We start from the raw sequence: 72,089 nt of genomic DNA on the forward strand, positions 1-72,089 counted from the left end.
CAAAAAGAAAAGAAAGATGAAGAAGAAAGAGAAAGAAAAGTAGGAGGAAAAAGAGAAAGGAAAATAAAGAGAATATGCAACAGAGGGGAAACTTTGATTTAGCTGGATTATCTAAGTGCCAAGCTTCATTAACTTTAAACTCTTCATGTCAAAGTAATATGTTAGCAAGAAAATTAAATAAAATATTCTTTTGGAATCTGTCCATTTTAGTTTACTATCCAATATAACACTTTAAAAGTGTCACAATATATTATGCTTTACATGATATAATATACACATAATTACCAGCAAGTTCATACATATCTTTTGGGATTGACTAAACAATTCAATATTAAAGATCAAAGGAGAAAATGTTTTTTAAATAAAAGAATATTTCAGTAAATATTTGTTGAATTATTTCCCTTACTGGTACAGGGGACTGAACACTTGGGTCATTCTATTTTCTTCAACCCAAAGAAAATTAAACTTTTGTTCATGATAAAATGTGTATTTAAAACATTTATTAAATACACTATATTCATGTAGAACATTCCTTCCAACATTCTTTTTTGTAGATTTACCCTGTTGAATTATTTTTACTCACTTATGAAAACCACAAAGGATCGTTTGCAGAAGTAATACATTGATGTTGTTACTATTGTTGGCAATGGGAATGAAAATTACAGGGTTAAATTTCATTAATTAGCAATAATTATTTATTTCAAAATTGTTACAGCTGAAGCATGGATCTCCAGTTCTTTATTATTTAGAAGATACCTTCCCAATGCTGTTATTCACCATTGGGAAAGATATATATATATATATATATATATAGAGAGAGAGAGAGAGAGAGAGAGAGAGAGATGTATAATAATATTTAATGGAGATTATATATTTATGTGTGTGTGTATATACATATATATATAATTTTGATAATCTTTATAACAGTCACAAAATGTTTATCTCTAATTAAAAAGATAATCCAATTACCAGCATGCTATTGAAAAAAATAGCCTTGTAGTGTCTTAAACTCTAGTAAAATCTTTGATACTAAAGGTAACATAAGTCCTTTATCTGAAATAACATTGAACTCAAAAGGAACCACTTGTATGGACAGACTCTATCGTGTATTTAATCTAAAATGCTTTCTGGCTGGGGCACCTAGGTGGCTCAGTCAGTTAAGCCTCAGACTTCAGCTCAGGTCCTAATCTTGCAAATTAAGAATTCAAGCTCCACTTCAGTCTCTGTGCTGACAGCTCAGAGCCTGGAGCCTGCTTCAGATTCTCTGTCTCCCTCTCTCTCTGGCCCTCCCCTGCTCATGCTCCATCTCTGTCTCAAAAATAAATAAAAACATGTACAATAATAAGAAAATTAAAAAAAGTTAAAATGCTTTCCGACTAGAAAGAAAGAACAAATAAACAAAACTTAAACTTAATATAGAAATAACACAAAATCTAGCAGTACTGTGATATTAAAATTTGGTTGGGTTTTTGTTGTTGTTGTTGTTTATTTGTTTTGGTGGTTTTTTGTTCTTTTTTTTTTTTTTTTTTTTTTTTTTTCTCTTCTCATTGGGCCTCTCACTGGGCCAACTAAGGCTTTGTGCCTATTTTATTTCTAAGGGAAAAATTACTGCAATTACAGTACCTTAAATACCTTAATTAAAATATTTTAATTCTGAGGCACCTGAGTGGCTCAGTTGGGTAGGCTGCTGACTATTGATTTTGGCTCAGGTAGTGAGATCCAGTCCCATGTTGAGCTGAGTGTGGAGCCTGCTGAAGGTTGTGTTGAGTGAGTCCACACGACTACTCTCAGGTTTGATCATTCAGTAGAAGGATTCATAGAACTCAGAAGCTATCATAATACAGAAGTAATGCAATGCATTGCAGTTAAAGGATACAAATTCAAAATCAGCAAAGAGAAAGGGTTCAGGGAGGCACAGTCCAGGAAAAGCAGTCTCAAGCTTCCAGCTTGAGGAATCCTTCGAGGATGCACTTAATTCTCCCAGCAATACTGTGTAAGAACACATGCAAAGTGTTGCCAACCTGGGAGGGTACTGAGGTGGGTCAGTTGGTTGAGTGCCTTCAGCTCAAGTCATGATCTCACAGATGATGAGTTCAAGCCCCACATTGGGCTCTGCGCAGACAGTGCAGCTTCAGACACTCTGTCCCCCTCTCTCTCTGCCCTCCTCTGCTTATGCATGTGCTCTCTCTCTCTCTCTCTCTCTCAAAAATAAATAAACATTAAAAAACAATGTTGCCAACCTGGGGAGCTCACCCAAGCTTTGGTGTCACAGGGGCAGTGAGTGCCCAGGTGACTGACCTCAGCTACTCAGAATGCATCCTCGAATCTCCATGACAGGCAATCATGATCTATCACATTGTAGGGTATACTTATATCTTCATACAGCATGGCTACTTATCAGGCAGAGTATTCCAAGGCCTCAGAAGTTATTTCCTAGGAACTGACTGAAGGCCCTTCTTTGAAATATGAAGGGTATAAGCAACCAGTCCTGCTGAGTTAACACTTTTCTGACCAGTGAGCCAAACACTGACAAGGGAGATGGGTGTCATAGCTAGGCTAAACTAATCAGGGCCCGCTCCTGGACTTGAGGTATTTTCTTAAAACTGTATTTGTTTAACCAAGGGCAGAAGGATGGAGTGGGTATTAGGTCCCAGTTACGACAGGGAAATTTCCCCACTTGTTGGCACTGTATAGCCAAACATAAAAGTGAAAGGAGTAAAGAAACTGATTAGGAAAAAAAATGTCAGTGAATAAATATGCCAATGAATGGAAATAATATTTTCTTTTTTTGTTTAATTTTTTTTAACGTTTATTTATTTTTGAGACAGAGAGAGACAGAGCATGAACAGGGGAGGGGCAGAGAGAGAGGGAGACACAGAATGTGAAGAAGGCTCCAGGCTCTGAGCGGTCAGCACAGAGCCTGACGTGGGGCTTGAACTCATGGACCGTGAGATCATGACCTGAGTCGAAGTCGGCCACTTAACCGACTGAGCCACCCAGGCGCCCCTGGAAATAATATTTTCAAGTGTCTTAAATACAAATTAGCTACCTCCCTATTTGGAGAAGCTAAATGACTATTCATTAGAATATTATTTGCTCTTTTTCAAGATCGTGAAAATAGTAAATACATTATACGTAATTTTTAAAATATAGAATTACAGTATCAAAGCAAATCTAACTTTGAGTATATCAATAAATCATTAACTTACAATGTAGTCAATTAATGACTTTTTATGAATTACAAATGTTATACTAGCTGCTTTAACAGCAAAGTTTATAGAAGCATGCCTTGGAGATACTGTGGATGTGGCTCCAGGTAACCTCAATTAAGTAAATATCACAATATAAACATTAGGTTTACACTACACTGTACAAAAGTGTGTAATACCATTATGTCTAAAAAACAATGTACATACCTCAATTAAAACAAATTTAATGCTGGGGCACCTGGATGGCACAGTCGGTTATGCTTCTGACTCATGATTTTGGCTCAGGTAGTGAGATCTAACCAGCTTAAGACCATCTCTCTCCATCTCCTTTTGCCCCTCTCTCACATATGCACTCTCTTTTTTCTCTCTCTCAAAAAAACAAAAACAAAAACAAAACAAAAGACACCTTTAATGTTAAAAAATGCTAAACCTCATCTGAGCTTTTAGTGAGTTCCAATCTTTTTGCTGACAGAGGATCTTGCCTGCATGTTGATGGTTTCTGACTAATCAGAGTGGTGGTTGCTTAAGGTTGGAATGACTGTGGCAATTTCTTATAAGATAGCAATGACCAATTGACTTTTCCTTTCATGAATGATTTCTCTGTAGCATGTGATGCTGGTTAAACAGCATTTTGCCTACAGTCAAACTTCTTTCAAAATCGGTCAGTCTTAAATCCTGTCACTGCTCTATCGACTGAATTTATGTAATGGTCCAAATTCTTTGTCATTTCAACAGTCCTCACAGCATCTTCACCAGGATGCTCAAGAATCCACTTTTTTTTTTTTTCGCTCATCCATAAGAAGCAACTCCTTATTCGTTAATATTTTATCAGAGATTGCTACAACTCAGTCACAGCCTCAGGCTCTAATTCTGATTCTCTTGCCATTTCCACCACATCTGCAGTGACCTCCCCACTGCAGTCAAACTTTAAACTGTAAAAAAAAACCCAGTATCTACAAAGTGCAATAAACAAAGTGAAATACAATTTAACACAAGGTATGCCTGTATCCCAAAGCACCCCGGGGTTTAGGAAAATCACAGTTATTGAATCTCTTTTCATTAAATAATAGATGCAGGACCTTGGGTAGCTTACTTAATCTCTCCAGTTCTCAAATTTATCATCTCTAAAATGAGATGATGAATCATGCCCCTCCCCTGCTTATGTTCTGTCTCTCTCTGTCTCTCAAAAATGAATAAACATTAAAACATTTTAAAATCAGATGACGTTTCATACACTGCCAAATTTGTATAAGCAATAAACAAAGAAATAAATAAATAGGGATTTGCCAAATAATGTAGTACTTTTTCAAAATTGTGTTTAGAATGACTGCAATAGGTCTTAAGACATAACTATTACAGACCAAATGCTTAATGTCAAGTGTAGGTAAGGCTCAGAGGCCTCAGCCATTAAACTTTTAGGGGCTGCTATTCACCTACTTTTGTTTTCTTGGGGAAATATATATTTCTTTCTTTAATTGATTATACAAAATGTATGAATTATTTATTATGGCACAAGAAAGCCTTAGATTTGAGCTAAAATCCAAAATATCAAATCATTTTTATTTTTTAAAAGTTTTTTTTTAATGTTTATTTATTTTTGAGAGAGAGAGAGCGAGCAAGCAGGGCAGGGACAGAGAAAGAGAGGGACAGAAATTCCAAAGCAGGCTCCACGTGCTGAGAGCAGAGACCCTGATGCGGGGCTCAAACTCACTAACGGCGATATCATGACCTGAGCTGAAGTCAGGTGCGTAACCTACTGAGCCACCCAGGTGCCCCTCAGATCATTTTTAATATTGTCTCTAGGTGTTTTCTAACTGTAAGTCAGGCACATAAATGCCCAGCATGCTACTTAATAGCATTTAGATGTATTTCCTCCCTCAGGTTAGAGAAAGATTGTGGGCATTTTCTCCTCCAGACCTTTCCTCTTACCTGGGATTTGAGACCCATGTGCTTCCATCTCTTCCTTAATAATGTTTTTTTTTCCTTCCAATTTTGCCCCTTCTTACATGATTCTTCAATTATTTGCACACTACTACCTGCCTTCTTAAGCAAGCAAACATTCTTAAGACTCTATGTTAAAAAATCAGATGCCCTTCTCCAAGCTTTATCCTTGTCTAACAATATTAAACATCTATACTTCTCAATTCATAGAGACCTCAGGAAAAATATCCTGAAAGGATCAATCAGAAATAGAAAAACTTAAAAAGTAACAGAGAAAATAAAGGAAAGAGAGAGAGAGAGAGAGAGAGATAAAGGGAGAGAGAGAGAAACCAAGAAAAAGACTCAACTCTAGACAACAAACTGGTGGTTATAAGAGCGGGGGGGGGGGGGGGGGATGGGTGAAATAGGTGATGGGGATTTAGGAGGGCACTTGTCCTGATGAGCACCAGGTGAAGTGTGGAATTGATGAATCACTATATTGTACACTTGAAATTAATAGAATACCATAGGTTACTATATTATAATTAAAATAATATTAGAGAAGTAACAGAGAAAGAATAACATGAGGAATCTCTCCCTCCCCCACCTCCTGCAAAAGACACAAAGAATGCACAGAATGGTCAGCAATATTAAAGACCAAAGAAGGAACAAAACTACAAAAATGTCCAATAAATTTGACGAAGGAGGTTTTCTCTGATTTTAAATCATTTTTCAAATTTCACTGAAAAGCCAATTTTTCTTTTCATTCAATATATAATATTTAGCTTTCTTTGTTGTTACATATTTCTCATTTTAAAGTAATGGCAAGGGGCCCCTGGGTGGCTCAGTGAGTTGAGCATCAGACTCTTGATTTCGGCTCAGCTCATGATCTCACAGCTTGTGGGTTTGAGCCCTGCGTTAGGTTCCATGCTGACAGTGTGGATCCTGCTTGGGAGTCTCTCTCTCTCCATCCTTTCCCTGTCCCTTCCCTTCTCACACTCACTCTCTACCTCTAAATAAATAAATAAATAAAACTTATAAAACGAATGTCAAAGTAATGGCAAAATATAACATACTATTCATATCAAAAAATAGAAAATGGCAATTGAGTATTTTATGTAGTTAAGTTTTAGGTGTTTAGTAAGATTAGAACTAAATAATCATTTATTGGACATATATAGAGGTCTTTATATCTCTCTGATGCCTAACAGCTTTTGTTCACATTTTCTTTTTTTTTTCTTTTTTTTTTAAACGTTTATTTATTTTTGAGACAGAGAGAGACAGAGCATGAACGGGGGAGGGTCAGAGAGAGAGGGAGACACAGAATGGGAAACAGGCTCCAGGCTCTGAGCTGTCAGCACAGAGCCCTACGCGGGGCTCGAACTCACTAACTGTGAGATCATGACCTGAGCTGAAGTCGGAAGCTCAACCGACTGAGCCACCCAGGCGCCCCTGTTCACATTTTCCATACAAAGTGAAACCTGAAATAAAAGCAGTAACGATTCAGTGGTAGGTTTTAACGACATTAATATTTACACAGTAGAACCTGTATATGTAAAATATCTCTAAGGGAATTTATTTTATCTATAATACATATGTTGCTCACAAATTTTCAAATTCACTGAGCATATGTCACCATTTCCCCCTATTTTTTTTTCAGTCTAAATGAGTTATTCTTTTGAGTTTCTTTATTCAGTCAATTTCAGTGTTCTAACTCTCTACGCAACTTGTCCCCTGGGTTTTTCCACATCCTCCTCACTTCCTGATGTGTAAGGACAGAGAAATACAACTACTTCCTCTTCAAGGAGAGGACCTAGCCTCTCTCTACAAGATGCCACTGGCCACCAGTTGTATTGGGCCTCGTTAAGCTGGTGTGTCGGTGGGGCACCTGGATGGCTTAATCAGTTAAGCATCTGACTTCGGGTCAGGTCATGATCTCTCAGTTGGTGTGTGAGTTTGAGCCCCGCATTGGGCACTGTGCTGACAGCTCAGAGACTGGAGCCTGCTTCGGATTCTGTGTCTCCCCCTCTCTCTGCCCCTCCCATGCTCATGCTCTGTCTCTCTCTGACTCTCAATAATAAATAAACATTAAAAAATTAAAAAAAAATTAAAGTTGGTGTGTGGGTCACTGAAACACAGCTGGAGTGTTTGCAGTAAAAGAAGCTTTCAATCTATTCTCAGCGCTGGGTGATTGCTCCCAGGAGCTGAGATCTATGTCCTTCCTGCCTTGGCACAACTAGTTTCTCACTGGCCTGCGGAGCCCGTCATGTCTGGCTGCAGTTACTGAGACCGGTGACTTCAAGATCCTTCCTGAGGGACTAGATTCAAAAATATTTTAGCTCTTAATGGTGGGCCTTCCCTGGTATGTCAACAGTCAAGTCAGCTATCTTTTATGAGCTCCCTGACAGCACATGGCACCTACTTGTAGTCTTTTGGCCACTAATGAGTAAGAGAAACAAAGGAGAACCGTTCTGAGCTGAGCAGACACTTCCCTCTGCTCTTTCTGCTCTCCTCTCCTTGCACCACATTGTGGGAAATAGGAAAATCGTGCATGTATTTCTGTAGTCCTTTGCTATCTCCCTATCTCAATACCTAAACCATTCCTAGGTAGGGTGCACTAGGTCCCTCTAGGGTCACTTTCCTCTAGGTCAATTCTCTTTACACTGCAGTCTCCAGCCCTGCCATCTGGGAGCACTCCCCTCTTCCTTCCTAGACAAGAAGGCGGTGTTAGCATACACCAAGATCTTTCTACTTGGTGTATCTATACTCAGACACTAAAATATTGGTGCTGGTAAGTAAAAAAAAAAAAAAATTCTTATTCAATAAAAGCAGATCTTCAATCTTCCTGCCACAAAATTATTTCAGGATTTGTTATACTTAATTATTTCAACCACTGCAAATCTATATTCTATGTAAGGTTTGAGATTAGGTTGACTTTTAAGTGATTACATATGGATTGTCAGTTTTTCCAGCAACATATATTAACTGACCCCTTCTTTGCTTTCTGAAAGCAAAACTAACAGCTATACTGAATATTATCTTTTCATGCATACTAAAATCTCTTTCTGGATGCCTTATTCTACTTCACCCATTTATATTTTTCCTAAATCAAGACCATATTGATTACATTACAAATTCTTCATCACTTATTGTGAAATTTGGTAAGTCAAGCCTGGCTCAGTGGTCTTTCATTAATAATGTTCTTGGATATGCTGATATATTTATTACTCCTATTAACTTCCAGATCACTTTATACAATTCCCAAAAAAAAACAAATTATTTAAAGTCTAAAGGAAATATGTGAAAAAAATAAGTTAAAGTAATTTTATTTTCTATGACTATAAATTTTATCTAAGAATATCATATACCATTCCACTTGCTTATTTGCTATTTTGAGACTTTTTAACTATTATACTACATTGTTCTTAAAGCTCAATCATTAGGCAGATCATTTTTCCTCAAAACTGCATCTAGTAGCCTGCCTTGTAGTGCTATTGATGGATACTTGCATGTGTCAAGTGGCTGGGCTTCAGGATGCCCAGAAAGCTGATAAAACACATCCACCACTCCTACTTACTATTGTGAACAATGAGGATCAGCTGCACAGATGTGTTGCTGTTGTTGTGGCGGTGGTTTTCTCTTACAAACCACAATTTTCTGGAAAAGTGCTATTTGTAGGGCACCTGCGTGGCTCAGTTGGTTAAGCGTCGGACTTCTGCTCAGGTCATGACCTCAGCATTAATGGGCTCGAACCCCGCGTCGGGCTCTGTGCTGACAGTTCAGGGCCTGGAGCCTGCTTCAGATTCTGTGTCTCCCTCTGTGTCTCTTTCTCTCTTTCAAAAATAAATTTTAAAAAGTGCTATTTTTACTCAAAAATATATGATAGACATCTTTCATCTGTAAAGAAGGTTAAATTAAGAATTCTGAGGTAATCCCAAACTATACTTCACTGAGTAAAGGGAAAAAAGGAATTCCCTTGGGAGAATATTTTTTTGAGCAGTTGCCTCAAACAGAATTTTCTCTCCAAGGGGCTTTGAAATTCAAGAGCTGACACTGGCAAACAGACCTATTTTACTCAATTCAAGGCAAAATATTCAAAAAGAACTGATTGATTCAAAATTTGATCATACTGACTCATTGACCAAAAAGACGCATGATCCACAGTGATTATTTCTAGTCATTTATTTTTAATAATTTGCAATCTTGTGCACATGGGGGTGTTTTGTCATTTTATTGCAACTTGAAGCATTTTTATTCTTTTGTCTAAATCTTGGAGAAATTTTTGCAATTTCTGAGATGGTTTTGAAAACTTACATATGATTCTTAGCATCTTAGTTCAATTTTCTATGTCTAAACATGTCAGTGAATGGGATTGAGACTGCACATGATTTCTTCTAAACCTTTAGTCTTAAAGGAGAAATTGTTTTACATCATAGAAATATAACTACATTGAGTGGTAGAAAATATATGTAAAATGCCACTGGAAATCCTGCTTTTATAGAATTAAAAATGCAAATAAAATGTGAAAACAATTAAAGAGGCAATACAGCCACTACTGATCGAATGCAACATATCTTTACAGTAAAAATACTTCACAAAATGTAAAAATTCTTTCAAATTGATTTTAAATTTTTTAATCATCTATTTTCATGAAAACAAATATATTTGGACAATTTCAAAGCAATCATTGGTGGCTTTCTGCTTTCAGACAATTCACTAAGAGGCAGAACAAAAATTTAAATGTATGAAAACAGGTAAAACAAAAATAATTGACTAAAAATTAAAATAGGAAAGTATCTGAAAAAGAGACCAAAAAACAAAACAAAACATTGAAATGTTATAAACTCATCCCTAAGATGCAGACACTCACACATATGCAAACAATTAACAACTTAAAATACATTTGTAATTTCAACCAAATTATTTTTGACCCTCCAGTGACTGCACATAAATATTTTAACTGACTTTGTTATTTTCTGGCAGTAATCATGTCTTCACCATATCCATACAAATGACTCAGTTCAAATGCTCATAGGATAAGTTTTCCATCTTTTCATATGTGACTGTAAGACAAAAATGAAAACTATCTTTATTAATGGTATCTGACTTATACCTTTAATGACATCTTAGTCATAAGTAGATTAAATTTAAGTCTTTGAAAATTTACCATGCCTAAAAATCCCAATAAGCAGGCTTATTGTATAAGCATTCTTTATTTCTATGCTCTGAGATCATGCTGCTATAGAAACTCCCATTATCTATTTGTGCCTTTTATTCTTTCTGGCTTCTGATTGCTGGCAATACATTATAGAACATAGACAAGACAAACAATGGAACTATGACCAGAATTGTCATTAAGAGACATACTACAATTCCCAGAACATTCCCTTGCAAAAGTTATAAAGTGTTGAATTTTAGGGAAAATGAAATGTTTCCTTAAAATATTAGAGAGCTTTAGGAAATATAGTCTACATTAAGTATTAATATTATTTTGAAATCTTTCTAATTAAATGGAATGTAAGTACTCAGAGTTCATCAGTAATAAATAATAATGATAAAAAAGTAATAGGCAATAAATATCATCTCTTCAAAAATATATTATTTTGAATAACTCAAGTATAAAAAATAAACTTCACCTATTCTTTTGACAAAATCACCCAACTCATTCAAATTTTTTCACTCAAGGTAGAAAATATATAGAAAGGCAAACCTCCCCCGTAACGACCCCTTTATTCAACAAGGTGACTGATGTTTTGAAATAATCTACAGCCTGGAGACTATGGAAAGCTTAAGGGAAATTGGATGGACTAGGGCCAGTGAATCTTAGACTAGTGTTCCCATGGTAGTGATAAAGTATGTCTGTTTCCCTCCTAAATTCCAGGGTGTTTCCCTATCCATCTATTACCATACTCAACTCTCAGGTGTTTACAAGTCTTCAATCTATTGGGAAAAGAAATATCTTTTAAAAGGCACTATAGCACTGTGACTTTCTTCTGGTGTCAAAGAGGAGATTTCAACAGAGAAAAGTCTCTTTTAAGAAATGAAAACTGAAATTATGAAAGTTGTAAAATATGACAGTATCACAGGGTAAATCTAAAGTTCCATGTTGAAAATGTTTTCCTGGGAGATTTACACTGTAGACTTCTATTGCTGTCAAAAATAGTTCTCGCAACAAAAAAGGAAGAAATCATTTTAGATTTAGTTTAATTTTTTTTCTTTGTGATCCAGAGCCCCACTGATGGTGAAATATTTTTGCTTAAAGAAAACAACATGTGAATATTTGTGTAAAATTTTTCCAGAGCTTAAGTTAGCCTTTTCATTTATCATGTATCAAGACTGTCGGACAGCTTTCAGAAACTCCGTAATTCTGAACTAGTTCTACATACAAACTCTAATCTACTTCTGGTTAGGATGGAACTTTCCCATTAATGTGTTAATTATATGAAGAAAGCCGCTAATCCTATAATGGTTTCAGAGAGTTAATGTGCTTGGGAAAATAAATAATTTACTCATGTTTCATTAAGATGCATAAGTATTGGCAAAAGTCAAGCCATATGTACTTTCTAGTCCAGAGTTTCTCAACCTTGTCACTATTGACATTTTACACCATGTAATTCTTTGCTGTGAGAGGGTATTCTATGCATTATAGAATAATGTATAGTATACTCAGACTGCATCCATTAGGCAATCATCAATAGGCCTACCTCTTCCAGTCCTAACAATTAAAAATGTCTATAGACATTGCCAAATGTCTCCTAGGGTATGGGAACAAAAATAATCCCTGGTTAAGAATCAATCTTTTAGTTCGTCTAAACTTGTAATACAATCTGAGATGAAATTAGAATAACAATTTAAGGACAAATAATGTTTGAAGATAAACATGAAAATGTATGGCCTCTAAAAAATATGCTTCTAAAATATATATTGTCAAATTTTAGTTTTGTTTTATTTAAGAGACATGCACTAACAGCAATGACAGCTCTACCAAACTTTTTCATTATTAGAAATGTCACCAGACAACTCAGTAGAGCTACAAGAAAATTATCCAGGCATTATTAAACATGAGCCTTTATTGTAAATACTGAGCAATTTCAAAATTTGCATTACCTTAGGGAAAGGAAGGTAGGGTTCTTAGGGAGTTTTATCATGAGGATGTATTAGCTCTTTCAGGAATAGTCTTGATTGGTTCTCAGAAGGAGAAAGTGCTCTTCCAGTTTAGCAGCCACTGATAGGAAATTTGGTTTTATAAAAAAGGGTAGGGAAAACAACTAGGCGAAGTCAAGTTCTTTATGTCCATAATGAGCATTTTCATCCTTCAAGGTCTTTTCCAAAATCATCTTTGAAGTCTGGCAATGGTTGTTTTTGAACAGAAGGATTTGGGACTTTTGCTCTTCACTTATAAGATTTATATAGGTCTTCCTATGCTGCTGTCAAAGAAAAATTATGATAGATAAAGTTAAACAAGCAAGGAAGACTTTATTGAAACTACTGCAATAGAGAAGAGAGACTAAATTCAACAATGCTAAAACAAAAGATAGGTGAGTTTTTAAACCCGGGGTGAGCTAATATAAAGTACTTGAGAAACATTAAAGGGGAGGTTGACCAATGAAATGTGAACATATTGGGTTATTTCTGAGTTGGCAAATGCTTTTCTCTGTGATTAAGCCATAGGTTCCTATCCTGTGACAGAAACTGGAAGATAGGAATGCTATGACCTTTGACGTTTACATTTAAAAGAGATGATTTTTCAGGTCCTTGAGAAATTCAATCCTGGGTTATAAAACTGGGGAAAAGATTTATATCTATTTAAAAGGGGCAGAGAAATAATTAACAATTACAAGTTTTCTCAAAGTAAAAGCTCTAAGAAAAAGGAAGTTAATGACCTATAGTCAGGAACAAATCCGTCTTTGGTTAAGCTGATGGAATTATTAAGGCTGCTTGGCCAATGCTCTAAAAGTGTAATGGATTCACACTTCCAAATGAAGTTCAATATTTTTACTTCCTTACTTTCTTTGTAGGGATGGTAGAACCCAGGAAAGGAAACCAAAACTGTGTTTATATTTGTGTTTCACAGTAGAGCCTTATAAAAAGACTTTAGGGGGGCGCCTGGGTGGCGCAGTCGGTTAAGCGTCCGACTTCAGCCAGGTCACGATCTCGCGGTCCGTGAGTTCGAGCCCCGCGTCAGGCTCTGAGCCATCAGCCCAATTCTGTGTCTCCCTCTCTCTCTGCCCCTCCCCCGTTTATTCTCTGTCTCTCTCTGTCCCAAAAATAAATAAACGTAAAAAAAAAAAAAAGACTTTAGGCACAATAGCATGGTATTGCTCCACTGCAAAAACTTGAGAGGGGAAAGTTTATTTTCTAAACTTCAAGTTTTTCCTAAATGCCATAAAAGGATAAATTATCAAAATGCCACGAGAGCATTTCATCTCATATTAGGATTTAAAAGTCCTTCCTTTCTGGGGGAGTGGAATTTCAGGCAGCAGTTTAATTGGGATAAAACTGGAAAGAAGATCCTTCCCTCTGAATGAATTCTCCGTGACCATCCCCTGCTCTTTTCTGCAAAAATTGGGAAAGTATGATTGCCTTCAGGAGAATTCCAATGAGAAAAAACTTTCTTCCCATTAACAACTCTGGAAGAAGAGAAACTTGAAAAATACTCATTGCCAACATACAGTGATTGCTAAAGATGTAAAATGGCTTGTATGGATGGAGAGAAGGCCCAGGATAATGCTTTCTGGTTCTCATAACCTGGTTATGGTCTGCATAAAATTAAAGTGTTTTTTATGCCTCACTGGAAAAAAAAAGGCTTAGGAAAACTGCATAGTGTACATAAAATCCTTGAGTTTTGACATGAAGGCCCAAAACATGGAGATCTCAAAACCAGGGGCATTTGAGGTAGTTACATACAGCAGGAATGGAGATCTACACACACCCAAAGGCTGGGTTGGATTCATTACATTCCTGATGGATATCAACAAGGATTTGTAGAAGAGTATAGGGCTACGGGAAACTTCCAATGACAATTTTAAAGCTTCTCCTAAAGCTAGGAGCCATCTAGGAAGTAGGAAAACACATATGAATAGAAAAAAATACGTAAATTGGTATTTTTTAAATTGTAACATAGAAAATGAGGATCCGAGATGGCGGAACAGCATGGAAGTTTTTTGTATGTCTCACATCCATGAAATACAGCCAGACCAACACCAAACCATCCTACACACCTAGAAAACTGACTGGAGGATTAATGCAACAATCTGCACAACCTGAACCACAGAATTCAGCAGGTACACAGCACTGAGAGGTGAACTTGGGGAGCGAGAAGGTGCAGGAAGGGAGGTGCTTTTGTCAGCAGAGAGAGGACGGAGACTGGCGGGGGCAAGGAGAATACAGGAAAAGCACCCCTCCCCAAAAGCAGCTGGAGAGAAAATGGAAAAGTGGAAACAGCCACAGGGACTAAACTAAAAAGGGAGAAAGGAGAGGGTTTAAATTCCATTAACACTGTAAACAAGAGCAGAGCATTCTGCAACTCCGCAGCTTGATACCTGGCTGTGCTCTAGTGGTAAGGGCGAATCCCCAGGAACAGAGTAGGGTCCAGGAGGTTCTCGGGCCACATGGGGAAAAGTGGTTCCACTGCTGGGAGGACATTTGGTAGAGACTGTTGAAGCCACCTGGTCCCAGCAGACCCCAGAAGGCGGCCACATTCGCTGGTGCTGGGGCAAGGTCATAAAGGCTGAAGCTTAGTGCCAGATGTGTGTTGTAATTTTCCACAATCCCTGAAACGCTGCTGCTACACTATCTTGCAAACCTTTTCTGGGGCGTTCTAGCACCTGGACACAGTCTCAGGGAACCAGCAGCAGCAGGGTCCAGCAAGTGTTCCTGGGTGCAAGCAATATTCAGCCATTGCTCATTTGGCCATTGCTCAGTGAGACCCTCCCGCAGAGGAGCAGAACAGGTCAAAGCCACAGTCCTTCAGAAGTAAGGGACCAGGGAAAACAGCTGCACCTAGGACAAACTCAGGAGAGAGATACTGCCTGGGGCCTGGTCACGGAATGTGAAAAAGTGGGGAGTGGATGAGAGCTGAAGACAGAGGACAGGTGCATGATTGCTGATCCAGGAGAAGACTGGGGAGCTGGGTGGCGCCATTTTCACTGCTTCCATGCATGTGCATACCCACCCACTAGCACTGCAACGATTCACCCCAGTAGGCTAGCAGCACCATCTAGTGGAGAACGGAGCCTTTACCCTGAGCCTCGCCCAACTGGGCCAACTTCTCTTTCAAGAACTCAAGTTTCACTGCTGGCTTAGTTTATGGATATAAAGTGCTACATAGACTGACTTCTAGAGGAAAACAAAGTAATTTCAGTCCTACTTCAATCTGTTAGTAAGTCCATCTATTCAATTTTCTTTCTTCCTTTTTTCTTTTTTCTCTTTTGCACTTCCTTTCTTTTTCTTCAATACAGAAAGACAAAAAACTCATTTTTAGTAAAAATGATTTTCTTTAATTTTTATTCCTGTATTTTTTACTTTTATGTAAATTTTTTCAAATTCTATTTACTTCCATATTTTATTTTAGTCTACTACAGTGTATTCACTTTTTCAAATTTACAATTTCCTTTTTTACTTTATTTTTTAATATTTTTTCTCTTTTTCATTTCTTTCCTTTTTCTGTATTTCTGTATTTCTTGAATACATAAAAAGAAAAGATTAATATTTATTTTTTATTTTATTAATTTTCTTTTATTTTTTTCTACTTTATTAGTTACTTTTGTGTATATATTTTGCAAATTCTATTTACTCACATCATCTCCTTTTAGTCTATTTCAGTGTATTCATTTTTCAAATTCTTAAGCGATTTCCTTTCTCCCCCCCTTTTTTTCTCCAATCTGTCAAACTACTTTCAACACCCAGACCAAAACTTAGAATCTAGCATCATTTATTCAATTTGTGTCTGGGTGTGTGTTCCATTTTTTAATTTTAATATATTTTGATTTTAATTTTTTTAATTTTAATTTTTCTACCTCATCAATTCCTTTTCTCCAAGGAATTGACCCCAAAAGAAAGAGCGCGAAGAAATGACAGCCAGGGATTTAACCAAAACAGATACAAGCAAGATGTCTGAACCAGAATTTAGAATCATGATAATAAGAATACTAGCTGGAGTTGAAAATAGATTAGAATCCCTTTTGGAGAGACAAAAGAAGTAAAAAATAGCCAGAATAAAGTTAAAAATGCTATAACTGAGCTGCAATCACAGATGGAAGCAATGGTGGCAAGGATGGATGAGGCAGAACAGAGAATCAGCAATATAGAGGACAAACTTACAGAGAATAATGAAGCAGAAAAAAAGAGGGAAGACAAATGAGCAGGATTAAAGAATTAGAGACATCAGTGACTAATTAAAAAGGAACAACATCAGAATCATAGGGGTCCCAGAAGAGGAAGAGAGAGAAATAGGGGTAGAAGGGTTATGTGAGCAAACCATAGTGAAAAACTTTCTTAACTTGGGGAAAGGCACAGACATCAGAATCCAGGAAGCACAGAGGACCCCCATTAGATTCAACAAAAACCGACCATCAACAAGGCATACTATAGTCAAATTCACAAAATACTCAGGCAAGGAGAGAATCATGAAAGTAGCAAGGGGAAAAAAAATCCCTAACATACAATGGAAGACAGATCAGGTTTTCAGCAGACCTATTCACAGAAACTTGGCAGGCCAGAAAGGAGTGGTGGGATATATCCAATGTACTGAAAGAGAAAAATATGCAGCCAAGAATTCTTTATCCAGCAAGGCTGTCTTCAAAATAGAAGGAGAGATAAAAAGTTTCCCAGACAAACAATAATTAAAGGAGTTTGTGACCACTAAACCAGCCCTGCAAGAAATTTGAAGGGGGACTCTCTGAGGGGAGAAAAGATGAAATATATACATACATATATATATATATATATATATATATATATATAGGGAGAGAGAGAGAGAGAGATACCAAAAGCAACAAAGATTAGAAAGGACGAGAGAACACCACCAGAAACTCCAACTCTACAAGCATCAAATAAAGTCATATCTATCAATACTCAGTCTAAATGTCAATGGACTCAATGCTTCGATCAAAAGACATAGGGTAACAGAATGGATAAGAAAACAAGATCCATCTATATGCTGTTTACAAGAGACCCACTTTAGACCTAAAGACACCTTCAGATTGAAAATAAGGGGATGGAGAACTATCTATCACGCTAATGGTCAACAAAAGAAAGCCGGAGTAGCCATACTTATATCAGACAATCTAGACTTTAAAATAAAGACTGTATCAAGAGATGCAGAAGGGGTCATAATCATAATGGTCATTATATGTCATAATCAAGGGGTCTATCCACCAACAAGACTTAAAAATTGTAAACATTTATGTGCCAAATGTGGCAACACCCATATATATAAATCAATCAAAAACATAAAGAAACTCATCGATAGTAATACCATAATAGTAGAAGACTTCAATATCCACTCACAGCAATGGACAGATCATCTAATCAAAAAATCAACAAGAAAACGATGGCTATGAATGACACACTGAGCCAGATGGACTTAACAGATATATTCAGAATATTTCATCCTAAAGCAGCAGAATATACATTCTTCTTCACTGAACATGGAATGTTCTCCAGAATAGACCATATACTGGGGCACAAATCACCCCTAAGTAAGTACAAAAAGATCGAGATCATACCATGCATATTTTCAGACCACAACACTATGAATGTTGAAATCAGCCACCAGAAAAAGTTTGGAAAGGTACCAAATACCTGGAGACTGAAGAACTTCCTACTAAAGAATGAATGGACTAACCAAGCAGGTAAAGAGGAAATTAAAAAGTATATGAAGGTCAATGAAAATGATAACACCACAACCCAAAAACTCTGGGACGCAGCAAAGGCGGTCATAAAAGGAAAGTATAGAAAACCAGGCTTTCCTAATAAGGAAGAAAGATCTCAGATACACAGCCTAACCTTACACCTTAAGGAGCTGGAAAAAGAACAGCAAATAAAGCCCAAAACCAACATAAGACAGGAAATAATAAAGATTAGAGAAGAAATTAATGGTATTTAAACCAAAAAACCAAAACCAAAAACAAAAAAACAATAGAACAGATCAGTGAAACCAGAAGCTGGTTCTTTGAAAGAATTAACAAAGGTGATAAACCACTAGCCAGTTTGATCAAAAAGAAAAAGGAAAGGGCCCAAATAAATAAAGTCAAGAATGAAGGAGGAGAGGTCGCAACCAACACAGCAGAAATAAAAACAATAATAAGAGAATATTATTAGCAATTATATGCCAATAAAATGGGCAATCTGGAAGAAATGGACAAATTCCTAGAAACATATATACTACCAAAACTGAAACAGGAAGAAATAGAAAATTTGAATAGACCCATAACCAGTAAGGAAATCAAATTAGGAATCAAAAATCTGCTGAAAAACAGGAGTCCAGGGCCAGATGGCTTTCCAGGGGAAATCTACCAAACATTTAAGGAAGAGTTAACACCTATTCTCTTAAAACTGTTCCAAAAAGTGGAAATGGAAGGAAACTCCCAAACTCTTTCTTGAAGCCAACATTACCTGGATTGCAAAACCTGACAGAGACTCCATTAAAAAGGAGAACTATAGACCAATTTCCCTGATGAAAATGGATGCAAAAGTCCTAAACAAGATATTAGCCAATTGCTCCAACAATACATTAAAAAAATTATTCACCGCAACCAAGTGGGATTTATACCTGGGATGCAGGGCTGGTTCAATATCTGCAAAACAATTAATGTGATTCATCACATCATTAAAAGAAAGGACAAGAACCATATGATCCTCTCAGTAGATGCGGAGAAATCATTTGACAAAATACAGCATCCTTTCTTGATAAAAACCCTCAAGAAGGTAGGGATAGAAGGAGTATACCTTGAGATCATAAAAGCCATATATGGATGACTCAATGCTAATAACATCCTCAATGGGAAAAAACTGAGAGCTTTCCCCCTAAAGTCAGGAACAAGACAGGGATGTCCACTCTCACCACTGTTATTCAACATAGTATTGGAAGTCTTAGCCTCTGCAATCAGACAACACAAAGAAATAAAAGGCATCCAAATTGGCCAGGAGGAGGTCAAACTTTCACTCTTCGCAGATGACATGATACTCTATATAGAAAACCCAAAGATTCCACCAAAAAAACTGCTAGAATTGATTCATGAATTCAGCAAAGTTGCAGGATATAAAATCAATGCACAGAAATCGGTTGCATTCCTATACACCAACAATGAAGTGACAGAAAGAGAAATTAAGGAATTGATCCCATTTACAGTTGCACAAAAAGCCACAAAATACCTAGGAATAAATCTAACCAAAGAGGTTTTATACACTTTCTATACACTGAAAACTACAGAAAGCTTATGAAAGAAATTGAAGAAGACACAAAAAAATGGAAAAATATTACATGCTCCTGGATAGGAAGAACAAATATTGTTAAAACCCAAAGCAATCAACATATTCAATGCAATCTCTATCAAAGTAAACACCAGCATTCTTCACAGAGCTACAACAAATAATCCTAAAATTTTTATGTAACCACAAAAGACCCCGAATAGCCAAAGCGATCTTGAAAAAGAAAACCAAAGCAGGAGGCATCAAAATCCAAGACTTCAAGCTATACTACAAAGCTGTAATAACCAAGACAGTATGGTACTGGCACAAGAACACTCAGATCAATGGAACAGAATAGAGAACACAGAAATGGACCCAAAAACATGTGGCCAACTAATCTTTGACAAAGCAGGAAAGATTATCCAGTGGAATAAAGACAGTCTCTTCAGCAAGTGGTGCTGGGAAAAGTGGACAGCGACATGCAGAAGAATGAACCTGGACCACTTTCTTACACCATACACAAAAATAAACTCAAAATGGATGAAAGACCTCAATGTAAGACAGGAAGCCATCAAAATCCTTGAGGAGAAAGCAGGCAAAAACCTCTTTGATCTTGGCCACAGCAACTTCCTACTGAACATGTCTCCGGAGGCAAGGGAAACAAAAGCAAAAATGAACTACTGGGACCTCATCAAAATCAAATCTTCGGCATAGCGAAGGAAACAATCAGCAAAACTGAAAGGCAATCGACAGAATGGGGGAAGATATTTGCAAATGACATATCAGATAAAGGGTTAGTATCCAAAATCTATAAAGAAATTATCAAACTCAACATCCAAAAAACAAATAATCCAGTGAAGAAATGGGGAAAAGGTATGAATAGACACTTCTCCAAAGAAGACTTCCAGATGGCCAACTGACACATGAAAAAATGCTCAACATCACTCATCATCAGGGAAATACAAATCAAACCACAATGAGATACAATCTTACACCTGTCAGAATGGCTAACATTAACAACTCAGGCAACAACAGATGTTGGTGAGGATGCAAAGAAAGAGGATCTCTTTTGCATTGTTGGTGGGAATGTAAGCTGCTGCAGCCACTCTGGAAAACAGCATGGAGTTTCCTCAAAAAATTAAAACTAAAACTACCCTACAACCCAGCAATTGCACTACTAGGCATTTATCCATGGGATACAGGTGTGCTGTTTCGAAGGGACACATGCACCCCCATGTTTATAGCAGCACTATCAACAAGAGCCAAAGTACAGAAAGAGCCCAAATTCCATCAATGGATGAATGGATAAAGAAGATGTGGTATACACACACACACACACACACACACACACACACACACAATGGGGAATTACTTGGCAACGAAAAAGAATGAAATCTTGCCATTTGCAACTATGTGGATGGAACTGGAGGGTATTATGCTAAGTGAAATTAGTCAGTCAGAGAAAGACAAAAATCATATGACTTCACTCATGAGGACTTTAAGAGACAAAACAGATGAACATAGGGAAGGGAAACAAATAATATAAAAACAGGGATGGGGACAAAACAGAAGAGACTCATAAATTGGAAAACAAACAGAGTTACTCGAGGGGTTGTGGGAGGGTGAATGGGCTAAATGGGTAAGGGGCACTAAAGAATCTACTCTTCAAATCATTGTTACAGTATGCTAACTAATTTGGATGTAAATTTAAAAAAATTAAAAAATTAAATTAAAAAACTTAAATTATAAAAAATTCATTATTGATAAAAAAATAATTACCTCAAGTGGTTTAAACACTGACTGCAGTTTGTACATTTTTAGAAGAATGTAGTCTGAGAATAAATAGATCTGCATTAAAGCTTAAAACTGTGTTAAGTAGTTTAATTAGCTAAGTAATACTGGTATCATTTAGAACTATGAATATATTTCAGAGAATAATACAAACAATAAATCTTTAGCAACCAAAGTGTGCAGCGTGACAGAATTGATATAACTGTATAATCAAACATTTATAATTTTTTAATATTTAGTATGTTATTGGGAATGCTGCTCCATATCCTTAAAAAAAAAGTACCCACGTTTTTGCTTTGTTAGCTGAGTTTCTCTATATGTAATTCCAATCCCGTGACAGTAGACAACCAGTGTTTGAATTGTGGTATCTAAATTACATTCCAGGTATGGGGGTGCCTGGGTGGCTCAGTCGTTTAAGAGTCCAACTTCGGCTCAGGTCATGATCTCACTGTTCATGGGTTCAAGCCCCGCATCGGGCTCTGTGCTGACAGCTCAGAGCCTGGAGCCTGTTTCAGATTCTGTGTCTCCCTCTCTCTCTGCCCCTCCCCCACTCATGCTCTGTCTCCCTCTGTCTCAAAAATAAAAATAAAACATTAAAAAAATTTAAATTGTATTCCAGGTCTGAGGAAGAAAACTATGCAATAAGACCTTGGGACTCTTCTTTACCAGAATGCAATGAAGATATCAGAAACTAATGAACATTAATGGACTTGTGCCAAAGGAAGCAAGAACCTGCACTGAGGTCTCCGGTTCCAAAGGTGAGTCAATTAAGTATAAAAAACAATTGTGAATGTAATGAAAAAACATACACTGAATACATAAAAATTTGTGAGCTGTCAATAATAGTCATATATAAGAAGAAGCCACAGCCACAGCTATAGTCCATTTAAGCCATTTAACTAAAGCATGAATATTTTATTCTGAAAATTAGCTATTTAAGTGGAAAAACTAGGCTATGTCTAATTCTATCCTACATTTCCTGTGTAAATTGCATTTTAGCTTTGATGATAAAAAATTCTTCTTCATAGAAGCTTTCCACTGAATAAAGGCAGAAAAAAATGATAAAGACAATAAAGAACTAGCCATCGTGCAGGTTTTTTAAATAATTGGCTCTGACAAAGATTACCAGTGGATAAAATAATTAGATGGCAGGTTAATGGGGATTCCACAAAGACCAGATCAAAGGTCACAAGATGAACCTGTTGATCAAACTAAGTATGGTTATAAAAAGTTAAAACGTTAACTGTCAGATAAAGGTGCTGAATAACCTAATTTGCTTAGCCTTGAATTTTTATTTTTATAACTTAATCATTTAATTCTAATATTTTTGAGCAATTAAATACAAGTTATTATCTCTGAATTAATAGATGTCATAGATTCAAAGTTCAAGGTAAGATTAGACACTGAGTCCTTAATTACAGTGAGTTCCAGGAGAATACATAGGACATTTATTTAATTACTCAGAGACAGTATATTTGGTCTTCCATACCAGTAATCTTTGGATATGTGACCCCATATTAAATTTTAATTTCTTTTTCTGTCTTAATAATTTTTGCCACAATTATCAAATTGTATCAGTGTTCCTGGGTGGCTCAGTCAATTAAGTTTCTGACTCCTCCTTTCAGCTCAGTCAGGTCATGATCTTGTGGTTCATGGGTTTGAGCCATATTTATTTCTATTGAACAATTAAAATAAGACCATCCTTAGATGATAAATGAAACGTGGACATTACAATGTAATATTTTCAGAAATTTCTCCCTCTCCCCATTTGCCAAACAGGTGTCACAGAGATTTGAGAATAGGAGAGTCACATGCCAGCACTGTCAACTATTTCCTACATATAGTCTGTAAAGCTAAGTCAAATTTACTCTGACTTTCTGAGACAGCTACAGAAAAGACGCTTTCCAAGAAGCATTTTTAGTTTAGGTGAATTCATAAATTTTTCATTAATGAAAGTTGCTATGTATTTGTATGCAAACAGTATCTTCCTTTTATGTGCATTTTCTGAAGGCAAAAAGGACATGTTTTGCTGTAGGCATTTCATTTTTATATGGAACCAGACAATAATATACCATATTACTCTTCAAGGATCTTTCTAGTTAGAGTAGAATTAAAGTTAACTACCTTATAAGCTTGCTTCCGCTTATGCTTTTGTGGTGTGCAAAAGCATATTAAAAAAAAATCTTACCAAGAAAGTTAACTTGAAATATGTACACAGTTTTTGTTTTTATAAGCATAAAAGTTTAAAATTTTGAGAAATATCTATTAATATATATGATATTTAATGTGGAATATTTATGTTTTTAGATATTTGTGCTAAGTGGTAAAGTTTATTTCACACATTAAAGAAAGGAATACATTTGGAAAAATTATATGTATATATATATATATATATATATATACACACAGATGCATATACATTCAATACAGTTTATGGTAGACAAATTAAAATAAATCTAATTGGGGCGCCTGGGTGGCGCAGTCGGTTAAGCGTCCGACTTCAGCCAGGTCACGATCTCGCAGTCCGTGAGTTCGAGCCCCGCGTCAGGCTCTGTGCTGACGGCTCAGAGCCTGGAGCCTGTTTCCAATTCTGTGTCTCCCTCTCTCTCTGCCCCTCCCCCGTTCATGCTCTGTCTCTCTCTGTCCCAAAAATAAATAAACGTTGAAAAAAAAATTTTTTTTAAAATTGGAAGAAAAGGGGCATCTGTGTGTCTCAGGCAGTTGAGTATCTGACTTTGGCTCAGGTCATGATCTCATGGTTCATGGGTTTGAGCCCCACATCAGGCTCTATGCAGACAGCACGGAGAGTGCTTTGGATCCCCTGTCCCCTCTCTCTCTGTCTCTCCACTACTTGTGTGCTCTCTCTCTTTCTCTCTCAAAAATAAATAAGCATTTTAAAAAATTGGGAAAAAGAACCATCAAAGTTACTAAAATATAAAGGTTTTCCTTTAAAAATACTTTAATAACTTGAAATAAGACCAACAGTGATACATGAGTAATAACATAAACTTAAAAATCTAAAAATATTTAGCTTCATAATTTTACACAACACAATACATGACATAATTAATATATCTTAATTGATTATAAGATCCCATCAGCTCACTTTTCTGCAAATATGTTTATTAGTTGCCAAAATTTTTACTTTGAACAATTTCATTTTCAGTGAATATAATTGAAAGTGACACCATTTGCTCTTGGAAAATGCAAGATTGCAAGTAATTTTTGGTAATTTTTCATTCAGAGTAGGATCTTTCTGCTTAGCAACTCTGACCAGAATTGTTAAGAGTACTTATAGGCTGTGACAACACTGGGGGTAGATTCTGATACTTTCAAAAATACGTATATTTTAATACATGTCGAGTTGATTTTTCTAGTGAGATAATTTCTTCAAAAGGACAGAATTCTTTTTACAAATCTGGTTTCGTGTAAGTGTGAATTTAATTTTAAATATAAATTTATAAAATAGCATTTTTATATTTATTTTGACATTTCTTGTAACTTGCAGAAATCACACAAGAAACCAAAAGTGGTTTTATGATTGGCATTTAATTCAAAATGCATCTTTATGTGTTCTACTGCTGTATCTTAAATTATAAAAAAAATTCTAAATTTTTTTTCACCATTAATTTTTTATTTATTTAAAGCTTCATGTGAGATCAGTATTACCTCCTGTTGAAGATGATAATTTTTAATTTCTAAACCTGTGGATATTTCTTTTGCAATATTATAGCCGTTTTTAAAACCAGAAGTTCTAAACTCTTTAAAGAATTCTAATAAATCCATGACGTGCTGCTTTTTTTCTTTTTTTCTGGGGGCGTGTGTGAAAATGTCCATGTGTACATTGGTTATTTTGCAATAATTTACTGACAAAGTTTATTGCAAAGTGTAGCAACTGGTATGTCCTATATTGGTGCTTATGTCTAAGTATAAATGTTGCAGATGATTTAGGGATGGGTTCCAGAAAGGGACAAGCAAGCTAGTCTTAGCCACTGTTCCCATACAGAGAGACTCTTCTCTCTGGAGTCCATAACCAGTGCCACTAACACTGTTAACTTCTGCTTCTATGCCCCCATCAGTCTGGGCACAGACCTTGGCCCAGGCCACCTAGTTTGAGCCCCCACAGCATATTAGATCACCCCAGGCATGATTATATATGCCAGGTGGCCAGGTCAACTGCCAGTGTACCTGACCCCTTCTGTCCACTGTGTCTACTGGCCTGAGTCTGAGTGAACATGCTACTAGATGGATTTTCTGTGTTCAATGAATGCTCCTTTGTACCATAAAGTTTACTTACAGAATGATCATTTAAAGATAAAATGAATAGAATTTCAAGGCAGCCACTACAGAGCTTTAAACCAAGCGTGGGTGTCTTTCTGAGAGTGAGCCTTGGTGCATCTGCAGATGGATCTGTGTTTCTATGGCCACAGTCCCTTGTGTGCACCCTCTTACACAGTTCCAGTCCTTCCAGGCTCTGATAACACTTGCTCCTTGTTTAGTTGTCAAAACTTTCTGCTCTCCCAAGTTCCTAGATTTTCATAATCTGCCACTCCCATAAATAATCTTGTTAATTTGGAATGTGTTCTCTCTACTTTGCTAATGCAAATGCGTGATAATAAAACCCCTTTTTGGTGGACCACATCAAAGCTAACACTTGTAGCATGTGCTTTGGGAGAATTTGATAGATGTAATGGGTTGTTTGTTGTATAACTTTTCTCCTAGTCTCAGGTTGCTGGAAGATTTAACTCTTGGTTAACCCTCTTTAGAATCTTAATTCACAGCATTGTTCGAGAACAAGAGAGATGAGGGTCTTGGTGAGAACTGCTTTCTGGAGCAAATTGCTATACTGCATTGTTGAGTGTGTTATCAAATAATGGGTAACTGGCATCAAAAAGATGCAGCTGTATCAGAAAATGGAAGCCATTCCTGTATCTCTTAGGAAGCTTTATGAATATCTGTATTACAAATGAGAACAGCTGTTTTAAGTTTCCAGGAAGATGGGATAAATGTGTTTATTTCAATTTTTCCCACTAAATAAAACCAAATAGACTCATAATAACAGAGAACAAATTTGTGGTTGCCAGAGGGAAGTAGGCTGGAAGGATGGGTGAAATAGAGGAAGGGATTAAGAGGTAGAAATTTCCACTTGTAAAATAAATAAGTCACAGAATGAAGAGTACAACATAGAGAATATAGTTAATAACATACCTACATTTATTGTGATGAACATTTTGCAATGTATGTAATGATCAAATCACTATGAATATCGTACATCTGAAACTATGTAATATTTATTGTATGACGCTTAAACTTCAATTAAAAAAAAAACTAAAAGACTTGGATATTCTGTAAAAAGGTAAACATAAGGAGGTGTGCCTGCATGGCACAGTTAAACATCTGAGCCTTGATTTCCTCTCAGGTAGTGAGATTGAGCCCCACGTCAATGGGAAGCCTGCTTGGGATTCTCTCTCCCTCTCTCTCTGCTCCTCCCCTGCTCACATGTGTGTATGCTCTCTCCCTCTCTCAAAATAAATAAACTTAAAACAAACAAAAAAAACCATAAGGATATGACTCTGAAAGGTGAAGAGAAGTCAGACAAGCTAGGGTCTTGGGAGCCAATGAACAAAATAATGGTGAGTTCCCAGGGTTTTCTTTTGGCCTCACATAACCCAGTCTTGGAAATGAAGATAGCAATGCTGACAGGTCAAGAGAGGCAGACAAAAAAAAAAAAAAAAAAAAAGCCCTGAACAAAAACATGGTCTGTCTAGCTGAAGAACCAGAAAAGGGCTCTGGAAAGATATAAAACTTTTATACAATAATTGCTCTAATCTAACCAAACACACATACACGCGTGCACACACACACACACACACACGCACGCACGCACTCGGTTGCCTTCACTTCCCTAGATTTCCTCTACATTCTCCTGGCTGTAAAGAGGCATCCCAAGTCTCCAGAGGGGAGTGGCATCAGTGAGGCTAGATACAGATTCTCATTCCCATCAGGCAGAGGGAAGTGATCGTCTCCTTCACAGTGGAGACTCTATGGGGGAAAAAGAACAAGGCAGTTCTATTTCTCTCATCCAGGGGTGAGAAGAAGCCTAGTTGAGCACCAGAACTTCCTCTTCTGCCTGGTAGTAACAATAAGCCCTTCCCGCCTTTGGATGTTACAAAAGCTAAATGCAAAACCTGTCCCTGGATTCCTAACCCACCTTAAAGTGAAGAGGTAGCACTTTTATTTACCTGCTAGAGCAGTATCAGAAGCCAGTTAAAAAAGAAGGTTTGGATATGATACAGAGTCACATAATCTAATAACAAAATGTCCACAGTTTATAAAAAAAATTTATACTAAGAACCAGGAAAATCTCAAGTTGAACGAAAAACTGAGATGACAGAGGTATTAAAATTATCTGACAAAAATTTTAAAGCAGCCATCATTAAAATGTATCAAGAGCAATTATAAACATGCTTGAGGCAAATGAAAAACAATTTAAAAATCTCAGAAAAGAAATAAAAAAATATGAAAGAAATAAAATATATAAAAAGAAACCAAATAGAAGTTTGAAAACTAAAAATATACAACTGAGATAGAAAAAGGAAAACAAAAACACTAAATGAGTTCAACAGCAGAGTGGAAGAAACAGAAGAAAGAATCAGAAAACTGGAAAAAAGAACAATTGCATAAACTGAACAACAGAGAGAAAAACAAGCTGAGGGAGCAGGGATAAACATGGCTTCAGAGACCCTGTGTGCTATTACAAAAGTCTAAAACTCATGTCACCAGAGTAATGGAAGAAGAGGAGTAAATGGATACAAATGAAAACTTACTTGAAGAAATAATTGAAGCATTTCACAAATTTCCAAAAACCCCATAAACCTACAGATTCAACAAACTAAGTGAACCCAAAAGCTTACAAACCCTAAGAAATTTATACCAAGACACATCATGGTTAAACTTCTGAAAAATAAGACAAAGACATTTTTTAATGTTTTATTTTTAATTCTAGTTAGTTAACATACAGTGTTATATTCATTTCAGGTGAACAATATAGTGATTCAACAATTCCATACATCACCTGGTGCTCATCAACAATTGCCCTCCTTAATCCCATCACCTATTTCACCCATCCCACCTCCTATCTAGTAACTATCAGTTTGTTCTCTAGAGTTAAGATCCTGTTTTGGTTTCTCTCTCTCTCTCTGTCTCTCTCTGTCTCTCTTTCTGTCTCTCTGTCTCTCTGTCTCTCTCTCTCTCTTTCGGTTACTTTTAAAGTTTTTCTATTTCTGGTTGATCTTTTCAGGTTATTTTTTCCTGAGGCCTTAATTGCTATGGCCAACGTCAAAGAAATTACTGCCTGTGTTCTCATCTAAAATTTTTATGGTTTCAGGTCTCACATTTAGATTTTAATCCAGTTTGAATTTATTTTTGGGTATGGTATAAGACAGTGTTCCAGTTCTTTTGCAGGTAGCTGTTCAGTATCCTCAACACCATTTGTTAAAGAGATAGTCTTTTTCCCATTGGATATTCTTTCCTACTTTGTCAAAAATTAATTGACCATATAATTCTGAGTTCATTTTTGGTTTTTCTATTCTATTCTAACGATCTAGGTGTCTATTTTTGTGTCAGGACCATACTGTTTTGATGACTACAGCTCTGTATGACTTGAAATCTGGAATTGTGGCGCCATCAGGCTTGGTTTTCTTTTTCAAGATTGCTTTGGCCATTCAGAGTCTTTTATGCTTCCACACAAATTTTAGGATTGTTTGTTCTAGCTCTGGGACAAATGTGGTGGTGTTTTGATAGGGGTTGCATTAAATGTGTAGATAGTTTTGGGTAGTGTAGATATTTTAACAATATTTGTTCTGCCAATCCATGAGCATGGAATGTTTTCCATTTCTTTGTGTCGTCTTCCATTTCTTTCATCCATGTTTTATAGTTTTCAGAGTAAAGGTCTTTTACCACCTTGGTTAGGTTTATTCCTAGGTATCTTATTATTTTTGGTGCAATTGTAATTGTTTTTTTTTTTTCTTAATTTCTCTGACAAAGAAAAAAAATCTTAAGAACAGTGAGTGAGAAAAGATACTGTACCCATAGAGGAAAAATAATTCAAATGACGGTAGATTCTCATCAAAACCTTTGGAGACCAGCAGGAAATAGCACATTGGTCAAGTGTTGCAAGAAAAGAACTGTAGGCCTAAATTGCCAAATTAAGTGAAAATATTCTTTAGAAATGAAAGGGAAATCAAGAGATTTTTCAGATACAAGAAGATTTAGAGAATTTATCGTTAGTAGACCTACCCTGAGTAAATGGCTAAGATATCTCTCTAAGCAGAAAAGAATGATGACAGAAAGAATCTTGAAATATCTGGAGGGAAAAATATAAATAAATAAATTAAATAATTTATGTGGGAAAACATGGATAAATTCCATAAGCCTCCTTCCCTGCTTCCTAATTATGTTTGAGAGATGTAGCAAAATATTGTATCACTATGTGATATGGTTGTGCATTTATATAGAGGAAATGTTTAAGATAATTTTAAATGAGGAGAGTAAAGAGACATACAGGGAGATAGTTTCTATACCTCACTCATATGAGTAAAATGTTGACACCAGTAGACTGTGATAATTTATGTAAATATAATGTAATGCCTATATCAAGGCATTACATTATATTAATGTAATGCCTTTTTTCATCGAGGAAAAAAGTATACAAAATGCTGTAAATAAATCAAATAAAATTCTAAAACATGGACATTTCTGTAACCCACAGGATGGTAGAAAAGAAGAAAAAAAGGAAAGGAAAACAGGCAAACAAAAGTAAAATGTCAGACTTAATTCTTAAAATATCCATAATTGCATTAAATGTAAATGGTCTGAATATAGCAATAAAGACATAGATTGACAGACAGGATTACAAAACATAACCTGTGCTGTGTAGAAAAATCTCAAATATAACACTATAGATAGGTTGAGAATAGAAGAGTAGAAAAAAGATACATCTTGAAAACATAAAAATAGAGTAGGTGTATTTATAAAGTAGACTCCAAAGCAAAGGGAAACCATCACAGAGAGGAAGATTACACAAAGATATGGGTTGGTTCTCCAAGAAGAGATGGTAGTCTTGAATCTGTATGCACCAAACAATAGTGCGGTAAATATGTAATGCAAATATTCTACAATTAAAAGGAAAAATAGACAAATCTCAATTATAGTTGGAATCTTCAATACCCATTGGTAACTAGAGAGAGAAACAACTGAACTAGATATCAGCAATACACAAAACAACTAGACAGAAAAACAGCAAAGAAACAGAAGAACTCAAAAATCTCATCAACCAACAAGTTATAATCAGCATTTTTTAGAACATTCCATTCATAATAGCCAATATTATATAATAACCACATTATAATGATCTAAATATCTGTAAACATTGTTTTGGATGTATTTGAAGTATCATATGGAATTTTGTGATTAACATATACTTTAATATGAGAGGTTCTCGACTGAGGTTGTTTCTTCACTTCTATCAATGCTAGGAACATCTTTGGCCATAATCTCTAAATATAATGAAAACTTAATCTAAGAAAAATCAAGACAGTTGTGAAAAACTACACTTTATGCACAAATTTACTGAGGTCAAGAAGAAAAAGCAACAGCTATGTAGGTATCCAAGCTATAGGTTTAAGATATCCATTCTTTTTGTTTGTTTTTATAGTACCTAAAATTTCTATTTACCTTTTATTAATAAATTAATTCTTCCCCTTTTATACAATGCAATAAAATTTCTACTGTGTTTTGTAGGACTATGCTACATTTTCTCCAATTTAAACTGTCTCCAAGGCATACTTTTAAAAATATCACTGCACAAGTGGACATCCACATACAAAAATATAAATCTAGACAAAAACCTTACACACTTAACAAAAAATAAATCAAAAATGACTAGACATACAGAGAAAGACAGATACCATATGTTTTCACTCTTATGTGGATCCTGAGAAACTGAACAGAAGACTATCTGGTAGGGGAAGGGAGAAAAAAAAATTTAGAGAGGGAGGGAGGCAAACCAAAAGAGACTCTTAAAAACTGAGAATAAACTGAGGGTTTATGGTGGGGGGGATGGGAGGGAGGGGAAAGTGGGTGATGGGCATTGAGGAGGGCACCTGTTGGGATGAGCACTGGGTGTTGTATGGAAACCAATTTGACAATAAATTTCATATTAAAAAAAAAAGAGACAAGACACTCCAGGCTTAAAAAACCACATCCAGACAAAATGTTTAAATACAAGTTGTTCACTCATGGGACTGAGTGGAAGGAAATAAAACAGAAGCCCACCAAAAAAATAATAATAAAATAAAATAAAATAAAATAAAATAATAAAATAAAAAATAAAAATGACTGTAAACCTAAATGTAAAATGCAAACCCATAGAACTCCTGGAAGATAACAAAGGGGACAACCTAGATGACCTTGGATACAGTGATGACTTTTTAGATACAACATAAAAGTCATGATCCATGAAAAAATTGATAGAGTAGACTTGATTGCATTTTAAAACATACACTTTGAGGGGCGCCTGGGTAGCGCAGTCGGTTAAGCGTCCTACTTCAGCCAGGTCACGATCTCGCGGTACCTGAGTTCTAGCCCCGCGTCAGGCTCTGGGCTGATGGCTCAGAGCCTGGAGCCTGTTTCCGATTCTGTGTCTCCCTCTCTCTCTGCCCCTCCCCCGTTCATGCGCTGTCTCTCTCTGTCCTAAAAATAAATAAACGTTGAAAAAAAAATTAAAATAAATAAATAAATAAATAAATAAAACATACACTTTGAGAAAGATAATGTCAAAAGAATGAGAAGGTGGGCAGCAGACTGAGAGAAAACAATTGCAAAGACACAACTGATAAATGACTGTTATCCAATATACACAAAGAAACCTTAAAAGCCAATAATCAGAGAATGAACAATCCAATTACAAAATGGGCAAAAGACATGCACACACCCATTAGAATGACCAAAATTCAAAATACTGAGAATACTAAATGCTAGTGTCATGTGGATCAGCATGAATTCTCGTTCATTTCTGGTGGGATGCACAATGGTATAGCTATTTCCAAGACAGGTTTTTTCAGTAAATTTATCATATTCTTGCCATAAAATCCCATGATCATACTCCTTGATATTTACTCAGAGGAGTTGAAAATGTATGTCCACAGAAAAGCCAGCAGAGAAACGTTTACATCAGTTTTATTCATAATTGGCAAACCTTGAAAGCAAGTTAAGATATCTTTCAGTAGATGAGCAGGTAAATAAACTGTATCACAATACAGAAAATGGACTATTACTCAGCGCTAAAAAGAAATGAATTCTGAAGTCATGAAAGGACATGGAGGAATCTTAAAAGCATATTACTAAGTGACAGAAGTCAATCTAAAAAGGCTATGGGGAGCCTGGGTGGCTCAGTTAGTTAAGCATCCAACCCTTGATTGGTTCATGTCATGATCTCATAGTTCATGGTTTTGAGCTCCATGTCCAGTTCTGTACCAACAGCATGGAGCCTGCTTGGTATTCTCTCTTTCCCTCTCTCTGCCCCTTTCCCTCCCCCCTTTCAAAATAAATAAATAGACTTTAAAATAAAATTTTAAGGAGAGAGAGAGAACTGTTCTGTATAGAATCTGAATCAGGCTCCAGGCTCTGAGCTGTCAGTGCAGAGCCTGATGTTGGGCTCGAACTCACAAGCTACGATATCATGACCTGAGCAGAAGGAAGTCTAACACTTAACCAGTGAGACACCCAGGTGCCTCCCCCAATTAAAACAAACCAACAAAAAACGGCTACACTATGATTCCAACTACATGGCATTCTGGAAAAGGCACAATTATGGAGTTAGTAAGAAGATTCATGGTAAACAGGGGAAGGAGAGATGAAGAGGCAAAACTCAGATACTTTTGGGGACAGTGAAAATATTCTGTCTGATACTATAGTGGTAGATACTTTTCATTGCACATTTGTCAAAATCCATAGAATGTACAACATCAAGAATGAAACCTAATATGACGTGTGACTTTAGGTGATACTGATGTATTGAGGTAACTTCATCAATTGTAACAAAGGTATGACTGTGGCATGAGAAGATCATAGTGGGGGAGGTTGTGTGAATGTGGGAGTAGGGTGTACACAGGACGTCTCTGTGCTTTCCACTCAGTTTTGCTGTGGAAAATAAAGGATATATTTTTAAGAAATTATCATAGCACTACCCTCTACCTTCACATTAGTCTTTCTTCCCCATCCATGCCTATCAGAAAAGAAAATATAGAACTTTATATTAACGTGTTCCTTTAACAATTAATACTTCCACCTTCCCTAATCTGAACAATGAAACCAAGAGGAAAAGACAAATGTCTGAAGTCATAGAACAAGTGAATATTAAAAAAAAATGATGGTTTTTATAATCTGCTCGTCCTTAACAAAACAATGTTTTGAATTATTAATATTTTATTTATATAAAAGATAATATTTTAATTTATTTCTAAACTTCCTGTTTTAAGACACTATCATATATAGAATATCATTAAGATATATATATACACACACATATTTGTATTATAATCCTTGCAATTTAAAATTTTAACTAAATAAATTAATAAAATACACCTTGAAATCTTTATATTTTCTTTACCTAAAAACAAACGTGATTTATGTACTCCATTCCCCACCCTCCCTCTCACTGTTGCTCACTTTAATCTCTAAAAAATCTTTTCATTATACATATATATCCTAATTGATATTTTCTTCTTCATTTCTGTAGGTCCCATCAGCCAAAAACAAATTTTACGTTAAGTCCTTCCTTTGGGGAATGATTGACTCTGTTAGTTCCTTCATGGGATACTCAAAATACCTTCAACTCAAAATGCCTTCCAATGTTGGAGAGTTTTCTGTTTATTTTCTTACTATATAGTCTATTTCCCACCTTGTTTTATAATTGTGATATACTTCTCTGTATTGTAAGGATAGTAGCATTTGTATGTGTATTTGTGTATGTGTGTGTATGTATATATGTATATATATTGTGTGTATATATATATGTATAGATACAATATATATATTCATATCTGTGTTTATATTTATCACTCCATTTGGATACTACATTTGTTCACTTTATTCTTCCTACATATTTACATACCAAATAACTTATGATTAAGGTATTTGTGTGTATAAGTCATTTGCTTTCACTTTGGAAGACACCACTCCATTTATTCCGCCCCAAAATATGCAGTAGATGCTTACTTTCTATTGGGAACTGTTCTGTATTCCAGGGACGCAGAATGTGGCTGGAGCCTAGTAAGCGAGGGGAAAAGAGCCCAATATGAGGTTGAAAGGCTAGGCTAGTGCAAGATCACAGAGGGTGATAAGGAACACAGTAAGGCCTTGGAATTTTATTACGACATGAAACAATTTCAAACAAGGTAATGAAATGACCTGACCTATATATCCAAAGATCATTCAGGCTTTTGTGTGGAGAATATCTTAGGGCTATAAACAGAAGCTTCTTTGGAGCCTGCTGTAGCAGTCCAGGTACTGATTATGGTGTCCTGGGCTAAGGCAGGAGGGAGGAGGGAGGGAGAGAGGTGGGGGAGAGGTTACTGATGTGAAATGAAGACTTGCAGATTGATTGAAGTGGGTGCTCTCTGATAATGAAAACTTCCAGCTGACATCTAGGTTTCTGGCTTGAGAACCTGTATGGTTTTAATAAGACTCTATGAATAGCATTTCAGAGATTGCATAATACATTATTTCATTTATATACAACCTTTGATTTATATGTTAATTTTCCTATGCAGGTAAGAAAACTGAAGTTCTGAAAAATCATGTTTGTCAAACTTATATGGATAGTAAATACCAAAACCAAAACATGTATCCAACTCAAAGCCTACTATATTATCCACAGTCCAACCAGTGAGGTGAGGGGCTACTTTTTCAACAATCCCAACCATTTTTCTTCAACAACAAAATAGCTCTCAAACTGATCGTATGGGGAACGTGAGTAGGAGTGGAAAATATACGGTTGCTCAAGAAGTTTAATGAATAACAAGGGCAGGAAAACAAGAAGCTAAGTCAGTTGAAATGCAAAACTTTTTCGAGTTATTTATTGATTATATTTTCTGTAAAAGCACAATGCCTAAGGCACAAATCGGTCTTATAAACAATTTCAGAAAACATCAAGGCTGCTAGAAAACAGTTTTGCTGTTAAGATCCATTTCTGTGTCCTCCTTGACTCTTATCTTCTATATAAGCATTTTAAGACTCCCCTGCTGGAACAATAATACAGTTAAATAATATATCAAAACATGTCTGTTATTGAAAGATTTTACCAGAGGTGGAATTATTTTACATGCTAAAACTTCTTTCAACACAAAACCTGAACATATTACTACATGAAAGAGAATTTAAAAAGCATATATTCACTGAAATGGCCAAAAGATCAATGAAAAGTTGGAAAGAAAATGTCTTTGATTTCTAAAGTCTCCACAAAAAGAAAGGAAAAATAAACCATTTCTTGAAGCAGCTAAAATTGAAATTGGCTTTACATCATCAAGATGGTGAAATGTCAGGAAAAGCATATATTGAGAATTTCTATTTTGAAGAACTAGAGTGTCATCATTTTACCTCTTAATTCCACAGAAATATGTTTTTGCTTTTAAAGAACTTGCTGTGCTTAGAGGAAATAAACAATACATATAGAAACAGCAATTCTAATATTTCAAATACATTATTAGAAAGACATTTAAAAATAATGTAAATAGAGATTTATTTAAAATTATTGAAGTTTTAGAAATTACCTTGGATAAAACTTTTTTGAATATGTTATGACTAAAGCCAAATGTCATGTTTTTGCTCATATTAACTAGAAACTAGACTTACATGTTTCAAAACTAGAATATAGGGGAATAAGAATTTAAAAGATTAATACAAAATTGATGAGCACTATTAGGCATTATCCTCTTTTCTGGATTCTAGATTCTTTCCAGTTTTTAAAATTTAGGCATACACAAAATTTTATTTTCTTTTTATCTCATTATATCTGTTCCATGCCCAACTCTATGAATGATTATTTACTGTGGTTAAAGACAATAAGCAGTTCCCAGTCTTCAGTGCACATGCAAGTCACTTGGAATCACTTACAAATTGAGATTCCTGAATTCCATTAGAGAATTGAGAAAATAAGCGTAAGGTTCAGCATTTTTTTTAATTTAATTTTTTTATTTTTTTACATTTACATCCAAATGAGTTAGCATATAGTGCTGGGTTTAGCAATTTTAAAAGTTATTCTGGAGGTGTGCCTGGGTGGCTCAGTCAGTTAAGCATCTCCCTTTTGATCTTGGCTCAGGTCATGATCTCATGGTTCCTGAGATAGAGCCCCACCTCCTCTCAAGCTCTGTGCTGACAATGTAGAGGCTGATTGGGATTCTCTCTCTCCCTCTCTTTCTGCCTCTTCCCTGCTTGTGTGCCCACGCTCTTTCTCTCTCTCAAAATTAAATAAATATGGGGCACCTGTGTGGCTCAGCTGGTTGGGTGTCTGGCTTCAGCTCAGGTCGTGATCTCAGTTTGTGGGTTCAATCCCCATGTCGGGCTCTGTGCTGACAGCTCAGAATCTGGAGCCTGTTTCAGATTCTGTCTCCCTCTCTCTCTGCCCCTCTCCTGCTCATGCTCTCTCTCTCGCTCTCTCTCTCTCTCAAAAATAAGTAAACATTAAATTTTTTAAATGTTTAAACAAACTTAACAAAAAGTTATCCAGGTTATTTGGCTCTCAACTTAATTCTTAGAAATCCATTGTTACAAGGACAGTGTGTGAACATTTTTTTTCTTTTTTTTTATCATTACCAACATTTGGTGTTATCCAGCTTTTAAATTTTGCCAACCTATTCAGTACAAACAGCTATCCTACTGTTATTTTAGTTAATATGCCTAATTTATGCAATTAGTACATATGTAAATATTTTCTCTCTTATTTTTGTTAGCTATCTCAGCTTCTTCTTTGGCCAATTGGAAATTATTTATGTTTTGGTAATTTTTCCCTTAAAATCTCTTTCTTCTCCTTGACTTTCAAGATTTCTTTTGATAGTTTCATACTTATATAATATGATTTTGGGACTCTTTTTCCTTTATAACTTAAGACAAAAAAAAAAAAACATCATAGGAATCCCAGTAGTAAACATCACTAGAAACCTTTGTAGCTTCCCCAAGTGCTTCTATATTATTCTTTGGTTTTGTCTTATGTCTCTCTTCTAACCTGTATATCCTTTGCAGGCGTGGTTCATATGTGATTCATCTCTGGAATCAACAGTGTGTCTCAAAAATGTTAGCATACTTTTAACACGTTTAATATTTTGACATAAATAAATAATTATGTCACCAGTTGATAGATCATTGAAAGTTATCTTTAAAGAAAGATGATTTTGTGATTTTAGCAAATAACTTAGAAGAGTTCAAAAGTTGAGGAACATTTTGAAAACAAAACTTTTTATTCAAATCCACTTGTTTATATAAGAAGATTGTCTCTGCACTGGTTTTTTAATGAAAAATCAGAATTATGCAGTTATATGTTTACGTTTAAAAAGATAAATCCCAACATAGTGAAATATATGTTAAATATACGAGTTATCTGTGGCTAATGATCTTATTGGAAACACCCTTGGATTCTTAAAATTTTAAGATGTACTAGAAGATTACATTTCTTAAAAAGCTGGGAGACATTTGTTACTGTCACCCTATTATTCAGCCATTTGAGCATGGCAGAGGTAAATTTCACCTAAAATGCTCATAATAGCTAGTCATGTCAATTTACCATCTGTTACGAATATTAACATCTTGTTCTCTTGATCTCCTGAGTCTATACACATTTCATCATGATTCAAGATTCAATGGTGATTTGACAAGTATCAATATATTGCTTGGGTCTATTGGGTTGGAGGAGACCTGAAAAAATATTAAATTTGTAGATTACACATTTATTTTATTTGTAAGAAATTCTGCTAGCCAATGAAATCAACCATTTATACAGGTATTTTTAGATTGCTATGGCAATTAATTCAAATATTTATTTTATATTTAAATGCTAAGTATAATTTTTTATCCAACTAACAAGCTATTTTATAAATTATATTTATTATTTTTGATGATACAAGCAGAAAAACAAATACTACACGATTTATTTATATGTCTAGGTACAAAAGATTATTTGTTTTCATTTTCCATGACAATATGAGCATTTGCCATTCTTCTTAAATCATGTCATCAAGGTTCTGTTGCAGAAAAAATAATCTAGGTATTTTAAGTAAAATGATTTAATTATAGTATTTAAGTGCTTATGATATTAGTAAAAGGGCTAGAGGAGTTGGCTGTAGACTAGGTCTCCAAAAATAACTGCAAAATGCCTTGAGAATGTCCTCTGGGAGACCCCTGGCACTATTAGGAAATAAGAGAGAAGAGAAACTTCTGGGGTTCTGCTGCAATTACTTCATGACTCCCAAAGTAAGAGATTGGACAGTGGAATGCTGCTCAGAAAAAAAAAAAAGGAAAAAAAAAAGTCACACTTGTTTGTTGCCAGAGAAACAACCAACCCAGAGTCATTTCTACCTTCCAAATCTACCATGTAATTGACAGAGGTCAATCTGGGAACTAACAATTTTATCTTTACACTGTCTCCAGGACAAGAAGGCAAAATGAAAACAAGGGTGAAAACAGAACTAACTCCCTATATTCATCACAATCTTAACTTATTTTTATTTCAAATTTTTACTGATTCTATGGCCTTTTCTAATGTAAAACAACAAACTGAAAATAAAAATACACAAACATACCAGTGAATAACTGGCATGTGTCTAATGAATTTTACGCATGAGAACAGAGAGTATATTCAATTGAAAATACTTTTTTGGGGGCGCCTGGGTGGCTCAGTCGGTTAAGCGTCCGACTTCGGCTCAGGTCATGATCTCACGGTTATGGGTTCTGTGCTGACAGCTCAGAGCCTGGAGCCCGTTTCAGATTCTGTGTCTCCCTCTCTCTCTGCCCCTCCCCTGTTCATGCTCTGTCTCTCTCTGTCTCAAAAATAAATAAACGTTAAAATTTTTTTTAATTAAAAAAATTAAAAAAAAGAAAATACTTTTTACTGAAACATATGCAAACTCCATTTGCAATTTTTTAGAGCCCAACTTTTCTCACATGCTAACCTCAGCTTACTTTCAATGTCATGCTGAAATTTATACTAGTCATTGAAAAAGCATACTGATGATCTTCACACTCACTGTAGCCACATACAGAGTCAGGGACCCTCCAAAAGCCATCACATTTTGAGGACATTACAAAATGGAAGAAGGATGGGGTAAGACAAAAGCAGAAGGAAAGAACCCAAATTAAGAAATGCTTTCAGTCTGCAGTGACAGGGCCACATGTGTGTCATATGGTTAATGCAGTATTACTTCTACCCTATCCAATTCAATTATTAGATTAATTGACTGTCAAGATTCTGAGTCTTTCCAGGTCATTTCTCCATGTCTTTTGTAGTCTTTGGACAGCATGAGGCAGTTGAATGCAACCCTTAAGATCACAATTACCTAAGTCAAACCACGGGAGGATGCATCTTGGGTTGACTACTTACTAGCTATGTTTCCTTGGAAAGGTTGCTTATTCTTCCTGCCTCAGTTTCTTCATCTGCAAAACACACCTAAGATAAAATAGCACCTAAAATAAAACTGTTGTGTTAAATTTTATAATCCTGCCAAGTTCTTAGTATAGTGAGCACTCAATTTATATTTATCATGGTAATGCTAACACAATCAGTCAGATTATTACAGTAATTCAGAAGGGATATTTTCTCTATTTCTCCTGAAGAATTATGAAAATATTATATAATAGACCCAAGTACATAAGAATAGGTGCTCATGTATTTGTGCATTTAGCTATTAATATTTAGTAATCTTTTTCAGAAACACAGCCAAAATTGCATTAAATTCCAACAACACACACATTCACACTCATACATACACATGCATACCATAAAAATAACATAGGAATTATTTAACTACTAAAAGTATTTTAGTATTTACAATTAGAACCAATGGAAAGAGAGGTGAGTAAATGATGAGGCCAAGATATCTAGAAAGTTATTGCAGTATTATTAATTTCAATGAGATATAGTGACTATTATGATTTGCATATTTCCAATACCTATACGCATTTATTATTAAATTCATTACAAGGTGAAAAGTCACCAAACTGCAACTTTCATAGAAAGTTTACATATTATATAGTACCTAATACTCCAAATACTCCAAATACTTTACATATTGTACAGTACATAATACTCCAAATTTGTTTTCTGATATATATCATCAAATTCCTTGAAGGTAACATTTTTAAAATAGAGAGCTGTTATCCAACCTAAGATTGATATGCATCTGTAGATAGTCAAACTGTGACATAAATTGTACAATCACAATTTTTTACAATGCTGATGAAAGTTCATATTAATAAAAATTCAATAAATACAATGGATTAAGTTTCATTGTAGAATGTGCAAATGTGTATAAATGATTCATAAACACTTAAAAAAATTAATAACTAATGCCAAAAGTTAGTTTTGTGCATTAATGAAAATAAAATAAAACTTAGAAATTAAAGTAAAATGCTTTTAAATAATACAGCTAATAGGAATTTTTATTCTCTTTTATTCACCTGATTTCCATAATTGATTCACTTACCCTTTTAAAAATCATTATGGCATGTTGTTATGATTTTAAATATACATGTATGCATGTTTTCCCATCATCTTCAAGTACTTTATTTTGTTCTGCTTCTGGTAGGGTTCTGATATATATTTTGGTTGAATCTATTGTTGACCTTCTGATTGGTGTGGGTGACATAAGTGTTGATAATCTGGAGGATGAAATATCTAATAAATCTTTGTATAAAAATAATGATTAATGGTTTATTTGGGATTCTACAGAAATAGCACAAACAAGTCTACTGAGGGGTGTTTGAACCTAATGCATTTTAGAGAGAAGTTTTATTGATTACATAGAAATGGGGCACCTTTTAATCATTTTTACATCACTGTACTGCCAGAGGCATCAAAATTCATTAAATGAGGATTATAAACTTTGTTTTCAACTAGATCCTAAATTGAATCTTGATGTATTGTCAACAGAAGTTCTGGAACATCAATCAGAAATACCAACCTATATTAAAATTAACTTATTTATATTTAATTGTTCATATTGTGCCTCTCTGAGATGCTGTTCATAAATTGAAATTACTTTCCTCTCAGCTAAAGGTTCTATTTTAGTGTACCTAGCAATAATTTTTCTTCACATGGTCACTGCTATGCTATATCCCTTACATTTTTTTTTTCTTATAATAGTTTCATGCCCCCAGCCCCAAGTTTACCAATCCTTAGAAATGTTTCTTCTGGGGCTCCTGGGTGGCTCAGTCAGTTAAGCATCCGACTTCAGCTCAGGTCTGATCTTGCAGTGCTTGAGTTCGAGCCCCATGTAGGACTCTGTGCTGACAGCTCAGAGCCTGGAGCCTGCTTTGGATTCTGTGTCTCTCTCTTCCTCTTCCTCTCCCCTGTTCGCTCTCTCTTTCTCTCTCAAAAATAAATAAACATTAACAAATTTATAAAAAAAGAAATGTTTATTCTGTTCTTATTACCTTGTTAGTAAGATTTTTAAAATAAATCATTATACTTGAGAGTTTAAAAATATTGTGTGTACAAATACACACAAATATTTTTATGTAGGTATATCCTTGCTGATTGGCTTACTTTATTTGACTGTACACACAAGAAAATTATATTTAGTGTGTTTTAATATGATATACACTTTAAAGCATAGCTTAGCATCTGATGTTGCATAAATAAATAAAAATATGTTACATATATTTAACCTTTTTATCACTTAAAAGATTCTAAATCCATTTTTTAATTCTATATCAGAGAATAATCTATGAGAGAGAGTGAGGGAGAACAAGTGAACATGAATAATATACAAATTTGTAAATAACATGGTTTTTGGAATCAGAAGACCTGGATCCAAAACCATTATTCCCCACTAACTAATTATATCTCTTAATTTATTAATTTCTCTAGGCCCTTTAGTTTCTACATTTCCAAAACATATAAACAAATGTAACCACTAACTATGTGTTACAGATTCTATGTGTATGTTCACACACATGTGCGCACACACACACACACTATATATATATGTTTAATTTGGGTAGAAAAGACTTTCAAGCTGTCCAGAGATTTCAGTTATATGACAAAATGTAGTCAATGGCTGCTATTTTTGTGTTTCTGGTATTGCTGTACAGCCACTTCTAAAAGGAAAAAAAAAACAGTGCTGCTTAACCCATTTTCAAGAAGTATCGTTTTAATGCTGTTGATCTCACTTCAATATTGTATTTTCTTCACCAAGATGATTGGATCAGGAATAAGCACGTGTACAAACGGGTGAGATGAGAATGTAGGCGACGACGTTGCAAGACTCTCTTCTGCTGGTGTTTCTTGGGGCAGAAATGACCCCGGAGCTACTGAAATCCACCTTTGGAGCCCAAATGGAGTACCTAATGACAAAATGAAAACCTACAATGAGAAGCAAAGAGGGAGCAGAGTGGACTCTGAGACTTGGCTGAGCTGCTGAATTGAACATCCCCAAAATCTACATCTCCTTTAAACTTTAAGCTGACTTTTTAAGGACTTAATTTTATTTGATTTAAATCAAGAAGGATATTGAACCTAAATGGAAAAAAAAAATTATATGCAAAAATGAATGTTGTGTAGGGAAAAAGAAAAACAAAGGAAAGGACATAATATGAGTAAACTTAAGTAAGTAGACTATAAAACTAAACAAAAAGAACTGATCTGAGGATGGTTAAATGACAAATGATTCTGTGATTCTGATCTGTTTGTGAACAGGATAAAAATAATGATTAGCTCAAGAATTTGGCAAAAGGAGGAAACATAAACTAAGAATGTATGTTGTAAATGTATCAGCTACCACTGAAGATAGATTTAGAATTTATCTGCTACAAATTAGTAGAGGAAAAATATTAATATAAAATGTGTTCGATGCAACAGAAGACTGTCATTCAAAGTGGTGTTGTAAATTCACACTTTGGAACCCTACCATCTACTCATTGCTCATAACATGTTTATGATAACTCGTCAAGGTTAATAATGACATACCCATACTCCTGAACAAAATAAATGTCTTTTTTGGACAAAAATACAAAAGGAGGACAGGAATTATGTCCAAGCACTGTTATCTAAAAACCAGGCTGATGGTGACATGGACTAATTTTTTCCATGTGAAATGGGAGACTAAGGCCACGAGCACTGTCTGAAATCTGGGCTGCAGTTTGTCTTTCTCTTTACTCTTGTTAAGAGATCTAATGATACTGTTGTCAATAGTTACCTGCAGATATATGAAGCCAGTTACCTATGAAAGCCATGGAAAATAAAAGTTTCTTGCATCAGGAAATAACCCACCTGCTCACCTACTCAGGTACTACATATGTGGTATTTACAGTGTCTCCAGTGAGCAGGAAGCCAGAACCACAATATAAAATTTGATCATGGTTGCTAATAACATGGAGCAAAAAGAGGAGCAATACCAAGATTGCAAGACATAAGGAAATAAAGATTAAAAAATGAAATAAAGATTAAAAACAAGGATGTATTTAAATGCATCATATTGTATTTAAGTAATCAAGTTGTTTCATAACATATACTATGTCTTGTATATGCATACAGATATAAATAATTCCAAACATAATTAAAGAGTGACTAAGTTTACACATATGGAAGAATTGAATTTGCTTCTTTTAAACAAATCTGTCTAACATGCAGTACAATTGCAAAAGAATACCTTATTGCTCTGATGAATTTTTGGCATGTCAACTTAAATAAAGTCCTGGAATTCTCTCTCTAGAATGTTCCGGATTCGTGAGACCTACAAGAGCAAGTCTCTTATAAGAGAGGAGAAATAAAAGGGAAGTGTTGTCCATTTTGTAGCTTATGCATGTCTATACCAAAGAGTCAATCAAACTACTGTAGATGGCACTGTGAAGGGATTTAGCAGATGTGGGTAAAGTTCCTAATAAATTAGAGTTCAGTTCATCAAAGGTGAGATTATTCTGGATAAACCTAACTTAATGAGATGGAAGTCGATTAAAAGAGGGTTTAGGTCTTTTCTGAGCTTAGAGTTCATACAGCAGATGGGTCTGCAATTACCTTCTTTCCCCTGCGTCTTCCTTTCTTGACTGCATGTGGAAAATAACATTCAGCATGTGACTATAGGGTTCCATTTTGCTCATGGTCTTCTCTTCCTGACCATCTGCCCTTGGACTTTGAACCTAGTCAACATCCACATTTTATAAGCAAAGATGGAGAAGAATGGACTCTGGGAGTTGGCTGAGCTGCTGAATTGAACATCACAAAAATCTGTATCTCCATTAAACTTTAAGCTAATTTTTTAAGGACTTAATTTTATTTTATTTAAATCAAGAAGGAAATTAAAACTAAATAGAAAAATTATATGCAAAAGTGAATGCTGTGTAGGAAAAAGAAAAAAAAAACAAAGGGAAGAAAATAATATGGGTAAAGCTAAATAAGTAGACTATAAAACTAAACAAAAAGAACTGATCTGAGGGTGGCTAAAGGTAATTTTGTGTCGGTTCTGCTTCTGCTTCTCTAGTTGAACTTAGGCTGATACAGTTGCCTAAAATACCTTGGAGGGGGGCGCCTGGGTGGCTCAGTCCGTTAAGCCTCCAACTCTTGACTTCAGCTCATGTCATGATCTCATGGCTTGTGAGATGCAGCCCTGCGTCAGGCTCTGTGCTGACAGCTCACAGTCTGCTTGGGATTTTCTCTCTCCCTCTCTCCCCCTACCCCCTACACACTTTCTCCTCTCTCCCTCAAGATAAATAAATACTAAAATTAAAAAAACACCTTGAAGGGTTTTGAAATAAAAATAGAATATACATTTTATCCTCGGTTAAAGAAAAATTACAATGGAAATTGTGAAATATTTGATCCAAATTCTAATGAAATCACTACACCCCAAAAGTACTCATATGATGTAATTAAGTGTTATAAATTGTATAGTATAAGGTATGGTTTTGGGTGAGACACGATGAATTTTGTTTTGAACAGATTGAATTCTGTCATGGATATGCTATGCATTAAGAAATAATTAGTGCCACTTTCCAGATGAAAGATCAGTATTTAGGATGAAAATTGATTTATGTGACAATATTATAAGAGAACAGACGATCAAATAGAATATTTGGGAATATAAATCTCAAAAGTGACAGAAAAAATGGGAAAATCATATGAAAGAAATTGCACAGGAACAACCAGAACATAACAATCAGAACTAGGAAAACATAAGCCAAGCCAAGCCAAAACAAGGCAAAACAAACCTAAAGCAAACAAAATCCCTTAAATTGGTGGCAAAAGAATATTTGGAATTCCAAATGACAGTTTGGGGATAAAGAAGTCACTAAATTACATAATTAGAGATTATCAGTAACTAAAAACTTTATATTCATTGGATAGCCAGGTATATTAGTCACGAATCACCAGAGGAAAAGAAGCAATAGGAGATATATAGATATAGATATAGATATAGATATAGATGATATAAATATAAATAAAGACAGAAATAAAGGTAGAATTGAAGAGTCTTATAAAAGTTGGCTCTCTCTTGGGGCGCCTGGGTGGTGCAGTCGGTTAAGCGTCCGACTTCAGCCAGGTCACGATCTCGCGGTCCGGGAGTTCGAGCCCCGCGTCGGGCTCTGGGCTGACGGCTCAGAGCCTGGAGCCTGTTTCCGATTCTGTGTCTCCCTCTCTCTCTGCCCCTCCCCCGTTCATGCTCTGTCTCTCTCTGTCCCAAAAATAAATAAACGTTGAAAAAAAAAATAAAAAAAAAATAAAAGTTGGCTCTCAAGAGGACAGGAAGTCCTATGATCTACAGTTTACAAACTGGAGACTCAGAAATACCTGTGATGCTGTTCCAGCATGAACCAAAAGGCCTGACAACCAGGAGAACCAATGGTATAAGTTCCAGACCAAGACAGGAAAATACTGACTTCCAGATCAGGCCTTCAGGCAAAGAGAGTAATTCTTCCTTCCTCTAGTTTTTTGTTCAGTCAGGCTCTCAATGAACTGGATCATGCCCACCAACACTAGGGAGGGTAATTTGCTTTAGTCAGTCTACTAATTCAAGTGCTAACCTTCTGGAAAAGCCCTCACAGACAAAGCCAGATATAACATTTAACCAAATATGAGGTTGCCCTGTGATCCACTTGACACATAAAGTTAACCTCCATCCCAGGCTAGAGAATTCATTAAAGAGACAATGATAGGGGAAGTCTGTGACCTACGACCCAAGACCACTGGGAACACATCTATAGCTGATTGGGTGAACGGATGGGTGTACAACTGGAAAAACCCTAGAGATCTCAGTAAGATGACTTTAGGAAGGATTTACTATAGATTTTGTTCTTGTGCTAGATGATGGGATACAGTGTCCAGAAAGAGATTTTTTTCTGGATCTTATGCTGTCAGGAAGCAGAAGTTATTACATGGTTGGGGAATCTTTACAATTCTCATCTGGAAGGTAAAGAAAACAAGGCAAAAGTTAATATAGAATTAATTAAGAAGCAGTAGTCATTCATATTTGCCAGGCTAGGGGGTATTTAGTTACTTTGTATTGTGTTCTTGATTTTGTCTCTGTTTAGATGGGATTACAGAAGGGTGTTGTTTTGGGGTCCATTATGATCATGGAGTAGTGTTGTCTGGTGTTCGTGTGTTTTGCAAAATTGTGTTTGTATTCAAAAGGAGAATATTGAGTACTAGGCGAGATCGTACAAATGCCACAGCTGAGTTGATTGTACGAGACCAGCACTTGGATGCTGTTCTCTCTCCCAGTGATAGAATTGAAGCAATGCAATGCAATTCATTCATTTATGCAGTATATATTCATTGGTTTTCTACGTTGTGATAGGTACCATTTCAGGGAGCTTTTTCATCATTTCTGTATTGATTGTAAATAAATCAATTTTATTTAAAAAATTACACATCAAGGTTTTGTTTTGTTTTGTACACTAATGGCACACTTACAAATTAGAGTCTGTTTATGCCAGTTTCATGTTTTTCAATTAAAAAGAGCAAGTAACTTTATTTCTATGGAAACTAATTTAATATTTCTAGGCCTTAGTTTCAAATATAGTATAAATAAAAAATACTAGATCTTTGTTCTGCCTATTTATTTAATCTCTCCAAACATGAATTGAAACAGTTATAGCAATATCCCATTCTGATCACCTAACAGAATCTTTAAAGTAAATGAAGTTAACATCTGTAAAAACCCTTTGTAAACTAAAAAAAAAATCTCATATCTAACTTGAAATATTAAGATGTTTATGAGAAAAAATATTTAAAAGGATAAGCTTTAAGAGCCATTTCGTGTATACTGTTCTATGAGTGGGATCGTAATCTTCCTATTTCAAATTATTTTGAGAAAAAACTGAGGATTGATGGGGGTGGGAGGGAGGGGAAGACGGGTGATGGGCATTGAGGAGGGCACCTGTTGGGATGAGCACTGGGTGTTTTATGGAAACCAATTTGACAATAAATTTCATATTAAAAATGAAAAAAAAGTAGTTTTAAAAATGCAGATTTTTATCAAAACTAAAAAAAAGAATTTTAGCCATTTTACTCAGAGTTAATAACATGCTGCTAAACATATCCATTATCCTGTAATGTCCCTTTTCTGTAATAAATACTTAATTATGATATTATTCCAAAGGAAAAATAGGGTATGCTTCACTATGATTTGATTTATGACAATTTTAGGAAACCTATCTTGTAGAGAAGAAAGGATGACTTATTTTTTTCTAGATTAAGGAAAATAGGATTTTGTTTCTCAAAAGGGGAATAGTGATGTGAATAAAGTTTTTTTAATCCATTATTGTCTATACCTATCTCTAATAATTACTACATTAAAATTCTTTATTTATGCCTACTGGTCTCACTTGAGACATTGACCTTCTAGGCAGGACATTTTGTTTGTTTTGTTTCTTTGTTTTTCTCACTCAGTTTGTTTGGCACTCAGCAGAGTTCCTGGAAAATGGTAAACATTAGATACATGAATTAAATGAATATCATGTGTATTTTGGAAAAGCTAATTGACATGTGGAATATAGTAAAAGGGACCATTAATTAGCCTTTGATTTAGGAGAGTGAAGCACACGTCCAGATGTGCAATGAAGAAGGCCAGCCAGCGGGCAGTGGAAGTATTGAAAGAATGCAAGGCAGGCAAGAAAGATAGACTGAGACAAATAGTAACTCTCTCATGTCCACAGCTGGACTTTCACTTAGACTGATTTCTAAATCCAGCAAGCCCAATCTTTTCTTCAACTAGAACTATCTCTCTCCAAAAAAAAAAAAAATAATAATGATAAAAAATTAAAAAATAAAAATAAAAAAAAGAGGGAAAGAGAGAGAAAGGATGAAAACCACTTATTGCTTAAAGTTTTCTCTGAATATTACGGTCTATATTACTTGTTCCCGTCTCTGGATATCTAAAAAAGGTCAAATTGGTGCAGTAGAAAGATCATTAACATTGAATGCAAAGAGGACTGGGTTAAAATATAGCTCTGTTGGTCACTGGGTATTAATGCAGATTTCACCAGGTAAATTACTTCATATTCCTGACACTCACTGCCATTGTATCCTTTAGGATTGTTGTTGGAATTAAATTAAATTAAATGACTTATAAAATATTTTTGTGTAGCATGTCAGTCATAATCTCCACTGTAGTTAAAATAAATGGCACTGATTGCAAATTTTTCTTAGTTTTGCCACTGAACTAAAATGTATTATATAATAATATCTACATAGGTCTTCACAACTTCCATATCACCTAGTGTATGGTTAATACATTCTTGTTCACAGTTTGAAATTATTGCAATTAACTCTACATCTTTATATCTGCTTTTGTTCGCCACCTATTGACTAAGTAACTTTGAAAAATTTCTAAAATAGTGCCACAGACGTGTGAGTATTTAAAACTTAGAGATATGGGAAACAATGATGAATTATGTGGGTCTACTGAAACCTGAACTTGATTGTTGCATATATTCACAATACTAGATAGAAATGTTAGTATTCTATTCATTAGTGGCTAATTTGAGATGCAAAATAAATAATTACATCTTTGATGATTTTTTCCAGTTTTTTTTTCATTTAAAGATAAATACAAATTGGAAACAATCATCAAATATTAATGTGTTTAATTCTTGCATATATCTTTTTTTGACTATTATTTTGCAGCTGATATAAGTAACTCGACCAACAAAATTTAAATTTTTAAATTAAATGCTGTCTTTGGATTGAATCATTGATAAAATGTGGAATAGCAAAGAATAAGTATTTTTGTAATTTGCTATGAATTTAACATTCTAATAAAATGACATATTTAGACATGATGCCAAATACTTGTACTAAATATTTCTAGTAAATAATAAAATACAAAAATTATTATAAAGTGCATTAGTTTGTAGTCTGCCACAATCTTTACTTTGTCTTTAGAAAGTTTCTGCATTATCCCTGGTACCCTGCTTAAAAATATGTAATTTCTATTGATTTCCCAGAAATTTATATTAATTTAAAGTAATGGAAGAAAACTACATAACTGAAAGACTTGTGAGAAGTTGTCAGATTTGCTTCATTTATTCACTTCCCTGTATGCTCACATTCATCTCTTTCCTGTCTTATGGATGCGTGTTGACAGGAAGTGATTAGAGCGCTACTGAGTTGGAAATTCATGTTTCCATTGGAATCAGCATACAGGAAATTAGAATTCACAAAGAATCTTTCAAAAGAAGCAAGTTAATAACTGAAAATGAGACATAAAATTGACGATAATAGCAAACACTATTTTAAGTCAAAAAATTAAAAATAACTTGTTGTTGATAAAGGTTGAATGGATGGTCTTTGATTACTTGTTTTAATGTATTTATGTTCTGCTTTCAATATTTGGAATCTAGTTTTTAACTTCTTACTCCGTCGGAACTTATTTTTTTAGTCTTTCTTTGATTATATTATTATCTTCCTTATTCTTATTTGTTTCCTGGACAAATGGTGATGATTAGTATCAATTTATAGAAGGACTATTCTTTTAAAGATTGTTTTGATAATCTACATTGGCTGGAATTTTTCTTCTAAACAAATTGGACATTTGAGTTTTTCTTCACATGTATTATATCTTGGGCTAAAACAAAAGCAGAGGAAAAACTAACATTTATTAATTAAGTCTTGATGATCTGTTTGATAATTATTGCATTGAAATGTTAATAGTAATCATATTTGCCCTACTTAAAGATAAAGAAATGAAGACTCATCAAAGAAATGGTGGCATAAAGATTTGAACCTTGCTTTATGTGACTTGAAAACCTATTTAGTTTCTTCCTCCAAAAGGACAATGGGTAGATTACTTTGAGAAAAATCAGTATCTTATCTGGAGGCATAAGATCTAGAAAAAGAGAAGGGAGACAAAGCAAAATCATCACATGACATGATACTGCAAATAACTGAGGTTGCTGTAAATTTAAATCTAACTTTGTAGTCAATATGGAACACATTGATGGTAAGGATCACATTAGTCCTTGATGAGACCTTTACTTGTGTGGTCTTTAAATGTCTCTGGACTAAGCACATAAAAAATATTCAGCTATAACCCAACATAAAACAGTCTAGTCAATGCCAATTCAAAACTTAAATGTTTTCTGCTAAAATTATATTTGACTTATACTTTGTTTAATAAATACTTTATATGAATTCCAGCTTTTTTAATCCACCAAGAGGATAGTGCAGCCAGGTTTACAAGGCTTTCAATTACTCTCTTGTCCAGAAGCTCATGGCCCCAAGCTTCTAAATATTTTTCAAACAACAGCTTCATCAATCACTTTGACAGCCATTGGGATAGATCAGAGACCCATAAAAGGTTGTATTATGGATGCAAAAAAACAATACAGTAGAATAGTGTTACAAATGAAAACTCTTCATCATCCCTATATGCAACCTACTTGGATTTTCATGCATTCACAGAATAAAAGAGGATAAAATCAGCAAGTCCAATGACAGGTAAGGATTGAAAAGGCAAGAATATTTTTAACTTTTTAAAAGCTACCAATCTGTCTTGCTGAAACATGTCTTTCATAACACTTAATTATTCATCATGATTTGAATGTTTATATAATTTATTTTTCAAACTTCTCTAAAAGCATTATGGAATAATGATTTATTAAAAATATAATAATTTAATAATTATCCCAATATGGAAAGCAAGACAGTAAATGTATTTAATAATAATAATTAAAGAGTAGATTCCTTTTTTAACTACTGAACTCATGCATTGTTGACAGTTTTATAGAAAATAGATTTGGCACTGATTTATAAAAAAATTGCAATCTCCTGACTTTCTAGACTCCTAATCATTGCTTGGAGGCTTTATCTATTTATAAAGTGAATTCAGTTACTCTCAATTATGTTTTCCCAAGCTTTGATCTTGCCAACAAATATGGATCTCAAAATGCTAGCCAACTAATTGTTAAGTGATCTGCAAGCAATTAGAGATCTTCTTCTCTTACACAAACGGATGGTCAACGCTATCAGCTGATCAGATAGGGTTATGGAATCCTGAGAAACGTCCACCACATCTGCCCTTTTCCCACTTCTTACCGTAAGCTCTTATCGTGCTTTATATTTCTATAGTTTTCTTTCTAAGAGATATTTTACAAGGTTTTTTTGTTTTTTGGTTTTTTTTTACATATATAAGAACAAAAGTAATGTTGCTTCACAACACCTCGCTTCTTTGGCCAGTACCAGTGACAATTCAGGCTCAGAATTAAAAAAGCAAAACCTGTGAGCATGAGAAAAGAGTCAAACACATATGTAAGTTAAAAATATACTGTGGTAAAAAATAAAACTATTATTCAAAATCTATGCTTGGATATGACTAATGTCTCTAATTCCTGAACTAAATAGAATTCACCTTTGAGAAACCTCCCAACGCATCAGTTTTCATCTTGGTTCAAAACTGAGTCTTCCAAGTTCAAAAGCATAAACTTTATGTTAAGATTTGAATAATTGTAAAGGTTTTCATACACTCTACCTCCATAATTAAGAGACATTAGAATGACTTTTATTGACTTTTAGCACTAGCTATAATAGTAGTTTCTATTCTTATCTGTGAGATGAACTAAAATATTCAAGAATATAAATATCAAAATGATCTCTTTTATATACATGGTTTAAAATTTGAATCATAGTTCATATTTTGAGGCTATTATGAGTGCGGGGTCTTGTCCTTAAGCTTAAATAGATCAACTTTCAACAAACTATTAAAAATTGGAGTATTTTTACCTTTGTAAATGAAGTAAAATAATAGCATTTTATTATTTCTCTAACTTTTCAATGTATATTATTCTTATTTCACCAAGAGAACAAAAAAAAACACAGAGTAATGGTCCGTTTCTTGGTGGTTTTTTTTGTATTAACATACACAACAGTGAATTTCACACAACGTCTAGTCAAATTTAGATACCTGGTTCATTTATTTATTTGATCATCCAAGGAACATTTATCTTGCACCTACTTAAGGCTAAGTACTGTGCAAACTATGGAGATGCTGACGGGGAACAAAAAAATGAGATCTCACCCTCACTGATCCAGTTCCTTTGGAAAAATGTGTATATATAGACATTCATGGTAGTTTGAGCAGATTTTCCTTCTGTTCATTCAACTCTGATTTTTTAAACAAAATTGTGGCGATGGTTTAGCATAATAAGAGGGAGAAATGGCCCATGACTTGAAAAATTTGGATGCAGAAAGCCTTAACCTTTTGAAGTAAGACCTGAACTGTGTCTCATTTTTGTTTTTGTTTTTTTCTGACCCTAGGCTTGGCTTAGTATCCATGGAATAGTAAGAGTTCAAAGACAGAATCTTTCGACTAAACTGAACTTACAGAAAAACAAAGTCTGAACCAAATATCCCCTGTGGTTCTAGCAAAACTGTAAACATAACTAAAGTTAATACTTATTTTAGCCATTATTCCAGGAAATAACATTAATAGCTAATGTATATGAAGTTCTTTAGTCATTGTTTTACCTGAAAGTATTCTTCTCACTTAATATTTTCATATAATCACCTCAAAGAGCATACTATTTTAAAGACGAGAAAACTGAAGTGCAGAGAGATACGGTAACTTACCCAAGGATGCTCACTGGAAGAATGAAGATGTCTTTATTCCTCACATTAATGTAAACTTCTCCCCTTTCATAGGAATTCACTATTAATTATAATACTGTGTTTTTGTCTCTTCTTTCCTTCTTTAACTTATTATTTTGGAAATTTATAAGTATATGCCAGCATAATTAACAACATTCAAACATTCTTGTTTCATATGTACTCCCAATTCACCTCTACTAGATTATTTTAAACTAAGTCCCAAATATTGTATCATTTCATCTGTAATTATCATGAAAACATGATAATCACATTTACATAAAAATAAAATAATTCCTTAATAAAATCTATATGTACTTGCTCAATTTTAAAGTCCCTCCTTGCATAATGATTATTTTTTTTTTAGGAATGACTTTTCAATTCAGGAGCTTAACCCGATATAATTCTTTCTTGATATCCTTTGTTTAATAGCTTTTAATACCCTACTGTCCCCAGTCATTCCCTCTACTACTTTCCTCTTCACATCATTTATGGCTTTCCTCATTTTACTCTTCCACTATTTTCAAATCTAATTTTAATACTCTATCTTAGCAAAATATCGATGAATTCTCCTTTGATGATCTTACTAACTTACTGTATAAGAAGCATCCCAGGTACTCAGGCCAGATTTATTTTATGTCACTGCAGGAACGAATACAGTCCTGAGGGACAGGCAATGTGCATTCTGCTCATTATTTTCAATTATCATTAAATCAAGTATAAAATCCAGTAATCTTTTTCATGGCAGTAAAACATCAGTTCCTTTAATCAATCTGACATTATATCAATAGAACTTAGTGTATATTACTGTAAAAATATTGCACAAAATATTTTATATGCATAAGGGTTAAATAGAAAAATAAAGATTGTCTTGAATCAGATCAGAGATAACTGCAATTAATATTCTGATATATTTTATTTTATTACTTATAATTGTGTATAAAATAAATTTAGCAAGATATACATAGATACATTTTAAAAAAACTGAAAGAATTATAGGATGGGAAATAGATTCTAGATGCAAACAGAATTAGATTCACTCTACTAATTCCAAATTTTTAGATTATCAATAAATCTACTAAGATATATTACTACATTCTCACTATAAAGTGGGATCATTATTAGTATTTACTTTTTGGAAATTAAATGAGATAATATAGGAAAATACATAGAACAGAGTCTGACGGGAAGCACTGAGAAGAGGTCCATTATTTTGCCATTATCCTCATTACCCTAATATGAATCCTGAAACACAGAGGGGATAAAACTTTCCCAATCCTTTCTTTGTTACAAGTCTGCCTGACTGAGAGGGAATCACTTCTTGGCTCTACAAACTCTTTTCACAGACATCTGAACAAATGGAGTGCAGGAAAACTTCAAAGCCTAGTCTGTTCAGTTACCAAGTTTCTCTCTTTCTATTATCCTATCCATATAATTATCTTAAATACAGTGCTCCATTTATGGTAATAGATTTCACAGGAAGCAACTCCCTTCTGGTATTGAAATAACAGAGGAGAAATAAAAGAGAGGTGAAGATGAGGACAACATCTGGCTTCCTTGAGCAACCCCAACTGAACAGGGGAATAGATTTCAAATCTTTTCCCAATAGAGACACTGAAACATATAATGGATGAGATATAAAACGTTCTCCAACCTTCTACTAGTCTCACACTTGCTCTTTTTGGATGGCATCACATCACTCTTGAGGGCCAAGGATTTTTCTTATCAATAAAATTTTATTATACTCGCATTATATAGTAGTCTATATAATGGAATAATAGTCTAAAATCCTAGCAATATACTGATCATTACTTCTTTTAAAAATATTTTATCAATATCTATATATTTTTTGTTTCCCTATCCTCAGAAATATCTTGTTAGAAATTTAAGAAAGGCCAAGAGAATGACAAGCAGAAACCATTATTTAAAAGCCTTTATGTTTAAATTTCTAATCCTGCTCCTGGCACCAAATTTAGGACATGTTAGTGACCATGACTAAGCTTACATGTAGATATAATCATATAAAAAGTACTCAACAAATATAGCAGCCAAGACTAATAATATCTCCTCTTGCCAATTCTATTCACATCATAATATGTGGTTATTTTTTTACACAGATTAGTGAAAAATTAACCTCCTTAAATATAAGCTGTCAAACTTCAACCATATAGGGATTATAGTTCACTAGTGTTATGAATGTATACGATTAAGATCTCAGGTGGTAATGTTAGAAATAATTCTCCAGTCTTATAGCAATCTGAATGTAAACAAAATATATGCATTAATATTCACCTCCACTCACTTTCAGACCTAGTAGGCACAGACTATATCTGTAGCCAAGAGATCTGCAAAATAAGCAGATGTTGGTTTATTTTTCCAATTTCTATTAAATTTCAAATTTATGCAAACCAAAAGATAAATGTGGAAGCAAGTGTAATGTATTCCCACTTGCATAAAATTAAATTTCTTTAAGATATAATTACTTTGATGTTTTTAAACAAATATATATTCAAATGTTGAGGAAAGCACAGATATTCATCTTTAGAATTCAGAATTTTCAACTTATATAATTATTTTTCCATTATACTCTCCTTTGTCACCCAGGCAGAGCACCATAAAGCAGAAGCAAAATGATTGATTTTAAAAAGAAAAAAAAAGTAGGAATTTAAATACACGAGAAATTTTTTAAATGCATGCTGGGGGCACAGTCCAGAAGCCTAGGAAAGAAGAAATTTGTAGCTCTGAGAGAAGAGGCCCAGATATGACATTTGTTGTCTATATTTTAGAAGTTTCATTAATGTACTAGAAAACGTGAGCATCCACAGACTAGAGACACTGTTCTGTTTCTTTGATTTCACCTTTTCTGCTTGATAACTCTCCCTGGGAATTTAAGGACTGACTGTGTCTAAACTACAACATACTAACCTTGGTAAAATCAAGAATGTGCTTTAAATTAATCCAAATGTGTACTATATCCAGGCAAATATAATAAATCCATGAAAGATAAAAAATAATTTAAAGCTGTAACGTTCAACCATCCCCAAATTAAAGTGAGTTATGTCTTGGGAAATATGTAGGTATACATGATTAAATTGGGTGGTGGCTCACAGAAAGAGGGGAATATGGCCGTTGTGGTAGAGAAGGTAAAGACGAAAGACAGTTAGCCAGATCAGTGAGACACCTGTAGAGAGACAAGTGCGAGAAGATGGTACTCCCAAGGATGCAGATATAATGATGATCACAATCATCTCAATAAACCTGAAGAACATATAGTTTAATAACTTGTCCAAGGTCACACAGCTAGTGAGCGACCTGGTGCTGGAATGTGGCTGAATAGACACTCTGACTCCAGACCTCATACTATCAGCAGCCAGACTATGTTTGCATATGTTGAAGGACGCTTATCTAGAATATTTCTCTACACTTTTCTCCTTATCAGCTGAAGAGAGGGGGGAAAAATCACATTCTGCATTTTCTATTCTCTTAGCCTTTTTTTTTTTTTCTTTTTTAAACCCAATAGAGCAAAAATATGTAAGTTTCACCAATAAAGACTAGGTGTTACATATGACACCCTGGAGTTTTAAATGTTGATTTTTTTTCATAGGTAAAATACAATTTACCTAGAAGCACTAATTTTAGGGACATCTTTTTTCTTATAAGGAATACCAAAGAAAAGCATCAGTAATTGCAATTATTTTCTCACTGGAGAATAATAATATTAAAAAACCGATAGTGGTGATTCATATTTCAGTTCCAACATATAAAAATGTTGAAAGTCACCAGTCTTTCCTTAAAATAAGAAAAAGCTGGGCAAACTAAAAATCAATGACTTTTTTTAGCATCGGCAGAGAACTGAGATCATAGGGCAAACCAGACTCCCCAATTTGGGGACATAGGCACAGGCAGAGACAGGCAGCGACTGAGATAACCTGGAACAGAGGACCCTGGAGCCGGAATAGGAAGAAACCAGTGGTAACTTGAACACTCACTGGAGGCTCTGCATGGACTAACATGTGAGTGAGACAGTCCTGGGAAGCCAAAGTCTAGCAAGGCCACAAGAACGTTCTGGATCTTTCTCTCCAGGAAACCTGCAAGTTTCTCATAGTGAGCATAGAGTAAGGATTCTCTTAAGGCCCTGATAGTAGTGCAGTTGCTTCATATATTTTGTGTGACTTTTTTTTAATTTTTAAAATTTTTTTTAAAATTTATTTTTATTTTTATTTAATTTTTACTGGGAGGGTAAATCTTATCCTAGTTATACTGTTTCACCTGCATTTGGATTTTAATGCATTTTAATGAACTACTATGTACTTAGTTACTATCTCTTCTCACCATAAATTAAGTGTTGCAGGCCAGATTGGTTGGAAAGCAGTCTCCGATACGTAGTTCAGTATAATGCATGTGTATTAGGTTTGACGCTTGTGGGGAAGGAAAGAAGCAGGATTAGACAATGGGAGAATTTTGGTTGCTTTCAAACCTTGACAAAGACCTCACGCCACCTCACAGAGAGCCATGAGTCTGGGATGGCCTTACATAATTCTCCATAGGTGGTGGGAGAGGTCAGGATTTTGCACCCATGAATCAAGCAGTCCTTGAGACCAAGTTGCTCCTAGGGGGTGTGCTTGGCAAAATAGGCTCTTTGGCCAAGAACAATCAAGATGTGGGTTAACAGCTGAGTACTGTCAATTTGCATTACTCCCCAAATAAAGGGGATCAGATGGCACAATAGAGAGACTACTTCAGAATTGTAGATTATAAGTCATTTAGAATGAAAGAGTGATCTGAAAACAATAAAGTCAAATTATCACCATTATATTGTAGACTCATACAACAAATAACATGAAAAGCATACAACTTACTATTTATCCATGTTGGGAATGCAAAATTGTTCAAGTTGTAATTGGAAACATATCTTCCAAACCCTGACTATTTAAAATATTTTGTGGTTAAGAATAAATAATATTATTTATTTAAAAATTTACAAGCAATAGGGTGTCTGGGTGGCTCAGCTGGTCCAACTGAGCTCAGGTCATGATCTTGCAGTTCTTTGCGATTTTGAGCCTTGCGTGGGGCTCTGTGCTGACAGCTCGGAGCCTGGAGCCTGCTGCAGATTCTGTGTCTCCCCCTCTCTCTGCCCCTCCCATGCTCATGCTCTGTCTCTCTCTGTCTCTCAATAATAAATAAACGTTACAAAAAATTTACAAGCAAGATTCAGCCTAAAACCACTTTTTTAAATGTTTATTTATTTATTTTTGAGAGAGAGAGAGACAGAGAGATAGCAAGGGAGAGGCAGAGAAAGAGAGAGAGACAGAGAATTCCAAGCAGACTCCACAGCTGTCACACAGAGCCCAATGTGGGGCTCTAACCCATAACCAAACCATGAATGAGGTCCATGACCTGAGCTGAAACCACGAGTCAGACACCTAACCAAATGAGCCACCCAGGTGCCCCTAAAACCACTTTTTAACAAAGTATCGGCAAGTTTCAAAACATGATATCAATAATGGTTTTCTTGGAGTAATGTGAAATCAATACATAGAAACAGACTCATCTTTAACCAAAAAATTATTTAAAATTGTTCTAGTACTCAAAATGCAGACTATGCCAGAGAAAGAGGACATGATCTGATTCAAATAGCGTGTAAATTATTCATAACCATCATCTGTTCTACACTTAGAAGTGTCTGATGGGAGAAGCAAAGAAAACATTCCTTCAACACTCAACAAAAAATCATGTTTCTTTTCACTTGACACAGTAGCTGTATCATTGTTAAAGAGCACATCACGACTTTTGACATCATGTGCTCTGCCAGATTCAGGTGTTCTTTAATTGCTCAGAATGCAAGTGGGATGACAGCCATTAGCAACATCCCACCAATGAATACAGATAAAGGGTAGAAGCAAGGAAGTATCATTCTATGTCCCCCAAACCTTGAAATGAGCGTTTTAATAATTTTTACTTTTGTGTTCTGAACCTTCTGATGATGTGTACAAAGTAAGTAGAGGTGAAGAAATTGACATGCTACTGCATATCTTAAAGTGTTTATCATTTCTGTGACTCAACAAATTATTTTGACATTGCAAGTAGAAAATATGGATTAAAACTTACAGTAACTCCGAGCTGTCAGCACAGTGCCCGAAGCAAGTATTGAACCCAAGAATCGTGACCATCACCTGAGCTGAAGTCAAATGCTCAGCCGACTGAGCCACCCAGGCACCACCATAGCATAAGGCTCTTTGAATACCAATATGTCTGTTACTTCATAGCCATCTTAGAAACTCAGTCTCTTAATAAAGTAGCAGTTCTTATCATTTATTTTCCTATTAAAACTCAGCTACGTTAATTCCATTTTCTCTTTCTCTGTATGGAAAATATCTCTATAGACAACAAAGGGGAAAAAATTCAAAATTTTGAACAAGTTGTATCCAGAAACATAACCAATTGAGTTAACTTCTATAGTGAGCTTCAGATGAAAGTGAGTACAAATAAATTTAAGGCTGACCTAATTTGTATGCAGATTTATGTTCCACAAATTTTAATGTCAGTGGGTGGCTCCATATTAGTATAAGTTTTTCAATAAATAGTAGCAATTTCTTACTTGACACATCCCCAAAGGCAAGGGAACTAAAAGCAACTAAAAATGAACTATTGGGACCTCATGAAGATAAAAAGCTTGCACAGCACAGGAAACAATCAACAAAACTATAAGGCAACCAACAGAATGGGAAAAGATATTTGCAAATGATATATCGGACAAAGGGCTAGTATCCAAAATCTATAAAGAGCTCACCAAACTCCACACCCGAAAAACAAATAACCCAGTGAAGAAATGGGCAGAAAACATGAATAGACACTTCTCTAAAGAAGACATCCGGATAGCCAACAGGCACATGAAAAGATGCTCAACGTCACTCCTCATCAGGGAAATACAAATCAAAACCACACTCAGATATCACCTCATGCCAGTCAGAGTGCCCAAAATAAATAGTATTTTTGAAATTTACTTGTGTGGATCTGATTAGGTATTCACCTACAGCGTTGAGATGGTGGCATTGAGTGCAAGGATCTAAGACATCATATGGAATTGATTTTTGTATTACTCTACTCTTGTTCCCTTTGAGGGAAAGTGCTCAAATTATAAGTGACAACATATAGTTTAAACCATTAGGCAATATGTCTCACTAGAGTTCTTCCCAGTGGGCCAGGGATGAAAAATTTCAGAAACTTCTCACAAACCACTGATTGTTCAGGAACACTTACAATGTTAGTCTAGGCATCAGGGCATCTGGGTGGCTCAGTCTGTAAAAGGTCCCACTCTTGATTTCAGCTCAGGTCATGGTCTCACAGTTCCTGGGATTGACCCCTGCATGGCGTTTTGCACTGACAGCACAGAGCTTGCTTGAGATTCTCTCTCCCTTTTCCTCTTGCCCCTCTCCTGCTCACACTGTTTCTCTCTCTCTCTAAAAAATAAACATGAAAAACATTATTCAAAAAATTGTTAGTCTAGGCTTAGAATCCATAAGCTTTGTAAGACAGAATTTAAATGTAGTCCCAATCTGTTTCAAACATAGACCTGTTTGAATTCCAGGAGCTAAGAGGTTGGAAAGGGCTCCAAGGAAGGTTGCACTGGAAGGAGCAATGATAAGTCTCTGAAAAAACTACCATGAGTGGAGAAAGAAGTTCAGCATGAGCCCAAATAAGCAAGAGGCCATAATGGAAAAAGGAGCATTGCTTCCATGTGCTGTGTGAGAGACACTGAAATATATGGAGGGACAAAGCGCTGTGTTTGAAAGAAAGAAGCATGTCAGTGAGGCAGTAAAGGCAAGAGGAGCCCCTAATCTGGAGAGCTGTTCTTTAGAAGTTCTTCATATTGTACGCATACACATGCACACATACACACACTCATATGCATATATTAAATGCATTCTATCTAGAATTTTCAGGTCTTTAGGTAACTCGGGATCTGGCCCTCAGGTCTGGCATAGCAAAGCCTATGGTCATCAATATCTACCTTAAAAATTATTGCATTTCAGTCAAACGGGGAGTTGATTTTTCTCAGTTGTTGGTTTTGACATAAAAACAAGAGGCAACTATGTCAAATATGGAGAGTTTTGTGGCTTGTGCCATGGAGTGAACATCACAGACACTGTGTTGGAGTTCAGGGAGGACTTGAGCAGTGCAGGTGTTTAGAAATAGAAGTGACAAATGATAAACATGTCAAATCTTCACCCTTAGGTCACATTAAAGCAAAAGATTTATGCATTCTAAAGCATTCTTTCTAAGGAGTGGCAAGGGCCTCTTTTCTTGTCCTTTGTTCTCCAATACATGGTTCTGGTGAAATTCACAAATTCACAACATTTCCAACAGCTGCACATAGTAACTGAAGATCAAAGTTCATGTTTACATTTCATTCTGTTTATTTGTTCTGAAAGCATATTTGCCTGATTACTAGGGGTGAAAACATTTTCTTTAAGTTCATTTTCTGGTTTTTAGCTTTAAAATATTCAAGTATGGGTATGTGATCCTACATTTGTATTCACATGCTACAAATATGAGAGGCTGGTCTGGACTACTGGCCCAATAGCATAGCCATGAGAAACTATCCGATAATAAGAGTAAAGCATTTTTCTAGTAACTTGTGAGATAAAAGAAAATTATTAAAAGATAGGAGAAGACTCAACATCAGATAAGATGGGCAACAGAAGTGTCATAATTGCAAATAAATCATTCAGGCACTCAGGCTGATTATATATGAGACAATCTTGTCTATTACAATCCTTTAAAAAAGAAGTGACTTCACCCAGGACCTAAAAGCTTTTAGACAGTAGAGTACTTTGGGATATTGCATATAAGCATTTCTGGGATTTCTTTAAAACAATTTAGGGGGCGCCTGGGTTACTCAGTTGGTTAAGTGCCCTACTTTGGTTCACATCATGATCTTACGGTTTGTGAGTTTGAGACCCACATTGGGATCTCTGCTGTCTGCATGGAGCCCACTTCAGATCCTCTGGCCCCCTCTCCCTCTGCTCCTCCTCTGCTCTCTTACTTTCTTTCTCAAAAATACATAAAACGTTTAAAAAATAACTTAGGAGATTCTAGGGAAAGTCTATAAATTCTGAAAATGCAATAGGTGAAGAAAACTTAGAATAACATGATTTAGATCTTGTAATCTGAACATACTTTTCACCATCAGCGGATGAAAATGGAGGCATACTAGTCAAGGTAGTTGGTCAGGATAATAGTGAAAATATCTATCCTGCATATTTTGTACAAGGAAATATAAACACTTCACATAAAGTTTTAATTATGACTTAGTGTTTATGTGAAATAATATGAAGGAAAAAAACCACATATTTTTGATAGAAAGCAAAACAGTACATAATGAAATGGAAAAACCCATCCAAGAGAACCCAATTACTTAGTGATTCCTAAATTTCAAACCATTTTTCCATTATCATAAAGTATTCCCCATACCAAATAATGCATTAATAAGCTTTTTGTCTTTTATGATTCTTAAAACTAAAATATGGCAAACCATATATGTGAAATAGATTTAAAATCCTTAGGTGTTATAGACATGTAAAGAATTATCATATTATTATTTATACTTAAGTTGTAAATAGTGTGCCCATTTCAAGCCTACTGATGCTAAGATTGTTTTCTTATTGATGTTTAATCTTTATTTCTTAAGACTGAAAAATACATACAAAAAGATGGCACTGTTTCTCTGATTTACTTCCACTCCAAACCGAAGCAAACTAGAGACTATTTATTGAAATGAAAGGTGTAAGCTGGTTCTTCTCTTACTACTAACCGATACTATTTCAGCAAGATAGCATACAAGGAACAATAAACTGTAAGGGTCTGTGTTTAGTACTAACTTGTGTTCCTAGGAAAGAAAACAACTCATATTTAACCCGAGTGTAATCTGACTACATTGAACAGAATATAATGGGAGTGACTTTTCACTCTGAGTTACTTTTTTTGGAAGGAAATACTCATCATCCCACTATAGTACAGTTATTGACTAGTTTCAGACAATCCATGGTTTCTTTTTTTTTTTTTATATATGAAATTTATTGACAAATTGGTTTCCATACAACACCCAGTGCTCATCCCAAAAGGTGCCCTCCTCAATACCCATCACCCATCCTCCCCTCCCTCCCACCCCCCATCAACCCTCAGTTTGTTCTCAGTTTTTAACAGTCTCTTATGCTTTGGCTCTCTCCCACTCTAACCTCTTTTTTTTTTTTTTCCTTCCCCTCCCCCATGGGTTCCTGTTAAGTTTCTCAGGATCCACATAAGAGTGAAACCATATGGTATCTGTCTTTCTCTGTATGGCTTATTTCACTTAGCATGACACTCTCCAGTTCCATCCACGTTGCTACAAAAGGCCATATTTCATTTTTTCTCATTGCCACATAGTATTCCATTGTGTATATATACCACAATTTCTTTATCCATTCATCAGTTGATGGACATTTAGGCTCTTTCCATAATTTGGCTATTGTTGAGAGTGCTGCTATGAACATTGGGGTACAAGTGCCCCTATGCATCAGTACTCCTGTATCCCTTGGATAAATTCCTAGCAGTGCTATTGCTGGGTCATAGGGTAGGTCTATTTTTAATTTTCTGAGGAACCTCCACACTGCTTTCCAGAGCGGCTGCACCAATTTGCATTCCCACCAACAGTGCAAGAGGGTTCCCGTTTCTCCACATCCTCTCCAGCATCTATAGTTTCCTGATTTGTTCATTTTGGCCACTCTGACTGGCGTGAGGTGATACCTGAGTGTGGTTTTGATTTGTATTTCCCTGATAAGGAGTGACGCTGAACATCTTTTCATGTGCCTGTTGGCCATCTGGATGTCTTCTTTAGAGAAGTGTCTATTCATGTTTTCTGCCTATTTCTTCACTGGGTTATTTGTTTTTCGGGTGTGGAGTTTGGTGAGCTCTTTATAGATTTTAGATACTAGCCCTTTGTCCGATATGTCATTTGCAAATATCTTTTCCCATTCCGTTGGTTGCCTTTTAGTTTTGTTGGTTGTTTCCTTTGCTGTGCAGAAGCTTTTTATCTTCATAAGGTCCCAGTAATTCACTTTTGCTTTTAATTCCCTTGCCTTTGGGGATGTGTCGAGTAAGAGATTGCTACGGCTGAGGTCAGAGAGGTCTTTTCCTGCTTTCTCCTCTAAGGTTTTGATGGTTTCCTGTCTCACATTTAGGTCCTTTATCCATTTTGAGTTTATTTTTGTAAATGGTGTGAGAAAGTGGTCTAGTTTCAACCTTCTGCATGTTGCTGTCCAGTTCTCCCAGCACCATTTGTTAAAGAGGCTGTCTTTTTTCCATTGGATGTTCTTTCCTGCTTTGTCAAAGATGAGTTGGCCATACGTTTGTGGGTCTAGTTCTGGGGTTTCTATTCTATTCCATTGGTCTGTGTGTCTGTTTTTGTGCCAATACCATGCTGTCTTGATGATGACAGCTTTGTAGTAGAGGCTAAAGTCTGGGATTGTGATGCCTCCTGCTTTGGTCTTCTTCTTCAAAATTCCTTTGGCTATTCGGGGCCTTTTGTGGTTCCATATGAATTTTAGGATTGCTTGTTCTAATTTCGAGAAGAATGCTGGTGCAATTTTGATTGGGATTGCATTGAATGTGTAGATAGCTTTGGGTAGTATTGACATTTTGACAATATTTATTTTTCCAATCCATGAGCAGGGAATGTCTTTCCATTTCTTTAAATCTTCTTCAATTTCCTTCATAAGCTTTCTATAGTTTTCAGCATACAGATTCTTTACATCTTTGGTTAGATTTATTCCTAGGTATTTTATGCTTCTTGGTGCAATTGTGAATGGGATCAGTTTCTTTATTTGTCTTTCTGTGGCTTCATTGTTAGTGTATAAGAATGCAACTGATTTCTGTACATTGATTTTGTATCCTGCAACTTTGCTGAATTCATGTATCAGTTCTAGCAGACTTTTGGTGGAGTCTACAGGGTTTTCCACGTATAATATCATGTCATCTGCAAAAAGCGAAAGCTTGACTTCATCTTTGCCAATTTTGATGCCTTTGATTTCCTTTTGTTGTCTGATTGCTGATGCTAGAACTTCCAGCACTATGTTAAACAACAGCGGTGAGAGTGGGCATCCCTGTCGTGTTCCTGATCTCAGGGAAAAAGCTCTCAGTTTTTGCCCGTTGAGGATGATGTTAGCTGTGGGCTTTTCATAAATGGCTTTTATGATCTTTAAGTATGTTCCTTCTATCCCGACTTTCTCAAGGGTTTTTATTAGGAAAGGGTGCTGGATTTTGTCAAAGGCCTTTTCTGCATCGATTGACAGGATCATATGGTTCTTCTCTTTTTTTTTGGTAATGTGATGTATCACGTTGATTGATTTGCGAATGTTGAACCAGCCCTGCATCCCAGGAATGAATCCCACTTGATCATGGTGAATAATTCTTTTTATATGCTGTTGAATTCGATTTGCTAGTATCTTATTGAGAATTTTTGCATCCATATTCATCAGGGATATTGGCCTGTAGTTCTCTTTTTTTACTGGGTCTCTGTCTGGTTTAGGAATCAAAGTAATACTGGCTTCATAGAATGAGTCTGGAAGTTTTCCTTCCCTTTCTATTTCTTGGAATAGCTTGAGAAGGATAGGTATTATCTCTGCTTTAAACGTCTGGTAGAACTCCCCTGGGAAGCCATCTGGTCCTGGACTCATTTGTTGGGAGATTTTTGATAACCGATTCAATTTCTTCGCTGGTTATGGGTCTGTTCAAGCTTTCTATTTCCTCCTGATTGAGTTTTGGAAGAGTGTGGGTGTTCAGGAATTTGTCCATTTCTTCCAGGTTGTCCAATTTGTTGGCATATAATTTTTCATAGTATTCCCTGATAATTGTTTGTATCTCTGAGGGATTGGTTGTCATAATTCCATTTTCATTCATGATTTTATCTATTTGGGTCATCTCCCTTTTCTTTTTGAGAAGCCTGGCTAGAGGTTTGTCAATTTTGTTTATTTTTTCAAAAAACCAACTCTTGGTTTCGTTGATCTGCTCTACAGTTTTTTTAGATTCTATATTGTTTATTTCTGCTCTGATCTTTATTATTTCTCTTCTTCTGCTGGGTTTAGGCTGCCTTTGCTGTTCTGCTTCTATTTCCTTTAGGTGTGCTGTTAGATTTTGTATTTGGGATTTTTCTTGTTTCTGGAGATAGGCCTGGATTGCAATGTATTTTCCTCTCAGGACTGCCTTTGCTGTGTCCCAAAGCGTTTGGATTGTTGTATTTTCATTTTCGTTTGTTTCCATATATTTTTTGATTTCTTCTCTAATTGCCTGGTTGACCCACTCATTCGTTAGTAGGGTGTTCTTTAACCTCCATGCTTTTGGAGGTTTTCCAGACTTTTTCCTGTGGTTGATTTCAAGCTTCATAGCATTGTGGTCTGAAAGTATGCATGGTATAATTTCAATTCTTGTAAACTTATGAAGGGCTGTTTTGTGACCCAGTATATGATCTATCTTGGAGAATGTTCCATGTGCACTCGAGAAGAAAGTATATTCTGTTGCTTTGGGATGCAGAGTTCTAAATATATCTGTCAAGTCCATCTGATCCAATGTCTCATTCAGGGCCCTTGTTTCTTTATTGACCGTGTGTCTAGATGATCTATCCATTTCTGTAAGTGGGGTGTTAAAGTCCCCAGCAATTACCACATTCTTATCAATAAGGTTGCTTCTGTTTATGAGTAATTGTTTTATATATTTGGGGGCTCCGGTATTCGGCGCATAGACATTTATAATTGTTAGCTCTTCCTGATGGATAGACCCTGTAACTATTATATAATGTCCTTCTTCGTCTCTTGTTACAGCCTTTAATTTAAAGTCTAGTTTGTCTGATATAAGTATGGCTACTCCAGCTTTCTTTTGGCTTCCAGTAGCATGATCAATAGTTCTCCATCCCCTCACTCTGAATCTAAAGGTGTCCTCAGGTCTAAAATGAGTCTCTTGTAGACAGCAAATAGATGGGTCTTGTTTTTTTATCCATTCTGATACCCTATGTCTTTTGGTTGGCGCATTTAATCCATTTACATTCAGTGTTATTATAGAAAGATACGGGTTTAGAGTCATTGTGATGTCTGTATGTTTTATGCTTGTAGTGATGTCTCTGGTACTTTGTCTCACAGGGTCCCCCTTAGGATCTCTTGTAGGGCTGGTTTAGTGGTGACAAATTCCTTCAGTTTTTGTTTGTTTGGGAAGACCTTTATCTCTCCTTCTATTCTAAATGACAGACTTGCTGGATAAAGGATTCTCGGCTGCATATTTTTGCTGTCTAGCACCCTGAAAATCTCGTGCCAATTCTTTCTGGCCTGCCAAGTTTCAAAAGAGAGATCAGTCACGAGTCTTATAGGTCTCCCTTTATATGTGAGGGCACGTTTACCCCTTGCTGCTTTCAGAATTTTCTCTTTATCCTTGTATTTTGCCAGTTTCACTATGATATGTCGTGCAGAAGATCGATTCAAGTTACGTCTGAAGGGAGTTCTCTGTGCCTCTTGGATTTCAATGCCTTTTTCCTTCCCCAGTTCAGGGAAGTTCTCAGCTATTATTTCTTCAAGTACCCCTTCAGCACCTTTCCCTCTCTCTTCCTCCTCTGGGATACCAATTATGCGTATATTATTTCTTTTTAGTGTATCACTTAGTTCTCTAATTTTCCCCTCATACTCCGGGATTTTTTTATCTGTCTTTTTCTCAGCTTCCTCTTTTTCCATAACTTTATCTTCTAGTTCACCTATTCTCTCCTCTGCCTCTTCCATCCGAGCCGTGGTGGTTTGCATTTTGTTTTGCATTTCCTTTAAAGCGTTTTTCAGCTCCTCGTGACTGTTCCTTAGTCCCTTGATCTCTGTAGCAAGAGATTCTCTGCTGTCCTGTATACTCTTTTCCAGCCCAGCGATTAATTTTATGACTATTATTCTAAATTCACTTTCTGTTATATTATTTAAATCCTTTTTAATCAGCTCATTAGCTGTTGTTATTTCCTGGAGATTCTTCTGAGGGGAATTCTTCCGCTTGGTCATTTTTGATAGTCCCTGGTGTGGTGAGGACCTGCAGGGCACTTCCCCTGTGCTGTGGTGTATAACTGGAGTTGGTGGGCGGGGCCGCAGTCCGACCTGATGTCTGCCCCCAGCCCACCGCTGGGGCCACAGTCAGACTGGTGTGTGCCTTCTCTTCCCCTCTCCTAGGGGTGGGATTCCCTGTGGGGTGGCGTGGCCCGTCTGGGCTACTTGCACACTGCCAGGCTTGTGGTGCTGGGGATCTGGCGTATTAGCTGGGGTGGGAAGGCAAGGTGCATGGCGGCAGGGGGGGCAGGCTTAGCTCGCTTCTCCTTAGGTGATCCACTTCAGGAGGGGCCCTGTGGCAGCCGGAGGGAGTCAGATCCGCTGCCGGAGGTTTGGCTCCGCAGAAGCACAGAGTTGGGTGTTTGCGCTGAGCGAGCAATTTCACTGGCAGGAACCGGTTCCCTTTGGGATTTTGGCTGGGGGATGGGCGGGGGAGATGGCGCTGGCGAGCGCCTTTGTTCCCCGCCAATCTGAGCTCTGTCGTCCGGGGGCTCCGCAGCTCACCCTCCCTTTGTCCTCCAACCTTCCCGCTTTCCAAGCAGAGCTGTTAACTTATGACCTCCCAGACGCTAAGTCGAGCTTGCTGTTGGAACACAGTCTGTTGGGCCCCTCCACTTTTGCAAGCCGGACTCGAGGGCTCTGCTTGGCTGGCGAGCCGCCCCTCCGCCCCGGCTCCCTCCCGCCAGTCCGTGGAGCGCGCACCGCCTCGCCGCCCTTCCTACCCTCTTCCGTGGGCCTCTCGTCTGCACTTGGGTCCGGTGACTCCGTTCTGCTAATCCTCTGGCGCTTTTCTGGGTTATTTAGGCAGGTGTAGGTGGAATCTAAGTGATCAGCAGGACGCGCGGTAAGCCCAGCATCCTCCTACGCCGCCATCTTCCTGTCGAGCCCCCAATCCATGGTTTCTAAGAACCCTTCTTGGTATTGGCTTGCAGATGCAAAATTTAAATCCAAAATATTTTATTTTATTTTATTTTATTTTACTATTTTATTTTATTTTACTGTTTTATTTTATTTTACTATTTTATTTTATTTTACTATTTTATTTTATTTTATTTTATTTTGAGAGAGACACAGAGAAAGCACCAGTGAGGGAGAAGGCAGAGGGAGAGAGAGGACTTAAGCAGGCTCTATGCTCATCATGGAACTGCCCCCACCTTTCCACACTCCACACCCACAGCCCCCCATTTCTGGTTGCAGGGCTTGAGCCATGACCATGGGATCATGACAAGAGCTGAAATCAAGAGTCGTCAGACACAACTGATTGAGCCACCCAGGTGCCCCTAAATCAACCTGAAATTTTATTACCATGTAACAACTTGCTAGATTCTGTAAAAAATGAGATTTAAATTTCATTCAAAGAGAGAGGCTCAGTTGAATTGGCTTGTTCTAGTCAAATGTCTATTTTTATTGAACACCTAAAAATCCACGTATACTCTCTGCCATGAAAATTGCATTTTCAGTAGAAATGATATCACCTTATTAGTTCCAAATTGCTTCAAAGAAAAGTCTATTAACTTCTAGAGTCTTGTTTTGCTTTGTCACCCTTACTAGTAACAGACTGTGTCTATCAAAAGAGAAAATTAGTAACTGCTATGCATAACCCTAAACTTTGCATTTGGGTCAGAAGAAATTTAAAAGATATGCAGTAGAAAATAAAAGTTAAAATTCACCCCCAATGACCGTGGTTGACACAAGTACAACTGACTGCCAGTTTAAATGATATTAGCACCTTTCTTATTGTGAGACTTAATTCTCTTTTATAGGCTAGAAATGTCTTGTGCCATTTCTTATAAACTGGTCAGAACTTGGCACTGAACATGGTGAGAAACATGCTGAAGTTGACTACAGTGAAGAAAAAGTGAGCCAACTCTCTACAGTATATCAATACCAAGAGACCTTATTCTCTGCCATCAATAGGTCAAAAAGTAAGTAGATATATAAGTCATGTCCATGTAGTCATGAGAATCACACTTTCATTTCCTGAGGCAAAGGAGAAAGTATTTATTGAAATTTATGCAGTTAAGAAATACCGGACTGCAAAATATAGCAGGAGTTGTTATATGATTATTCCCATCAATTTTATGTAAATGTGACTTTAGATTAATATGAGCATTTACAAAACCTAATATGTTCCATCTTCAATAGTCCATTCCTTACCAAGTCACTTCCTTATTCTCCACCAAAGATAAATTCCACGACAGAAGGAAATTGTGTTGATTTGTTTTCACTGATGAATTCACAGTAACTAGAAGAGTGGCTGACTATATGTAGTAGGCAGTAGGTAGATAATGATCAAATGAATGAGTGAATGAATGCATGAACAACATGGTGTCAGTCAAAATGCCAATTATGAAGAAAGCCCTAGTTAAACAACAGTGAAATACTCAGAAAACTAAGCATCTTTATTTAAAAACATCATAAATTGGGGCACCTGGGTGGCTCAGTTGGTTAAGAGTCTGATTCTTGATTTCAGCTCAGGCCATGAGATCATAGTTTGTGAGATCGAGCCCCATACTGGCCTCCATGCTGACAGAGTAGAGTCTGCTTGGGATTCTCTCTCTCTCTCTCTCTCTCTCGTTCTCTCTCTCTTATTCGTCTATTTATCCACAGAAACCCATATACATAGTACACTATAGCTTCTTAAAAGCAATTGTTGAAATACATAATAAATTTATAGATTCATATAATATTTTAAAGTATTTATGCTATTACAGAAAGCTTGCTAAATGCTTTTGACATACAAATGAAAAGACACACTCCTATGCTCAAAGAATTTAGAATCTAGTTAGAAGATTCATATGCAAATAACTATTATAATACCATATTATATTTGCAGAAATACAGAAAGATATTTAGTTTGTAGAATCATCTTCTGAATCTGTCTTGGGAAAAAAGAAAAGATTCATACTGATAATAGCATTAAAATTTAATCTTGAAGAAGATGCCTGGCTGGTTCAGTTGGTAGAGCATGCAATCCTTGATCCTGGGGTTGTGAGTTCAAGCCCCACATTGGGCCTAGAACTTACTTTAAAAATACATACAGGGGCGCCTGAGTGGCTCAGTCAGTTGAGCATCCAGCTTCAGCTCAGGTCACGATCTCGCAGTCCGTGAGTTCGAGCCCCGCGTCGGGCTCTGTGCTGACAGCTCAGAGCCTGGAGCCTGCTTCTGCTTCTGTGTCTCCCTCTCTCTGCCCCTCCCCTGGTCATGCTCTATCTCTGTCTCTCAAAAAATGGATAAACATTAAAAAAAATCCATACATACATGCATACACAGATATATACATAAATTTAAAAAAATTGAGACTTGAAGAATAAAGGA

This window comes from Lynx canadensis, chromosome B1 (assembly GCF_007474595.2).
Source record: "Lynx canadensis isolate LIC74 chromosome B1, mLynCan4.pri.v2, whole genome shotgun sequence".
Classification (NCBI taxonomy): Eukaryota; Metazoa; Chordata; class Mammalia; order Carnivora; family Felidae; genus Lynx; species Lynx canadensis.